At 40.3% G+C, this 70,987-nt stretch overlaps 4 protein-coding genes across 7 annotated transcripts; 2 read left to right on the top strand and 2 right to left on the bottom strand.

Annotated features, from left to right (window-relative positions):
- The first annotated feature begins 5,592 nt into the window (after positions 1–5,592).
- Positions 5,593–9,295, top strand: LOC104602371 (malate dehydrogenase, cytoplasmic-like). Of its 3 annotated transcripts, XM_010266032.3 has the most exons (8): positions 5,874–6,010; positions 6,105–6,265; positions 6,662–6,820; positions 6,921–7,096; positions 7,214–7,491; positions 7,912–8,047; positions 8,729–8,840; positions 9,068–9,295. In XM_010266032.3, exons 2-8 carry the CDS (start codon positions 6,127–6,129, stop codon positions 9,160–9,162), a joined length of 1,095 nt encoding a protein of 364 aa, XP_010264334.1. In that variant the 5' UTR covers positions 5,874–6,010; positions 6,105–6,126; the 3' UTR covers positions 9,163–9,295. The 3 variants fall into 3 exon arrangements, with proteins under 3 accessions (XP_010264335.1, XP_010264334.1, XP_088751937.1); XM_010266033.3 differs by lacking the exon at positions 6,105–6,265 and having other exon boundaries at positions 5,593–6,010; XM_088895811.1 differs by lacking the exon at positions 5,874–6,010 and having other exon boundaries at positions 6,049–6,265.
- Positions 9,296–9,741: 446 nt separating this feature from the next.
- LOC104602372 (O-fucosyltransferase family protein) lies at positions 9,742–20,366 on the bottom strand. Of its 2 annotated transcripts, XM_088895810.1 has the most exons (10): positions 19,498–20,365; positions 18,103–18,193; positions 16,982–17,058; positions 15,974–16,062; positions 15,665–15,854; positions 15,040–15,221; positions 13,979–14,081; positions 13,245–13,573; positions 10,686–10,749; positions 9,742–10,454 (listed from the first exon to the last, which is right to left on the bottom strand). In XM_088895810.1, the coding sequence occupies exons 1-10, from the start codon at positions 19,744–19,746 to the stop codon at positions 10,437–10,439; spliced, it is 1,392 nt and encodes a 463-aa protein (XP_088751936.1). In that variant the 5' UTR covers positions 19,747–20,365; the 3' UTR covers positions 9,742–10,436. The 2 variants fall into 2 exon arrangements, with proteins under 2 accessions (XP_088751936.1, XP_088751935.1); XM_088895809.1 differs by lacking the exon at positions 10,686–10,749 and having other exon boundaries at positions 19,498–20,366.
- Positions 20,367–46,163: 25,797 nt separating this feature from the next.
- Positions 46,164–48,791, top strand: LOC104602370 (squamosa promoter-binding-like protein 8). The gene is made up of 4 exons (XM_010266031.3): positions 46,164–46,683; positions 46,909–47,627; positions 47,971–48,137; positions 48,300–48,791. The coding sequence occupies exons 2-4, from the start codon at positions 47,032–47,034 to the stop codon at positions 48,527–48,529; spliced, it is 993 nt and encodes a 330-aa protein (XP_010264333.1). The 5' UTR covers positions 46,164–46,683; positions 46,909–47,031; the 3' UTR covers positions 48,530–48,791.
- Positions 48,792–63,921: 15,130 nt separating this feature from the next.
- Positions 63,922–69,702, bottom strand: LOC104602369 (squamosa promoter-binding-like protein 7). Its single transcript, XM_010266030.3, has 3 exons — positions 68,285–69,702; positions 67,793–67,911; positions 63,922–64,539 (listed from the first exon to the last, which is right to left on the bottom strand). The coding sequence occupies exons 1-3, from the start codon at positions 68,929–68,931 to the stop codon at positions 64,094–64,096; spliced, it is 1,212 nt and encodes a 403-aa protein (XP_010264332.1). The 5' UTR covers positions 68,932–69,702; the 3' UTR covers positions 63,922–64,093.
- Positions 69,703–70,987: the final 1,285 nt, after the last annotated feature.

The raw sequence follows: 70,987 nt of genomic DNA, 5'->3' as shown, positions 1-70,987 counted from the left end.
AGGTCGCGTCTACTAGATGGTCGACCCTGGGAAGTGGGAAGCAGTCTTTTGGACAAACTCGATTCAGTCAGTGTAGTCGATGCACATGCGCCATTTACCGTTAGCCTTTTTCACCAGAATGGGGTTGGCCACCCAGCTCGGGTAATGGACTTCCCTGATAAAATCGGTTGCAAGGAGCTTCCCGACCTCCTCGTCGACTGCCCTCCATCGCTCTGGGGCTAGGTTGCGTTTCTTCTATCTAACAGGCCTAACTACAGGATTAGTATTAAGCTTATGAGTTATGATGCTAGGGTCTATGCCGGGAATTTCTGTCGCAGACCATGCAAAAACATCTAAATTTTCGAGTAAAAAACTTACCATCGGGAGTTATGATTCTATGCCGGGAGTTATGATTCTATTCTTTCCCCGGACTGGTCTCTCATCGGGAGGTTGCCTCTACGGCTGTTCTGCTTGCCTGCTAGATTCGGGAGAATCCTTACTCTACTCCCCTTGCCGACCTATTTTATTATTATTATTGTTTTGTACAAAATTTCTCAGATATCCGCGACGGATGAGTTCCTCTATCTTGTCGCGGAGGTTTTTACAATTCTCAGTACTATGACCGTGATCTCTATGAAAACCACAATACAAATTTTTATTTCTAACATTAGGGTCGACCTTCAGCTGAGGTGGCTACTTCACATACAGGGCGTCCTTGATCGCCATAAGGATCTCGGCCCGCTTTGCGTTGAGGGGTGTGTAGTCCCTTTCTGTTGCTGGAGCTCGGAAAGGCTGATTTGGCTTTGCCCCCCGAGCTTGGTCTTTCTTCTTCTTGCTGTCACCCTGAGTCAGGGGCTCTGGTTCCCTCTTTCTTTTCTCAAGGGCTTGCTCGTCCTTCTGGTGGATCTCTTTCTCCGTCCCTATGAACCGATCTGCGAGCTTGAGGAACTCGGTCACGGTCTTCGGCTGATTGACAACCATGTGCCACTTGAACTCTTTGTGGGTGATGCCTCGCTTGGCCACAGTGAGCCGAACTGTGGGGTCCAGGTCGGGTATTTGTAAGCAAGCGTCATTGAACCGCTTGATGTAGCTTCGAATAGACTCCCCTTCCTTCTGAACTATGCCAAGGAGGCTCTCTTGAGTTCTTGGGCACATCTTGCTGGTGACAAAGTGGGAGGTAAAGACTTGCACGAACTGTGCCCAGCTTCTTATAGAACCGGGCGCGAGTTCGGTACCAGGTGCGGGCTACCCCTTTGAAGGTGGTGGAGAAGGCCACACACATGCAAGATTCACTAGCTCTTGCCAGGTGCATCTGGGACTGAAAGGCATCCACGTGATCATTCAGATCGAAGGATCCGTCATACTTGTCCAGCAGGGGGAGCTTGAAGTCCCTTGGCATGGGGACAACAAGGAGCTCTGGTGACAGAGGGGAAGGAACTGAAAGAAGCAGAGTAGCTTTTACCTTGCCCGAGCTTACCTCTTCCTTGTCTTTGAGTTTGGGCAGATCGCGGGTGGCAGTTTGGCGAGCTCGGCGACGCCTCCGCTGCGTCTTGGTCGGTTCGGCGTTGGTGCTGCTGGCCTCAGTATTATTGAGCTCGATGGACCCAAGGAAAGGCTCAGACTGCTGTCGATAGCTGTGAACAGAGGGATCTTGTCCCAGGTCGTCGGCCAGCACCTCGAACCGGTTTTCGGCAAGTGGGGGTTCTAACTGCGAACGCTAAGGTGATACAGGCCTAACTAGCTGGGAAGCCCCCGACCTAACTGCAGGCCGCGAGGCGGGGGTAGGTGGTCTCTCCTTTCTTCCATGAGACGATACCGAGGTCTCTCCTCGGCGGGAAGGATGCTCACTTCGACAGTGGGGCTTGGTTGGCTGTGCAGTTGGATGTCGAGGAGGGAGTGAAGGAAACTATTGCTGATACTAGTATTGGGAAACCTGGTGCAACACTTGCTGCTGGTGAAACTGGAGCTGCTGGAACTGTTGCATCTGAGCCTGCATGGCTCGCATGCACTGCATCAGATCCTCAAGCTGACCTTGGCTGGCCACCGGAGGGGGGATGGTGGGTTCCGCGATGGTTGTTTTGACTGTAGAGGGAAGTGGAACAGTCGCGGGTGCCACTGTCTGAGGCACATTCAGACTGGGAACCCCATTCGCAGAGAGGGGGACGGTAAACTATCTGATGCAGACAGTGGGAAACTGGGGTTGTTCCTCATGGGTGTTTCGGCATCCGGCGTTGCTGGAGGAAGCCATGGGTGTCGATGATGCTGATGAGTTCTTTGGAGAAAGTTGCACAGAACTTAGAGGAAGGCCTTTTGAAACGTTCCCACAGACGACGCCAAATGATGTAGCACGATCTGGGCACTCCTAGCTGGCTGAAACCTGGCTCCTAGCTGTGATAGACGACACCTGAAACGGAGAGGAACGTGAAGGATTCCCGGGGAGCTCTCCCAGCGGGAGCACTCCGATGGATAAGTTAGAGCTCTGAGAAAACTCAAAGAAAACACAAAGTTAAGAGTGCTGAAAGTGCTACCTTCAATACCTTTGCTTCGCGAGGGTCGGGGTCCTCTTATACCAAAACTCTGTCACATTAGGCGCAACCGCCACTGCCATAGCCGTTACTGCCAGGGCTGAGGTGGCAGGTGTAGGCAGCCGCTGCAGGGTATGGACTCGTCAGGCATGCCATGCTTTTCAGAGATGGCAGGCACGACGCCGCTTGGCGAGAGACGTGGGCATTGCCACCAGATCCGGCAAGTACGGATGTCAGGTGGATCTTCCCTGTAGGTTGCCGAGCTACTTTGCACCGCACTGGAAGCGAGCCTTAAGCAAGTATGAACAGGAGTGTCGACGGTGTTGTCCTGAGGTGTTTCTCCCTCGGGACATTAGCCGAAAGTCGAGGTGTTCCCTTCTTAGGAAGGAAGAGCTCGAAACCCCTTGGGAGGAGCCTGGGTCTCAAAGGGAGCTCGGGTCCCCTTGCATGGAGGGAGCTCGGGGCGCTCCACCCTTAGGGCTTGGGGTGAGCTGGGCCTTGCTTCCCGGTGAGTTGCCACATCTGCCGAATCGTTCGGTCAGGTCTCGGCGAGCTTGTTATGCCGGGTTGTGGCCAGGCTGTCGTGCCGAGTTGTCACTTATGACAGGTCATGTTCACGTATCCCCGTGCTACGAGGTCAGGCCAAATCACCCTACATCATCTTTCATTTAATTTCATTTCTCAGCTCTGCTTTAGCAAGAGTACGATGTTCTCTCAATCCTAAGCTCTATTGTGAAACCCACAGACCCAATTGGTGGGGAGAGAAGATGGTGAGTATAATTTGCCCGGTGACGAGCATTCCGGCTGATAATCACATTCCTAACATGGGTAAGAGGTGGTTCATGAATTTGTTTCTTGGGTGCAGCCGCATCACTTCCTCACCGCAGCAGGCATGCTGCTTCTTTGTAGTGTGACCTCTAATTAACTATTTAATAATAAGTTATTTATAATCTCCAATATTCGATGTGATCCTTGTCAATGTGTTGAGTCAAGTAGGAATTGAAAGGTGTTTAACAATACCACTTCAGTTTTATTAAAATAGGCTGCAAGGAAGTCAAACCATCTAATTAGCATAGAATCCCTCTTGGCAAAGAGCTCAAATAGTCCAATACAACTCCAAAAGTTGTGTGGCTTAGTAGATGGTACATTTAAGTTAACTAGTAAGTGTGCATGTGTTTTGCACGTGGCATTTCTATATAATGATAATGATATTAATAATATATTCAAAATTTTTTATAAATTTTATTTATTTTTCATTTTTATATTTTTTGTTTTTTATTATTAATCGGATACAGATTGCAAAATTCAAATTTGATTACATAAACACCTCATCCAAATATGTGATAATCGAATTAAGTTGTGAAGTTTCAAGTTTCATTGACAGACCTACCTGCTTGGATAGATTCTTCTTTTGTAGTGTTTTATCTTTTTTCTTTTGTTCATTTATAAAAAAAAATATAAGACTTAAATAGAGGGAATTGAATGAGGTGAAAAGTAATAGTTTAATTTACAATTAAGTAAGGACTAAATTCAAAAATTAATAAGTATTTTAGTCAAAAGAAAATTTCACAATCTTATTCTTATTGTTAATAGTAGTGTAAATATAGAATTATAGACGTGTTCAATTTTTTCTACATTTTTTTTTGTATTTTTTGTGTAAAAATAATTCTAATGATCACATTTACTTTTTATTTAATATGATAAATATATAGTATTATACTGTGCTTGAATGCTTTTTTCTCAAAATTTATGCATATTTCATTTTTGTATTTTTATATTTTATTATTTATTTATGACATTAAATGTTAACGTATTTAACCCAAAAGTTGAACTATTTATTATTAATTTTTGTATTTCATTTTTGGTTAGTCATAAATTATGTATTCCATTCTCATTATCAATAAAAAAAAATTCTTGTTTATTACACTTATTTTTTTAATTTGATTAATAAAAATTATCTTAAATGTGTCTAATTTTTTCTATTTTTCTGTAAATTTCTATGTTTATTCTATTTTAAAAATTTTATTACCTAACTATGACTTCGTAAATTGATCAATTTGATTTGGATGGTTGAATTGCTTAGCCACTATTTCGATAAAAATGGTTTTTTGAGTCAGTTTTAAAATATATTGGTATATATTGTTAAAAATATTGACATAGATCTAATTAGTAGTATTTATTAGTGAAAAATAACTTAAAAATATATGACTTAATAAGAGAAAATGAAATTTAATACATCAAGTATAAAAAAAACACCGTTCATCTTCTTCTTCTTCTTGCCATTTGTTCACTAGAGCCGTTGCCCGCCACCACCCGCCTCCGCCCACCTCCACCTCTAGCAACGTTGCCGGAGATGGGTGGAGACAGAGGTGGCGGTGGGCAGAGGAATGACCGCCAGCGCCACCGCCGCCACCACCACCTCTGCCTCCGGCCACCTCCGACAACGTTGCCACAAGCGGAGGCAGAGGCAGAGGCAGAGGTGGGTGGCAGCGAACGACGATGGTGGATGGTGGCTCTGGTGAACAAATGTCAAGAAGAAGAAGATGAACAGTATTTTTGTCCTTTGTTGATATTATTTTTAAAAAGTTAACATATTTTTGAATTTTTTTTAAATATATTACTTTTTATTGATATTAAACCCCAAAAGTTGTCCTTATATGCTATTACCCCAAGAGTTTTTACTGATCAAAATCCACCCATAAATTTTGATAAATAACACCTTATTCGCTACCACTTTGTGATTCCAATTTATTGGTCAGTTGTTTTTTGGATGTCATGTCTTTTCCGCATCATAATCGGACCCGTTTGTAAAAGAGATATTCATTAAACAAAAGAAAGCAAAGACAGAACTACAACAAAGGAAAAGAAGCTAACAACTGAATCCCTTCTCAGTGCGGATGGAAAATGGATGATTCCTTCTCCCAGATAGAAAGGGCTAACTGAAAATATTGCATTCCTTCTCTCTTATCGGGCATCTTGAATATCGGATGCCCGATCTCCTGCCCACCAGAACTCGGCTAACATCTACCCACAACACACTACCCGTGCATTGGGAACATCTCCCCGTGTAGGAGGATGAAATGTCCTCCATGTGTGGTTGCGATGGTACGTGGGTAGAGGTGGGCAGAGTTCTTATGAACAGGAGATCCGGACTCCGAATATCGTGTCATACCCTGAAGTCTGAAATTCTGTAAACTTTTCCGTCGGACTCAAAGCTCCAGTCTTGGCTCATTCGGCTGAGCTTGTAAAAAAAAAAAACCATCTACGATTTTCTTCAGCGGAGCTACTGATAATTATTTGTTTCCATCATCTCCATCTCGCTACATTATTTGTTTATTTGTTTCGTTTTTCCATAGAACTTGCATTGGGGTATAATGCTTCTTGAATCTCACATCTTGGATTCGTTGCTTAGTCTTGTGATAATTCTTTGCTTTGGGATGAGGAAACCTTAAACGTGTGCGTTTCTTGTGGATTTTGGATTGGTATCTGGATGTCTTGGCAACAAGGTGCTTGTTCAGATTATATGTTTAATTTAAATGTCTTCTTCATATGTATATATATGTTGGACCAGTGGTTTATACCTGCCTCTGTCTCTCGTAGAGATTATTATAAGTTAGAGTTAATGGAGAATCATCTGATGCTTCAGAAAGTTATAGTTGTCTCGGTTGCTCTCTTTCTCTTCTGGAAAATCATTAAGCATATAGCGAGTTTTCTCAAGGTTGAAAAAGAGCCTTTGAGGGTCCTGATTACCGGTGCTGCAGGCATGTTTGTTTTCTCCGATCTTTTTCAATAATTAGTTTCCATCCTTTTGCATTCTTTAATTAAATTTACAACCTTTCTTGTGGTGCAAAGCATGCAATTGTCTTATAATTTTAGTTGATACAGAGTACTGCTTCGATCACCGTCAAAGTCCCAATTTAAACAAGCTGAAATTGAGATACTTTTCTTTGATAAAACTGAATGTGCAAACAAATCTAAGCAAGTAGATGTGCTTTAGTTATCTGAATGTTTGGAATAAGATAAACGAGAAAGTAGAGCATGTTCTAATGAGTTCCCTTGAGCATCAGATTCAGATGCTACCAGTATGCTTCTAGTTATAATTAATTCAGTAGTTTCATGGAACTAATTAACCCTCTACTATTCAACTTGTTTTGTAGGACAAATAGGCTATGCTCTTGCCCCTATGGTTGCCAGAGGGGTGATGTTGGGTCCAGATCAGCCAATAATTCTGCATCTGCTTGATATCCAACCCGCTGCAGAAGTTTTGAATGCAGTGAAAATGGAATTGATTGATGCTGCATTTCCTCTCCTCCAAGGTCTTTCTTTCTCTTCCATTTGAGGGCTTATTTCATCACCTAGCTATATGCTTGAATCTTGATGTAGTAGAACTGATTAGTGTGTATGGTTGCTGGGTAGGTGTCATTGCCACCACGGATGTTGTTGAAGCTTGTATGGGCGTTAATATAGCAATTATGGTTGGTGGTTTCCCCAGGAAGGAGGGAATGGAAAGGAAGGATGTGATGTCCAAAAATGTAGAAATCTACAAAGCTCAAGCTTCAGCCTTGGAGAAGCATGCAGTTGAAAATTGCAAGGTGAAATTAATTTCTATTTGAATGAATAGCTTGGTTGGTGGTGTTGCAGCAGTAGGTAGTCACAGAAAGGCCAGAAATTCACCTTGAACAAGGATTAATGCATTCTCTTTCTCACAGGTGCTGGTTGTTGCCAATCCAGCAAACACAAACGCGCTCATCCTAAAAGAGTTTGCACCTTCAATCCCAGAGAAAAATATAACATGTCTTACACGACTGGATCACAACAGGGCTCTGGCCCAGATCTCAGAGAGGCTTGACGTCCCTGTCGGTGATGTTAAGAATGTAATCATCTGGGGCAACCACTCTTCAACTCAATATCCTGATGTGAATCATGCGACCGTCACCACCGGAAGCGGGGAGAAGTCTGTCAGACAGCTAGTAGCCGATGACCAGTGGTACCTACAATTTCCTTCTTTTCTAGTATAGTGTATGCTTAACATAATTTAACTTTTAGGGCCCTTTTGTTTGCTGGTATTTAACGGGGAAAATTGGTTAATGGAGGTAATTGATGACAACAGTTCTCCCTCTCACCTCTTCTTTACCCGAATAAGTTATATCATACAAGAATGCTGAAATCGAACTATTCCGGACTACTTTTGCATGAAAAACACTAATTACCTGAATAAACTCACAAACTTATGGAGGTAAGTGAAAACGAATGCGGTTAGATTTTAATATGTGCAACTTCTTGTAAGTTGTATCCAAAGAACTTTCTCTTACTACATATCTCATTAAATTTAGACATCTTAGAATGTTGATCTCTTCTTTAATGTATCAGTATTACACAATTTTGATCGTCTTTTGCCTTGTTCAAGGTTGAATAACGAGTTCATCACCACCGTACAGCAGCGAGGTGCAGCCATCATCAAAGCTCGGAAGCTCTCAAGTGCCCTCTCTGCTGCCAGTGCGGCATGTGATCATGTCCATGATTGGGTTCTTGGCACTCCTAAGGTTGTTTCTAACTCTACCACTGGAATCCTTTGATTTTGCAGCATCCATGAGACCGTGACATCTATTCTCGGGCAACACTTGATCCTACCACGTTGGAGGAGGCACGTCCTCCCACCTCTTAATTTTTAGATCTAAATCCTAAAATTTAAACTTTAAACCCTTCTTAAACCATGAATTTAAACTTTAAATCCTTAAACCCTAAAACCCTAAAATTTAAACTCTAAATCCTTAAACCCTAAACTCTAATCTTAAATCTTAAAGCCTAAACCTTAAAATATAAACTCTAAATCCTTAAACCCTAAACCCTAATCTTAAATCTTAAATCCTATACCTTAAAATCTAAACTCTAAATCCTTAAACCTTAAACCCTAAATCTTAAAATCTAAACTCTAAATCCTTAATCCCTAAACCCTAATCCTAAATCTTAAATCCTAGACCTTAAAATCTAAACTCTAAATCCTTAAACCCTAAATCTTAAATCCTAAACCCTAAAATCTAAATTCTAAACATTAAACCCTTAAATCCTAAACCATAACCCTAAAACCTAAAATTAGTGTGTACAATGGCTATACTAGGACATGTCCACTAACATGAAAGGAGCCAAGTATTTTCATCTAATTTTCTTTCAAACTAATTAAGCTTCTATTCAATATGTTTATCTTCCCTGTATTTCTCATCCAGGGCACGTGGGTATCCATGGGTGTGTACTCAGATGGGTCATATGGCATCCAACCTGGCCTTATCTACTCCTTTCCTGTTACATGTGAGAAAGGAGAATGGTCGATTGTGAAGGGTAAGGTTTCTAAACGCCCATATGAAGTATTGTGGCATTGTCTTAATGTTCTCTACTACATGAACAAATAATCAAATTCACACTGGATCTTCTGAGAGCTGAAAAGGATGCTTAGTAAGAAAAAACGTGCCGCCTCCATCGATTTTGAGATCTTGCTAATTACTTATTGCTCACCCAGGGATTTGGCTGTTCTATATGGCTTGCTTACGAACTTATTGCCATGGCAGGTCTTAAGATCGAAGAGTTTTCAAGGAAGAAGATGGATGCCACAGCAAAGGAGCTCATGGACGAGAAATCTTTCGCTTATTCATGCCTCAAATGAATATGTAAATAAAAAATGAGTTCCATTCAGCCATTTTAGAATTTATATAACAAGTTAACAATCGCCCCCTGTTTTGCACAATTAACATTCGAATTTCTATCAAACGATGTTTCAAATATTTCAGCCAGAAAAACTTTTCTTGCATTTTACATTGAAACAAACAGAGCCAATAGAATTATTATACGGATCAGCGGATGAGCCTGCAATTTTACCTTGTATCGTTTTCGGTAAAAACAACAAATGAACAAATTCAACACGGCACGGGTACCCCACTACTACCACCCTCACTTGCAAATCCATTTGAACCCCAACAGATTCACCCACTTACATCATCCCACCTTGTATTGTCTGAACTGAATACCCACGGGCCACGGCATATGCCAACTCTAAAGTCTAACCCACCTTGCACCGGCTCAGTGTTCACGACAAACCCAACATTTTAAAGCTAACCTGAAGCTAATAGCTTATAGCAATGCTAACGGAATTGCAACAATGAGATGGCACTAAAGGCAATGACGCACGCAACAGACTACTATTAGTTTAAAGCACTTTGAATTTGGGTTGCTGGTGAATGAATGATTCAAGGAAAATACAGCTGGGTCTTATCAAAGAGAGCCAGCTTTCATTTATGCGCAAATATCTTCTATACAGCATCAGCAAGTCCAGTTGTGGCTCATGTTTGTCTTCTATACATGCTTTAAGCTCGACCAAAATCCTAGTCGAGTAACTCAAGCAGGGTATTGAACACAAGAAGGTCAACCTTGGGCCCAGATCGTGTAGCATGAAGGCTCAGATAAGGACCCAATTTACTCGGTTATGCTGCTGGTTTCGGCAAGTCAGTCTTGAAAGAAGATCTTGCCACCATACATTAGTGACTTCTAAATTCTAATCTAACAGTTTCCCCTCTTCCACAACATCTCTACCTTTAGATACTTGGGCTTGGCCTATACTTGTTAAAACTCTGCAACTTTTGTTTCTGCTCTCCAATCGTCCTATTGTTTTCTGACGTGATTTTTGTTAAACCTATTGTATACTGTCCCATTGGTTGTCCTGTGTCATTGCTATCTTCAATGTCATCATCTCTATGCAGTTTCTGGCATATGCAAGAGGATGGAAATTCATGAAACTCGCCTCGTCCTGATCTCATATCCTCTGGCTCTCCCATGAAACCTCTCTGGCACAATTTCACTTTTCTGGCAAATGTTTCCCAATCCATCTTCTGCCTTGCCATGAACAATGCACTTAGCTTCTTTGCATTTGGTCTGATGGTCCTTTTATGCCCCATGTACCTCCTGAGATCCATGATATGAAATTAAGAAAACTAATTAGTGAACTACTAACAGGTAACATCAGTAGAAGATAAAAGAGGAATTACCAACATCCCAATGGAAATAGCTAGATACCATCACAGGTTTATAACAACAATAACATGCAGTCCATATAAATCAAATGGTTTCATGACTAATCATAAAAAAGTTTTACACAATCCAAATGGCTATGCTAATCTAGAAAGGTCTCCTTACTTTGATGTACCGGAGGTTCATGTTTTGATAAAATCGTAATGGTTTTGCAGTTGTGAATACTGCCCTGTGTTCAGTCCAACAACAACAACAACAATAACAATAATAATAATAATAATAATAATAATAATAATAATAATAATACATCACTTTTAAGATTTACTATAACATACACATTGGCCTTCTTTAACCCTCATTTTTTGATATGACGAAAAAAATTTTGATTTTTTCTAGGATGCAACCCAAGCCAAAAGAATAGCATTAAACAACAGCATGTGCTATGTCAGTATTGGCATCTTGACGGTCAATAACCTAATTAAAAGATGTCACCAAAGAACCAAACTTACTTTTCATAACTGTTTACCAACTTAAATCTAGTGGGAGAGACTATATTCTTTCCTTCTTACTTTACATACAAACTATACAAGACCTTAGTGAGCTTTAACTCTCACAAATACCCTGCTTTTTCACATTTCTACTCTTTTCTCAGTATGGGACTATTTGTCCTCTAAAAACTGAACCTTTTTATTCTGAATAAGAGAACCTTCCATCTGTACTCTATTAAGAACAAACCTACATAAAAACTCTGAAAAAGAAAATACAGAATGGAATCGCATTTTTAGTTGACACTTAGGTTCAAATGTTGTATCATTAAATTTGCCCAGTGTTACATGATGATTGTTGGAATCTGATGTGTACCCAAGAGTCTAACTTGGTCAAGACAAGAAAACATGGACTTGCGGACACATATAGAAAAGTATATACTATTAAAATAGTTTATTTATTTTGAATTCTAACATAGTATCATCATCATCATCATCATCACCATCTAAGCCTTGCCTCAACTATATAGGGTTAGCTGCATGAATCCTGTTTTGCCATTTCATTATGTTAAGTACGATATCCATTGTTAAATAATAGTAGCATAGTATATATATACTTATAAAAAAACGAGCCTGAAATGTTGCCTTTACTGAGTAACACTTGATACGAAAAATATCATTCATCTTCTGCATTAGCTGTTCAATGTTTCACAGAGGTTTCACCAGGAGCAAATGCCACATTTATCACTTTGATTCCAAGGAAGAGGGAGGCCAAAACTCCTAAAGACTGTAGACCAATAAGCCTCATTGTGAGTGTTTACAAAATTCTGTCAAAGGTCTTATCAGAAATACTAAAATAGGTGTTACCCTCGATCATCTCTCCTTTCCAAGGTGCTTTTGTAGAAGGCATATTGTGGATCAAATCTTGGTGGCTAATGAAAGCGTCGTGGAAAGAAGAAAGGGTAGAGAAAAGGGGCTGGTTTGTAAAGTAGATCTAGAAAAAGCCTATGACCTGGTTAATTGGGAAGTCCTAAAAATATTAGAAAGACTGGGATTTGGAGCTAGATGGAGGTCTTGGACTAAATGATGTTTAAGTTCAGCTCATTACTCAATCCTAATCAATGGTACAGCAAAGGATTTCTTCCCGGCCAGGAGAGGAATTAGGCAAGGTGACCCCCTATCCCCATTCTTGTTTACCCTAGTGGTAGAAGTGTTAAGCAGAATGGTGGCAAAATCTGATGCTCTAGGCCTTATTAGAGGTTGGAGGGTAGGTAGAAATCAGGTGATCGTTACCCATCTCCAATTTGCAGATGACACCATCTTTTTTTGTGAAGGAAACAATGAGGAAGTGGTGGAAAATTTGAGGGTGCTGCTGAATAATTTTGTGGGAGTGACAGGGCTGAGGAAAATTGGACCAAAAGTGCAATTGTAGGGGTCAATTTGGAGGAAGGATAGCTAATAAGATTTGCGGAGATCTTGGGGTGCGAGATCAGAAGTTGGCCTATCAGTTACCTAGGTCTATCTTTAGGAGGAAATCCCAGGTCAGTTGGGTTTTGGAAACCAGTTTTAGAAAGGTTTGATAGGAAGTTAGCCCTTTGGGAGAGGGACAGAATAGAGTGATTAAAGGGGATCAACAGTCCCATCACCAAGTTGTACAAACTGTTTACAATCTAATTTTAACAAAATGCATGTTTACTGATAAAAAAAATGTTACACAGAAGTCTCTCTTACGAAACCATGGTGTCAAATTTGACATGGACACATTGTCTGTTTAGAAGAGTCAATGCTACACTGCCTTGGGTAAGAACCACCTTGTGGCTGCATAATTTCAATCATAGTGTACAAAATGAGTCATATAGAGTTGTTGTCTGTCAAGTGCCTAACTCTTCAATGTGAGATTTCTCTCCATCATGGTGGAACTTGGAAGGAAAATGAAAGTAAAGATGCTTCAGCAAAATCAAACCAAGTTTAATTTAAGATGAGGTTTTCGTTAATGAAACCAAAAATCAGATAAAGATAAACAAAATGAAAGTGATAACCAGGCAAATCAGAAAGTTTCTATCTAAAGAGATATCAAATCCACAAGTCTAGACATTCTTGATGTCCCAAAAGGTTAATTCAACTTATATATTCTTTTTGCCTTCTTTTTTCAGAAAAAGAAATTCTTTGTCTAACCACAGAAAGTATTCCTACAAAGGAAACTGAAAGGAAAGGAAACTCGTTAGTTTTCAGTCCTTACCGTCGACCTGCTAGAATCTTGGCCATATTTCCATTGTTATTGGTGACAAATACATCACTTTCATCGCAGACAATGTAGTCAAGGGCAGCAAGGCGTGATGAGAAGGAATTGAAAGGCCTCAACTCTTCATTAGCAAGCAACTCTTTTGTGTAGAAGTTTGGGAAGAGGTTTCTAAGTGGCTGCAAAGTCTCTTCTCCACCATATATTTCTCCTGATGCAACATAGATGTATGTATCATTTCCAAAACCAAGTGCCCTCAGCATCAGACCCACTTCATGAGGGGTAAGAGGACATTTCCCCCTTTTCCGCTCTCCCTCGGGGCTCAAAGGCTGTGAAATAAAAGGGAAATATGATTATACTTTGAAAAGTAGCAATTATTATATTTTTCTCCATAAATTGCAGGATAATACATGTAAGAATCTGTGACAATATTGGATGTTTCAGAATTTGCTGGCAGTAAGCAGTTTTTTTTTTCTTTTCTTTTTTTCCTTTTGATCCATAACAGAGACTTTATTCAGAAACAACGACAGAAGGTAAAACTTCCATTATTACCAGTAGAAAGAAAGGGAATACTGACAAAAGTGACCCTCCATGGAGAGGGCACCAGGATAAGGAAATTGCAATAGTAAACAGTTTCACCAAAGGATTCTACCATACATTCTTTTTTCCTGAAAAAAAGCTCCAAGAACTTGTCATCAAGAAATGAGACTCATGAAAGAAGGATAATTTCTCACAGGTAATGTTGGCCACTGCCTCCTGATTTTAGCAAGCTCAGCTCTTTCTTTGTCACCTCCACCATAATAACAACCAGAAAATGCTAGCATATCAGGTTCAAACCTGTCAGTAAGGTGAACATTGAAATTCAGACCAGTCAAAGTACTAAAAGGAGGAAAATCACCTAAAATTAAATTACATCATATAATGGTGCCTAGTGAAGACATGATTTACTGCCCAGGAAACTAAGACATTGAGAAAGTACAAAAATAAAGGATTCACTTTGACAAACTGTATATTGATAAAAGATGAAAGCAGACATAAATTCCCAGAATTATTAAGAAAAGTAGAAAAGAACAACAGTACTTAGAAGAAGCCTCAGGAATTACTCTAAAGTATCATATTGAATAGCAATGAGAATATCAAACATATTTAAATTATATTTGTACAAAAAAATGCCAAATTAATAGCACTGAGAATATTGGAGTGACTTGACCCTTGGGCAAGCATGATCTGTGAAAAGGCAAAAAAAAAAACAAATAAACAAATAAAAAGAAAGGTGAAGTGTATAATTGTATTGCCAAAAAGTACAAGAAAAGACAAAAATTTACATCATAATACTTTTTTATTTGGTCTTTTTGGGTATGTCAATCAGAAAAGCCTACATATTGCCATATATAATCATTTTTTTATGGAATTGCTTTGAATGTATTAATTTGATATTTGTCCACATAAAAGAATTAAACTGCACCTAAATTATAACCAAATACAAACTTACTCCAAAAACTTCCATGCTCCTAGGTCTCTATGTTTATGAAAGCTGGCATCCAAGCCAAGTCATTAAGATCTTCTATTACAGTGACTAGATTGTAGTCCAGATTGCAAATTTAGCATATTATGAAAAAAGAACACCATTTTCAGACGTACAACAACATATACATCTATGCTACCCAGATACAGCAAGGAACACAGCCAGATATGATATCAGATTAGAAAGAAGTATTGCATTAACTTCATGAAAGAAACCACCTTCAAACGCCAACCCAATTTCCAATTTTCCAAGTAAACAAACAGAATATACCTTAAGTGAACTGCAATGAAACGATTGGTCATATTCCGCATTCTCATGACCAGTGTTTGACCAAGATCCTGTATGGGTTTCGTAAATCTCAAAGCATGGTAATTCACCCGGCAACGCAGCTTTTGTAGTTCATCATCAAGGTTATTTGCAAGCCTGTAATCAAATTTTGTCAACTGAACAGCCTGCGAAAAGTTTGATGTGTTAATTGGCTCACTCACTCATCATAGAAATTGCTCCAAAAAGCAGAACAGACAAATGAAGATGTTTTAATCATTGTATAACAATCCATAAAAATCCTGAACGATCAGAGATGTCAAACCAACAAAACAATGAAGATTATTTGCTTCTAAGCAGCTCTTATGTTAAGTCCTTCAAGTACTCTACCACAAACTGTCAAATAGTCTGATGTAAGGTCTTCTGTTATAATGGGAAATGGAAAAGAAGAAAAAGGTCATTATTTTCCCTGTATTTGCATGAACCAAATAATTCCAAGTACCAGCATAACATTTTTAGGTATTCCACCAAATAATTCCAAGTACCAGCATAACATTTCAAAAAGCCTACTATAGATAGAATCCAAATAAAGAATACAATTGCAATAAAGAGATTAACATGGGTTGCTTACATGTCTCCTCTTAAGTATTGGCAACACCATATCCAGATAATACTCAGGAGTTGACTTCCTTGGCACACGCATAGTGTATGGAGGTTTTTCCATTAATCTCATTACTTTATCAGAGATTCTTTTAACAATGGTAACATCTTTTGCAAGAGAAGAGATGAACCAATCAACATCAAAAATGTTCTCAAAGTCACTGCATGTCAATGGAGGTATCTGTCATAAGATAATAGTAAAAGGCAACCTCAATGATTGCTATGTAAATAAACCATAGATGGTAGCATGACCATGGATAAAACTGCAAAATCAACTCACCTATCATCCTTCCAGAAGGAACGATGATCCAGCTGTGGTATAACTAATGTAGCATTCAGAATACGTGCAACAACCACTGCATCAGTTATCTGAGTATGAAAAAGGTTGCATACAAATAAGGCAGAGAAGAAAACCATGGCCCATGAAATAATTTCACACTTCACAAAATTGTGCCAGAATATTTACATGAAATGTACAAAGACACAGAGACCAAGAAAGAATGCATCACACAAAGCATTCAAATTATCATCAGAAAGTACATATTCTAACATTTTTCACCTTGCAGCAACAATGAATCCACCATTAGGGTTTGAAATAAGCAGTCTATTGGATCCTTCATCCAAGATTTATGCAAATTAGGATTAACCATATTGCCATCTTTCTGTAAAACGTGTATAAAATAGAGTTAAAGCCCTAGCCAAGTTCTAGGCATGCATGTTTGGAGAACAAATCCGACAAGTTTCATATTATCTTCAAAAAGTAAAATATTTCCAGTACTGTTGATGAATTAGTTCCATTAAAAACAACCATAAAGAAGATGGAAGTCATCAAAAGTGAGCGAATCAAAAGCAGGACCACAATTCTCCAGGGAAGACAAGAAGGCTTAATGTCTTAGATGTGAAAATGTAAAAATAAGCTATCTGTCAAGAACAAAAATTTGTATTAATGATCAAGCTCAAAGAACCTGTACATCTGTAAGAAGGTATAATGAGGTGCTGTTCTTCACAAAAGATTTTGTTTTATGACTACAAAATTATCCTTGGACCACAAAAGCAGCATGGAAATCAAAAGAGATGAGAAAGAGACAACCCTTAAAATAGAAACGAAACTAAATAACTGACAAAATATAAAACATTCTTGAGCATTTCAACTACGGTTCTTTAGAGATATTGTTTATTCATCCATTCCACAATCTCAAATAAGTATGAGAAAAAAATAAGATTACATTTATGTAATAATCAGATGAAAATTCAATATAACCAACAGAAGATAAGATATATATGTTACCCCTGTTCTTTGTTGGTTTAACCCTCCACTTGTTGCAATAAGCAAGTATCCATTAGAAGACCGCTCACGTACAGCAGCTAGATTTTCAGTAAAACAAAAAAAGATACATGAGCAGTTAGGTATGGAGCAACATCTACATGTGTTTCATTCTTCACAGCACGGTAATGAAATTAATAATCTATCTTAGCATTTTCAAGATAACCAGTGGAATTGGTTGTTGAAATCATAGACATCTTGCACAAGCATCATTCTTCATGGAATATTCAGACAGACAATAGATCCCACCGGTACTTGTTCCCAGTCACTTCAAAGTGCAACCGGTGCCATTGACAAACATTTACTTTGATGAAGAACTGAAGATAGTTAATAAATTCACAATTAAAAGATTGTTGGATACTCTCAAGAGTAGTTACATAACATTCTATAGCAGGTAATCTAGCAATGGTTTCCTATAGGTTGCCTGTTTTCTTGTTTCAAATAAGTTGGATAGAACATATCAAAAGAGCTTGTCATATACAGATGTATCATATCTTTCTGGTAGTGTAAATGCATATTTAATGGTTTAGAGAAGTTTCCCTCTACAGCACACGTAAGAATAATTGATCTGTTACAAGTTGAAGGGGCTAGAAGGGCTAGGGGCAGACCAAAAAGGGCTTGGGTCAAACTAGTAAGAAATGATTTAAGCTCTCATAATTTAACAATGGATATTGTAGTATTTCCATTAACTCATATTACTAATGCCATTTAAACTAAAACAATGCTAATTGTTGTTTTTTCTTTTATTTTCACAACCCAAACATCCTAGCTAATCTGCTAAGCCTTAAAATTTTCAGACTAGTTGACTCTACTCCCTATATTCCACCAATTAGTTTCCCAAAAGAAGACAAAGTTGAAGAAAAAACGAAGTACACAGAAATGACTTCGTATTGGCAATGTCACCCTTCCAATAGCCAATTTTAAGTTGTTATGCCTAAAATCCATATTACCTACTCAAAAATTTTTTAAGTAGACCTCATACCAGTATAAGTCTAAGGTAGTATAAGATATACTAAGATTTGCAAGTTAAAAGAGAAATGTCGGTCCCTTTCTAGTAGCTAAAATAAATTAAGAAAATAACTTACAAGTGAAATGAGGGCCTTTATTACTACATCCATAGTAGAACTTTGAAGATCTTGACTTCCATATATCAATTGGTGCATGACGACCTCCTTTCTGCAGCATTTCCATTTTAGTATTATTCAACTGTAGTAATTCAACTTGAGTAAACAAAGCATGGATTGCAGATCTTCTTATCAACACAGAATGCAAGGGAAATTATCTATGAAAGAGAGACATGACAAAATAAACCTAGAAGAATCAGAGAGTGAGATTCACAGAATACAGTCCTTATACACATAAATTTGGTACTTGGCAAAATCTTTTAGATCCACAATTCCTAGAACTTTTGCAATTGATAAAGTTATCTAATTACAACATAGTTATTTTAATCAAGCTTTATTGACCTGAAGAAAAGGGGGGAAATGGTCCAAGGAACAAGGATATGAAATGATATTGGTGTTCTTCAAGCACCAAAAACAGCATATTTGAGAAACACCAGGTTGTAGAAAAGGTCAAATGAGGCATCTTTCACTCTTTTGATGCATTGTGCACGCAAGGATTCCTAGAAGCTAGAGCATTTCTACTGGAGCTAATCTCTTTCAGTAAATATGATCATTGTGCATTATATTGCCCTTTTCCTCCTTATCCATTTGCATCTCACTTTGTCCTTCCTAAACATAAATATAGGAACTAAAAAGTGCATGTGCAATGGCTCAATCTTAACGGGACTGCGAAAACCATATAGAGGTGCTATTGAAAAAGGAAAGAGAAAAGAAAAATCAGAAAATGAAGTTGAATGGAATAAATGTAAGAAACCGACCAGTAACGGTTGTGGTGGTTGAACCATTGTAGTAGTAAAGCCACAAAACAAGAAGAATTTAACTCCAGAAACAACAAATAGGATCAAAGAAAAACAGAAAAAGATCTGAGGTTTGGGTGAGAACAGAACAAATTTTCCACAAATAAAGATCAACAAGCGATTCCCAGGAACATCCAAGGCGGCAATATAGTCCTCTAAAAGGCCCTTGATGAGAATCTTACGGATGTCCAAGGTCCATCCAATTTCAGATGAGACTGATTTTGAGCTCGTTACCTGGATTTGTTTATTTTAATTGTTCATTTATTTTACCTATTAAAGAAAAGAAATAAGGCAGACGGTAGTGCAAAGTGCGATGCAGAATTCCCAAATCACAAGGATACATATGATAATGATAGTAACTATAACTGGATGCAGAAACCTTGTCTAAAATCCAACTAGTTAAACAACAGGGGAAGGAAATCAGATTTTAGTGCTTGTAAGAATACATCGTACTTCTTCCTTCCGCTTAGCATGCGTGGAAAAAGAGATAAAATTGTACTGCATTATGCTACTGAATCAAAGAGATAGAGAGTTCTAGTTGGCAGATGCTCAAACGTACCAGTCTGGAGTAGAATATACGGGTCATAATCAGACGATGAGAGTACCAATCGAGATCAGAGGCAACATGTCCAGTGAAAAGCGAAATTAAACCTAAAGCAAAAAGCATCAAGCCACACATGACGGACCAAGAGATTGGCTTCTTCTGCGATCTCCAGAAAAATTGGTTCTGCGAATGTAGCAAAGCCAAATTAGCCGGAGAGAGCTTTAAGCTGTGAAGACTACATAACAGCGCCTTCCCCACGTCCATTGAGCTGCAAATGGAGCCTCACTTTCATAATAACTATAAAAACCCTAAAGAAAGTTCTGAAATAGTATCCTGAGCAAACGCCATTAAACACTTGTCATTGTGTGCTGTGATCTGAACCACATAATATGTTTTAAGCAGCGGAGTCAGGTTGATATTTAAAGAAGGTAACGAATGACCTGTCCGGAAGCATTGGAACCTCTACGTGTGGAATCTAAGTAAGAGAGAAATTAAAGGTAACCAATGGAGACAGTAGACCAACAGTTCTGAAACCCTAATTCTGCAACTGCTTGACTAGAGCTTCCAAAATGCGCAGAGAGAGAGAGGAGAGAGTTCTTCAATGATCGAAGAGTTTCTTACTTAAATAAACGAGCTGGGAAGAGGAGGAATGGTGGAGTCCGTGCAAAGAAAAGTGGAATATCGGAAGTTCGTGTCGATTTTGTAATTATCGCTGTATCGCAGATGCAGAGAGAGAAAATAAATAAATAAAAAGGTGGCCATGGGGAATATCTACTGAAATAAATTACATAAGTACGGAGATATTCTCAACGGCAGGCTGTTGGAACGGGCTTTGCCCTGACCGAAGCCGGACTCGGCCATGGGAGGTAAAAATAACTAACCCAACGTTGGCCCTTCTGTGGCTGACTGGTTGTGAGCTCAAAATTTTGGAAATTCAATGGTAGGGGAGGGGTATAATTGGAAATATGGCGTAATATAAAGGGTGGTTATTGTCTTGTTGTGTTAACTGGTAATAAGGTACGCATCCCTTGCGAAACAGTAATTACTGTGGGGAAAGATTGGTTGCGCATCATAGTTGTACGTACTACGTACATCAAATCAACAAATATGAGACGAGAGAGTTCCATTTATCGAACGGTGCTGATCAGTTAACCAGCTATGGATTTGATGGTTTATCGAACGGTGCTGATCAGTTCCATTCAAAGTTTATTGGTATAGTTGAGTAACGTACAACCTGTAAGAGTTAAATGTGGTTTATTAATTTGGCCAACTAACTTTACACTATTACAGACACCGGTAAAGTGTTGAAAAACAATGGAGGAGGTTTGGGAAGGTATAGTAGGAATGTAGGATGATTGCTCATTGCTTGCTTTGCTCTTTTTGTTTGTTTTGGGGTTGGGACTTGGGGGAGCACTCAGAGCAGGAAAAATGGAAAATACCGTGTGGGGGTGGGCCCTCTCTTTGTCCTATCCCACGGTTGAGACTTGAGAGATAGAGGCGAAGCGGGACCATCTGATCTTGTTCATATATTTTGTTTGTTTCCTGGACGGTCCATCGAGGTTGGTCGATATTTCATTCCCAATGACTAAAGAAAGTGGTAGGGTCGAAGGTAGTAGGTTAGTAGCTGATTGGGAGAGAATGATAGATGGATCGTGTACGTCACGTCTTTTCCACTCCAAGACCTGAAGACCGTTCGTCGACGCATGGAGATAATGGGTCATTGCTCAGCTGAACTGAATGGTTTATTGATTTCTCTTTTTTGAATAATTTATTAACTATAAGTTTGTATTCAGATAATTATTAGCCAAATCAAACAACAGAGTTCATGCAACAAAATCAGCAGGCCAATTTGGTGGGGGACTGCCACCAAATGTTAAACCCACCTAAACCTTTTTAGTGACGTGAGCTACCTAATTAAAATCGAATTTTAATTTAATAGAAAAGTAAAGTATATTAAGAAGTTGACAAGTTGTGAACCATTTAATCTATAAAATTAATATCTATTGATTGTTAAGCTCTCAAATATTTTATTGTTTAATTAATTTATTCACTAAAAACAAATAAGTTATTCACTTCAATCACTTTAGAGTTCAAACTGTTATAACACATTTAACGTCAAGGGTATAATAATCAACTCAATTTAAACTTTAGCCACTAAGGCTGCGTTCAGAAACTATGCAAATATGTAGAGTATAAAACGATTTATATAAATTGTAAAGTTAGGTCAATTTTACACTAATAAATATATCTTCTTACCATAATGGGTGTAAACATAAATTTCAATAAAATATGTCTGTTTTTTATCAAAAGTCTATTTGAATGTAAATTTACTTTTTTCTTACTAATGTACTTTTGGCTCAGTTTGAAAAGAGTATAAATACAAATATATATAGTGTAAATACATATAAAATAATATAAAATATAAGGTTTTACATTCCACATATTTGCATTTGTACTCTTTCCAAACTCAGCCTTTACATCTTATTATTAATGTAAATATGCATTGGTCTGTCATTTGTCAATACATAAATGTAATATTTTCAAATACAAGCAAAAGTGAACCAGAATACATAATTTACCCTGAACCGGGATTTACACTCCATTGCATCATTTTCAAACGCAACCTAAGGGGGTGTTTAAGGTCTGATTTGGTTTGAATTATTGAAGATCTCAAAGTAAAACCAATAAATTATAGAGCAAATAACCGATAACCCCAGTGTCAGAATTTGTAGGTTCAAAGTATATTTCGGGTAGGTGCCAGATTGGAATTGATGCCAATTTATGGGCAGGTATGGATGTATGGGATGTGTTTTTTTGACGTTTTGAATATTTATAGTTGTACAGTGGGAATCAGAAATCTGCATTGGATGTATCCGTACTTCTCCATAAATTATAGTCTGATAAATTTTCAGACCAAACTAAACTGTTTTATAAATCAAACCATTTTATTATGATTTATAAAATAATATTGAAAGATGCCCTAAAGGGATGAAGGGGGGGGGGGGGGGGGGGGGTAACAGCAGGTTTTTATAATCTAATAAATTATAAATGCAACATGGGCAGAGGCAGAGGTAAATAAAAGAAGAAAGTAAAGGAGTGATGAAGGAGGGTCCTCCTACATCTGCCAAAAAAACAAACAATAAAAAAGGTGGAGAAGTCAGTAGTCTAAGAGCATATTGATGTGGTTCAAAATGCTTTAATTGGAATTCACCTTTATATGAAAAAGAAGGGAGACATGTCTCCTGGAGTGGCGTGGCTAATGTGGACATAAATGAACGACAAAAGAAACGATTGAGATTGATTACCACATGCAATAATGTTGCTGATGCTGATGATACATTGCTGCTACTGTATCAGGAAGCAAAGAAAAAAAAAACGAAATGATTTTCCTTTTTTGTTTTGTCGTTTTAATTTCTTTATTTGCACATAATTAAGGGTGTGATTTGAGCCAAAGTTATCCCCAGTCCAATAAGGGAAAAAAGATAGTTGAATTGGGTCAGGTGAAGGTCGGGTTCAGTTTGGGGTTGAAAAATATGAGCCTAACTTGGTTCGAATTGGGTTAAAGTTTGGATGTATTAGTGATGCTCAATTAGGGCTGAGTGATTAACAAAAACTGAAAAATCAAATCGAACCGAAAATTCCAGTTAATGGAATTGATTGGCTTGATTTGGGTTAACCTGAAAGAAAAAATCGATGGTTAACCAAGCTGATATCATATTTATAATGTATAATATATTTATATATTTATTTATAATATATTATAAATATAAAATTCTAAAGAGTTGAATTAGTCAAAAACTGAATCGGTTAACTGATTGATTTTGGTTCAAGATTTCATAAAAATAGAAGATCAGTTTCATCTAAAAAAAGCCTACACGGAATTGTGAGCACCCCTATGTTCAATCCACTGCATAGATACATATATACTTATGAATTCACAGGCTGGGCTTTGCCTTTTTAAAAATTAAAAAAACTACTCTTGAGCCCAAAGCTAAAGATCAATTTGAACACAAATTCTATAATATATTATCAAGCTAGGTTTAGGCTCGAACTGTGCTTATTTGAAAAAGCCTGGGCTTGAGCTTGACTCGAAAAATAACTGGACCCGAAATTTAAAGCCCAAACCAGAGCTTGTAGGCTTAAAAAATTTGTTTAAGCAACTGGCTTGGCTGGGCCAGTCCATTGGACTATATATATATATAACTTAATATTAAGTTTATAAAATACATTGTTGTCGTAGCTAGTTGAACGTATGTCATATTTGGAAATATAGATAATTAGATTAGAATTAAAGAGAATGTAATGGATGATTAGTTCAGAAGTGAGTGTTGACAAAGTCGAAGCGAAACCGATGGAGAGGGGGGGGGGGGGGGGGGGTCAACGTCCACCAAAAAGTGAAAGTTGTGGGTCATCAGGAGGTAGTCACCACACACGGTGTCCGGTGACCCGGCCGGGTGTATAACTGTAAATCAGTATATGCCTATGGATCAAGTTTCAGTTCCAAAAAAAAGAGTTTCAGTTCAGGGTCCTTGTCAACTCCTCATGTTACTTTGCCGACTCATGCATAGTCATCCTTTGCCATGGTCAAAGTCAAATAAGTGGCCCCTCTCGTGGCCCTGGGGTCACAACTCACACGGTTGGTGCCTTTAGGCATTAGATTTTTACTTTGCCACCACCAAACACAGAATCAAAACCACGCACTCTTCGTAACCTAAAAAGTTGATAGAATATAACGTAGACAAACGGTCTCCAACCTTACGAAAAAATAAAAGTAGAAAACAAGAGAGAGAGAAGACCACAGGCCCAGCCAGGCAGCCACAGGCCACAACATTGATCAATTCAAAATCTAAAATCCAAAATTAACAGATCGAATTCATTCTCGCTAAAAAGACTTAACAATACAATCCACATCCACTAGGCACTAGAATAGGATTAGGTTTTGTTACACGTTTCAATTAGTTAATTAATTAAAGGTTAATAAAATATTTAAAGCTGGCGATAACAATCATGATCCATATCCATGCAGGAGGAATAAACTTTTCATTTGTTAGAGAAAGGCGTTGGATGTCATAAATTTGGTTGTTTTGTTTACAGAAATAAGAGCAACAAGTTGGTGTTATTTAAATTTTAAAGACGACGGGACGTAGGGCTTCACAATGCCGTGATCCAAAAACTAATGGCGTGAAACACACACAGTCACACACACTCCCAAACCGAGGCCAATATTCTTGCAGCTTACACTACACCACCGTTTTAATAATTAAACAAAATAGCCCATTAAGAGGCCAGATATATAAATATAATTTATTATCTGGAAACTCACAAACTGGCAATTTCAGCTTTCAGGAGTTGCCCTCAAAATCTCAGCTGCTAGCTTGTTCTGGTTTGTTAATGGAGTAACCTTCCAATTCCATTCTAGCACGTACTTAAAATAGTATCTTTTGCAACTCTGTCCCATTTATTTTTCTTTCAAAGCACTTGTCTTAAAGCAGGAGGCTATATCTGGGGTTTCAGGGAGCAATTAATTCCAAAACCATGCGTTCACTTTGCATTAATAAGTTCGGGGTTAAAATATATTTTCTTCTTCAAAATTTTCTCACTTTCTCAATAAATCCATTCACAGTCACTGTTTTTAATTAAGTGAATACTGTACCCTCTTTGCATTAATGTGGGAACTGGATCCACAATTAAGTGAATACTGTACCCTCTCCTTGAATTATCATTATTAAAATCTCTTTTAAAGTTTAGTAATTATAATCATTTCCTTTAAACTTTTTAATATAATTGTAAGTAGATTTCTCTGTTAGAATCCTCTAACAAAAGATATGAATATATCCAAAACACCCATACAGATACTCTTGATCAAAATATTTATTTTCTATTTTTTTTTCCGGCCAACCATTAAAGTGGGCAGTGGGGAAAGGGAGAAAATACATAAAATACTATGATATAAGTAGAGATTTTTGGGTCGGGGGATTGACTCCCCGGGGTCCCTCCTAAGTCACCCCTGCTCTCTCTCTTGTTTATAAACTTTGTATTGTTTTTTTTTTTTTAATGTAAAAACCAGTGTCAATGATAATATATAGGTATTTTTGATATTTTTGTGCCTCTTGATAGAGGATTCTAACACAATACCTATTGCAATTATATCAAAAAATTCAGAGGTCATTACAATAACCAAAATTCAAAGGAGATCTCAACAATAGACGGGAACTTTACCCAAAAATTAAATTAGAATCTTCTGATGCGGTGTGTGCGTGGCATTAGCACTGCCAAACAACAATTTCTCCGACCATTCAAGGTTATGTACACGCCCTAGCCACACCGGCAGTTAAGCACCATTGTCCCAAGGGACCAGAACATTAACTTCTGTTACAATAAGGAGATTCATCCACTAAAGTTGCACTCATTCTATCGAGGCTGAAGCGGTGATATGACGTACAGTTAAATGGATCCTAGTTTGTTTATGTAATAAGTACGATTATCCCGTCAAGGTTTTGATGGTAGGGGTGTTATTGGACCAGTTTTTGGATGGATCCTATCCAAACCAAAATCGATTTTGATAAATTGGACAGACCAATAATACATAATGAATTAGACTAGTCCAGACTTTATGCTCCAAAGTGTTTATTGAATTGGATTGGATCTGATTGATTCATATCTGGTCCATTGATAGAAGATAAGAATATAGGTGTCAATGAATCGGGTTTAGATTAGAACCAATATTCTAAATTAAAACAAATTTAAATAGATTGGATAGTCTAGACATTGAATAGGACCAGTCTAAAATGGTCCAAAATATTCATTGGATTTGATTGGACCGGGTCCATTTGTAATGGACTCACATTAGACTGGATTGGATTGGACCACCAAATCCAGTCCAACTGACACCTCTATTTGGAGGTACAATGTATTACTCTCAGTTCGGAAGGAGTACAAATAAAAATATGTAGAGCGCAAAGACCTTATATTTTGTATTTATACTATACATATTTATATTTTGTATTATTTTAGATGTATTTGATGATCAATAGAAACATAAGATTCTCTCTACTTCCTTCATTGGCTCAAGGATAGTACCGACACCACCACTATCTCCCTTTTCAAGCTTATCTTGTGTGGATCAACAACCTGTTCCATTCCAGCATCACACCTGCCATTAATTCAAACTAACCATGGAAAAGAGGAAAGATTTGTCGATTAAGCTATGTTTGGTTTGAAGGAAAAGTAGGGAAAGGAAGGGAAAGGTAAGGAAACCTTTATAAAGCTTGTATAGGTTTCCTTACTTTTCCCTTCCTTTCCCTACTTTTTCCTTCAAATCAAACACATCTTTTAGGTCAGCAATGGGAAAGGAAGAATAGGAAGGGCTTGCCTCAAGAGACAAGAGGAAGTTTTTCATTCCTAAGGCTGTGTTTGTTTGCAGTGCAATTTTATTTGCATTAGTATAAATGCATGGAAGTGCAATTGAAAAGAATGCAAATTCTAGTTAAATTTTGTTTTGGGTTTTACTTTATTCTATTTCAGGGCTTATTTTACTTGGCTTGTAATGCAATCAAACAAAATAAGGTAAATTTTGAAATAAAAATGAAGAATTATAATTTGCACCAAAAACTTTTGCACTACTATGATTTTGTATCAGTGCAAATAAATTTGCATTGCAACCAAACACAACATAATTGATTTGAATTGGAATCCAATAAATGTATAGTCCTACCATGTATCTTACCACTTATAATCCAATGCTAGACTATCCATTCAGTGTGTGGACGTCTTTATTGTGCATGTTTTTATTCCTCTTTTATGCTTTATTCTTCTATTATGTCTGATTCTGCACTATTTATTGTAGTTTTTTGAGTAAAAGACATGTATTTTCATTACACTATTCCTCCTTGAAAAAAAAAATGGTTGATCTAGATTATCAGTTGAGTGAGTGATTAATCGCCTATCCAAACTATCTGTTGATACACATGGACTGGTTTTGGGTTGGACTCTGTCCAAATCAAAATCCATTTGAATGAATTGGACGGACCAATAAGACATATCAAATTTGGACGGATTGGACAGACCAAATGACATATTGGATTGGACTTGGTCCGTCCATAATGAATTTATATTGGATTGAGCCAATATCTGGTCCATTGATAGAAGATAAGAACATAGGTGCCAATGGACTAGGTTTGAGTTGAAACCAATTTAAATTAATAGGAATTTGAACTAATTGAATTGTCTCTGGACTGGTCCAAAATATTCATTGGATTGGATTGGACCAGGTCCATTTGTAATGGACTCACATTGGAATGGACCAGATTGGACCAAATCAGTCCAATTGACACCCCTAGTTGTGAGGGAGGTGGGGAGAGAGAGTATAAATACAAATATGTACAATACAAATACATATGAGTCTTAGGCTGTGTAGCCTATGTTTCATTGAAAAGCAAATAAATTTGTGCCATGGAAATGATTTGAGTGTAAATTCTGAGCTATTTTTATTTCAAATTTTAGCTTACTTTGTTTGACTACATACAAATGAAGTAAATTAAGACATGAAGCTGAATAAAGTAAAGTCCAAAACAAAATTAAACAAGAATTTTCATTTTTTTACATTTGCACTCCCATGCATTTGTACTAGTGTAAATAAAATTGCACTGCAACCAAACACAACCTTAGGCTCAATTTGAAAAGGGTACAAATACAAATATGTATAGTACAATTTTATTTGCATTAGAACAATTGCATGGGAGTGCAAATGAAAAAAAATACAAATTCTCGTTTAATTTTGTTGTGTTTTATTTTATTCTGCTTCGTATCTTAATTTACTTCATTTGTACTTCAATCAAAAAAAAAAAAGCTAAAATTTGAAATAAAAATAGATCAGAATTTACACTCATATCATTTACACTGCCATAGTTTTGATAGGATAATTGGACAGAAGCGGAAAAGGAGATGGTAGTTCTAACTTCTGGCACTAGGTGTCATGTCTCTCATGTCTCAACTGCCAATTAGGGTTGTTCATAAGAAGACCCAACCCGACCAAACCGACCAATCCGAACCGACCCAACTCGAATCGACTTAGTAGTCAGTTCCTAGTTAGTAGTTACAACCTACTTAGTTCCTACTTAACTAAGTTGTCTCTATCCTAGTTACAACCTAACTTAATTTCTAGTTTTCTAGTTAGGAATGACATTAATGGCAAGTATTGTAAGACAACTAGACCAGGAATTTTTTTGGAAAATTTTAAAGAATAAATCAAAGGATCCTAGTTTCTATGGTCTTTTACACCAAATAGACAACCAATTACAATTAGAATTATGTGTCATTTTTTACTTAGATTAGAAGGTTTCTTGAAATATACAAATTCCAGTCTTCTTTATCTAATACAGTTTGACTTTCTATTTTCTTGATAACTTCTATTCTAACTTGGTCTGCCCCCCTTAGCCCATCAACTCAAGCACAATCTCTAATACAATTTGACTCTCAAGAATAAAAAATTTGAAATTTCAATTTATTACCATGATTGAACTTAGAGCCAAAACTGACCCAAACCGACCCAACCTGACTCAAACCGACTAGGTCGGTTTTGCTTAACATAGGGTCGGTTTTGATTTCAATTTCAGGTAACCCGACTAGGTCAGATCGGTTGGAAAAATCTCAGTAATCCGACCCAACCCGACCCATGAATAGCCCTACTGCCAATCTTTCCATTTTTTAATATAATTTTCAATACGTTAATGTAAGAGAATAGCGTCACGGGGGTAGTTCTACAGCGGAAGAAACCCGTGTGGCGTCCAGGCCAAGGTAGGCCAGGACAAGCCTTTGTGTGCTTAGAGGCTAGGAGTTGCCCGATGGGATGGCTCCACCAAGGTCAGTAGCACTGGATCATAACCTCAAGTCGCATGGCCGAGGCACTCTGCTGGCTCTGGCCGGTCCATGGGAGGCGCCACTTACGTTCTAAAGGGGGACAACCATAATGCAAGGCGACTGTGCGCCGAAGAGGTGACTTGGCACCGATGTGAAGGGTCTCTTGTATGCCGATGATTATGGGCACCTGTGTGCCATGTTGATAGGCAACTGCTTGGGCCGGAACACACCCGTGTGCTAGAGGCAACGAGGTACCTCACTCAGCTTGGGCAAGGGGCTGGCGTGGAGAAGGGTCATGCTTGAGCAAGGCCCGCATGCCAAGCCTCCCTTGAATGTCGGCAACGCAGTGCCGGTCCAACACTATCCCCATGAGCATGTGTGCGCCCATGAGGAACCCTGGTAGCCATGCTAGCCATTAACTAGGGCCGCCCTGCAAGGGATGAAGGTCTAAGAGTGCCAAGGTTAGGAACCCAAGTAGGTCGACCACCCCTCAAAGAGTACGTTAAACTTTTGGTGGTCTGCCTAAAGATAAAATCAATTCTCCCAAAAATCTTACAGGCGAAAATGACGATGATGTCCCTTAACGTAAGCCTGCCAAGCGTAGACAAAACTAAACCTAACAGAAGGGCGCTTGATGTCCGTTGATGCAAGAAGCACATGTGAAATACACAATTGAGTGTGTATTTCACACGAGGGCCTATACTCAATTCAGCACGCTCAATATAACCTTCAACATAATTGGCCGAAGTGGAGATGGGCAGGCTGGAAAATGACACCTTAGCCCAGCCAGAACCTGGTTTTTCGGTTCTAAAAGCCCATTGTCTTTTCTTGGGCTTTCAATTAATTCCTAATATAAATTAGTGGGCTCGAGCTTGAGTCTAGCTCGATTTCTCAAAGCGATCTTTCTCACCGATAATTTTCCATCAGTCCAACCTTGTTTGAGTTTGAGTACGTCTTGGGCAAGAGTTCACTTTGGTTTTTAGAGCTGGGTTAAAATCTCAAGGCGTTCGATGTGTTTTTTGGGTTGTGGCTCCACATTGAACGGTCAAATCCAAATTCATTGTGGGCCATAAATTGCATTTAACTGTCTAATTCTCTCTCATTTTACTAGGTCAAACAATGGACAAAAGCGGGCAAGTTAGGACTATGAGGGAACAAAAGCCTTACAAACGGAGCCAAATACTAATGGTGTATGTCTTTGATTTCGTGGGCGTTTATGGATAGGCAGTTTGTTTAAATGTTTATTTATATTTTTTTATTTTAAATATTTCCTGTTATAGGTATATAGTACTCGCTCAGAACTTCAGAGAACATCAAACACCAAAACTAACACTAGAAAGTTGCATGCGAATAACCAATAGTCAATCCTCATGCTATGATGAACCTGCAATGCACAACAAGCCCTGCGATGAACTCACAATGCATATCGCAAAATCACGATAAACCTGCGGTTCACCGAGCCCACTCGGTGCCTAAACCAAAAGAAACCACGACCGAACCCACCCAAGGGCTCCACGCCTGTTCGAACGTGCGATGAATTTATATCCGCTAAAACATGCGATAAACCCACGACTTACGAGCCCACTCGCGACCCAAACCGAGAGAAGCCCGGGCTGAGCCCATGGCGAGGCCCGCACGCGCCCATAGCCATGTGGAACCTACAACATCAAAAGACGTAGCAAGACGCCACATGGGGTTAACAAGACACCGCCCGTCAAGCGGTGACGTCATTAATGCCACATCAATTAAGATAAATTGTGCAAGAGGTAGTAGCATACGTGAGTAATGAAGGGTCTTGAGGAAAAGGAAAGCTGATCCATGGGAAAATCCTTATGAGACACGTGGCGAACCCCCGATGGGGCACTTAATGATTGACTGCAAAATCCAATATTCTCTTTCCCGATACGTCACAAGTACCCTTATCTCAACATTCAACATCCAACACCCAAGCATTCTTTCACTTTGACTCCCTACCCTAGCATCCTTAGCCAAAAAAGCCAACTTCCCAACCCACCGGGCTCTCTTTGTCTTTCAAAGAGACCGCTCCCATCCAATTACCCAACCTACACATGTTTTTGTTGTTTGGTTGGATTTCATTTTAAATGCTTTTTTTTTTCTTTACATCAAATTAATATCAATTAAAGTATATCATATTAGCATTTAGTTTCAAAAAATGCTAATTTGTTAGGAGAAACAAAAATTTGACGTTTTCCCAAATGTCTCATATACAGAAATCAAAGAATTTCAATTTTCTATAATTTATTTGATAAACAGTGAAACCAAACAATTGTTTCATTTTATTTTATATGCAATAAACGCCAATGTCCATGTGGCACTGATGTGGTGGCAAAACCAAATAGAACCGGTATGAGAGCTGATTAGCTAAATTTCGGTCAAACAAGTTTACTTTTTTGGAGAATGAGGTTCATCCCATGATCATCAGAATTTTTTGGGTGCCAATTCGGAATTGATGCCCGGGCATTGATGTATAAAATAGGGTTTTTGACATTTTGGATGTTTATATTCAGAAATCTACATTGGGCCTATCCATACTTTTCCCCGTACTTTTTCGTTTTCGGCACAAACAGGCCAGCAAATAGGGACTAGCACTAGGCAGGCTATCTTTATTGCAGATCTGAAAATAGGGCCTGCCATCATTAGAATTTCTGAAAATCAAATTGGAATTCTTGAATTTGATTTCTTTTATATTGAGAAGTAACCATTACAACAGTCCTATAGTTAATCTCTTGTAACTGGTAAAACTCTGCAACTAGATTGGTTGTTGTCATCTGGTAATTCACTTATACGGACGAATCATTTGAAAAGCCATGGAATTTAGCTGGTCTTATCACAGGGCCCTCTTTTCCAAATTTCAATTCGATTGATTTATTTGGTGTTCAGTTTGTATTGGACAAGGTTGTTGTACTTTAATTTGCTTCTTTTGTGACTGGATTGGAGCAGATTCTATTAAAAAGTTTCACTAATAAATTGGAGCAGATTCTTTTTACAGAAAGGGGTATACTTTTCAGTGCCCGTTCGAGTTATAAATACAGGCTATGGACGACGGTTCAGGCAACTGCATCAACACTCAACAGAGCTTAATTGATATCGAAATTGAAGCCCAGCTCTGTTGCAGGTATCAGAAGAAATGTCTCGTTCAAGTTACATGTCATCATGTCTATATGTGGTGGGCTACTTGAATCCCGTTTAGCCATTTCTTCTGATCAGTGCCATTCAACCAGGTCCTTTGCGCTCTGCTCCCAGCTCTTCTTCTCTGGCCCTTCAATTTATAACAGATCATGGTGTTGTAAATGGTCTTTTATGCTCTTGAACAAACCATTTCAATCTACTTTCTGTAATTTTATCACCTATTGCAAGTATTCCTGGGTTTCTTTGTATGACTATTATTCCAAACTGTCTTTCCGAATCTTGCCACTCATCCATCTAACCATTATTTCAATCACACTAATTATTTAGACATACTGTCTTAATTATCCAATACTACACTATTTTATAGAATTTTCGGATCAAAAGCGGTATTCATTTATTGCATAAACATCAGTTGTTTGTTTGGGTATAAATATGAAACCTTTAATTTGCGTACCAACTGTTTGTTCACATTCCCTGAAACATTTTCTTGTGGAAAATGCCTCTAGTTAAAAAACGATGAAGTGTCCTACCGAATAAAAAAAGAAAAACTGAGGAATGAAAACACAGAAGCGCTGGCAGAACTTGGGAAGAGAGAGAGCAGAGCAGGGACTGGCAAAACCAGTGTTCCGTCTCCTATCGAATTTAAAACGAGGGAGATTGAGGAAACAGAGTCAAGGCCAGTCGTAAAAGAGGTACGCGCCACATGCAGCAATCATGACACAGAGTACCATAAATGGATGACATTCCCGGCAGCTGATGTCTTTGTACGGATTCCTTTTCATGCAGCTCAACATCTTGGATAAAAGGTACTTTCTTTCTTATCTTTTGTTACTTGAAGCAGCCATGAACCTACATGTTCAATTTTTTTTTTTTTTTTTTTTGTTTTGTTTTGTAAACACTAACTGCAATGAGAATGGTTGCTGCATCTCAACTTGTTGTTTGCTGCTTGACTAACCCGTCAAACGTAAATTTATTTATTACCTTATAGTCTAGTTTTAGTCTTTCAGATAAACTTAGTTCAGTAATGAGGCACAAACCTTACCTTGAATCTTAGTAGATTGATTGCTAAAATACCTTTACAAATATAGGAGCAACAGTCACTTCTTGTGAGCATCGATTGACTCTTCCTAAAATCTCAGAAGACTGCTTGACTAATGAATACAATGTATTTACATTTTTACTAAGGTGAAAGAAAAGAGAAAAGAGAAAAGAGAAAAGAAAAAGAAAAAAAATTATTCTTTCCTCCAGTCCATTCTTTCAAGTCACAGTGTAAGTAGGCATGTATCCACTTCCCTAAGCAAACTACTGGTGGTGGATTGTGTTGCAGATGAAGCACGACTTGACTATGAATCTATGATGCAAAAAAAAAAAAAAAAAAACTGCAGAGCTATGTGAAGGACAAATCTTTCTGGATTTCAGAAAAAGGCACTCTTGCTGACAAGATCAGCCCAGGCGTCCTTAACCGACAAATTCAAGTAAATTAGTATCAGACTATAATAGTTCACCTCTTTGGTCACTATTAATCAACATTATCAAACCTTTTTTCTTTCAGAATGGACTTTTCCATATAATTGTTCTTCCATCTACATACATTAGTTTTTTCTTCTTCACCTTTTTCTTTTTCTCCCTGGCTTTTTTTGGCCCCCTTTGTTGACTTGTTGAGTTGAAGGGGTCCATGAAGGAATGTAGAAACAGACTTCTTGCTTCTTCATTTCTTGTAACCTTTCTCTTACCCTTTTTGGTTGGGTTATCTTTCTATTCCCCTGTGAATACTCAAACTAGGGAACATTAATGTTTTTTTTTTATTTTTTTTTTTACCATATCATATATCTAATGTAACTATAACCCAAAGCCCCTTTCATGACAGTATATCAATTAAACTAAATAATGATTTTTCCTATCAGATTTATTTTGTTTTGGTACAAAAGAAGGATACCAGATTTAACCTGATAATGATACACAACAGTACACTTGGCCTTAACCTGATAATGGACTGTTTAGAGATTGCCAGAAACCCGGTTCCAAGCTTCCAGAATTGATAAATAATGAAGGAAAAGATAGCTCAATTGAAACATTCTTATTTACTGTGAAAACAGAGATGAGAAGAGTAAATGCGATATTTCTATTGAAAGTTCTCATGTTGAATTCAGTCATTCAAAAACCAAGGATGGAATTCTGGTTTAAGAAGGACTTGGCAATGGCAGCACCCCTGAATTACTACATGGGAGTTAAAAAGTGAAGAAAGATAGTGGATAAAGAAAATACTAAAAAGATTAACACCAATAATTATGCCCTTGGAACTTTAACTCTCTGAAATCTTTACCAAACAGTTCCCGTGAACCAATGGAATTTAATAATCTTGATATAATAATAGAGACAATAAACATGTATTGGGATCAAAATGCTACTCAATCTGAATGGTAATACAGCATAGTTTCAGGCATGCAGCTACCAAGAAGCGCATTCTGTGATTCTGTTGTATGTATTGCTCCAGATTTCCAGTAATTGCAAATCATCAATTATCGTACGGGCAACAAGCCAAAATTTGCTCCACAGTGTGCTGACTCTTTTTCTGTCCACTTGTTCCAGAGAAACAGATACATCTGGGAACTGTGGAGTGTGGACCTATTCCAGGTGGAGGATAGTTTATGCAAACCTGTTCCACAATTTCTCTCTTACTGCAGGAACCTTATCACTTCGTCGATTTCTCTTTTGAATTTGCTTCGAGGATCTATAAACTAGCATAATCATCAACCTTCTGTTCAAGTAAACAAGCTTGATCACCTTTTTGCTCTGTGAGGAAAATAGCTAATTATTCTAGCTTCTAGTCTTGTAAGGGTACATCAATCTGATGAATTGGGACAACTGCACTGCTGACCTGCAAAGTGAAGAATAGCAGGCAATCTTCAGCTCGAGAGTTTAGTTTCTAATGAATGGCCAGTCGAAAATCTGTTCAATTTGAATAATTACTTGATTAATTATGGTGGATTGATCCCTTGGGACAAATTAAAAAAGAAAAGGAAAGAGAGAAAGTAAGAGAAATAAGTGTTATGCAGGCTTATTTAATTAAAGCTGATTGCTATTTATCTTCTCTAAAGCCCTGCTATATACAAATCTGGGATAAAAATCAACTTGTTCCAAAGAGAAGGAACAGACAAAAAGAAGTGGAATTGAATTTCTCTTTTCTATAAAGTGAGGTGCAGGGACGCATCCAGACAATAGCATTAGCAGAAAAGGAAGCCTGAGTGGGAAGAAAGATGGGTCTTTTAGCAGTTTAATGGTTTACTGTGGGCGATACAGGAAAAGATGGGGACTGTTAAAGATTGCCCATCATGTCCGAGGGTCCACAGAACTGATTCGTAATGCGTGGCAATGTACATCACCCATCCAAATTATGTGTATATCAAATGAATCAATCATCAGAATTTAAGATGTTGACTGGGCTAAAGAAAGATGGTTTTTGAGTAATGATACTGACTTTGGGGGTGTAGTGCATTTATTGGAAAAGCTCAGTTCCTTGTGGAAAGAATAGGAACAGGGAGACCCCATCACATGGTAACAGTGGAGGAAGGAGCAGGTTTGATCGTTAGGAAGTTTGGTGGTGATGGAGATAATTGAGACCCATGTGATCCTGAAAATGTCTTGTTGTCGACGTGTCCGATCTGATTAAGTGCAAATGGGCCTTCATCCATTGTCGTGGGTTGGGGGTGGATATGTTTTGTTGTTCATCTGCCAAACAGGCACCACGTATAGATATATTGCAGGGATCATTAGGGCAGAGGCCCCATGTAGGGGTGGCAAATGGGTGGGTTGGGTAAGGGTTGAATATCAACCCACTTGACCCATCAACTCACTATAACCCATCATCAAACCTAGTTAAAGGGTCATAACCCATCTTAACCCTAACCCACCCATATTGACCCTCTTGACCCATCATATTGACCTTTAACCACCCTGACCCATACTAATCCACTTACCTTCACTTATAAATATAAAAATGGATAGGGATGACCCGTATACACAAAATAATAAATTTTGAGAGAATAATTTCTTAAGGCTGTCATGTGACAAAAATGAGTCAGGTCAACCCGTATACCCGGAAAAGCAAAAATTGTAGATAAATACAGAAAATGCAAGAAAATATCAAAAAATTTGAAACTTTTGGAGAAAAAAATCAGAAAATATGCAAAACAATACCCGAAAATTGTAGGAAATGCAAAAAAAAAAACACCAAAAATTTGTAGAAATTGCAGAAAAATTACAAAAAATGCAGAAAATAACAGAAAATTTGCAAAAAAATGCAAAACTTTTATAAAAGTACTTATATAAAAGTGCTTTCATAAAAGTATTTTCATAAAAGCACTTTTATAAAAGCGCTTTTGTGCTTTTATGCTTTCATAAAAGTACTTTTATAAAAGTGCTTTTATGCTTTCATAAAAGTGTTTTCATAAATGTGCTTTCTTGTAAAAATACTTTCATAAAAGTGCTTCTATGCTTTCATTAAAGTACTTTTGTAAAAGTGTTTTTGTGTAAAAGTACTTTCGTAAAGTACTTTTATGCTTTCATAAAAGTGTTTTCGTAAAAGTACTTTAATAAAAATGCTTTCGTGTAAAAGTATTTTTGTAAAAGTGCTTTAATAAAAGTGTTTTTATGCTTTCATAAAAGTGTTTTCGTAAAAGAACTTTCATAAAGTGCTTTTGTAAAAGTACTTTTATAAAAGTACTTTCGTAAGTACTTATGTAAAAGTGCTTTCATAAAAGTTCTTTTCATAAAATTGCTTTTGTAGAAGTGTTTTTGCATGTGAACACGAAAGGTATTAAAATCCATTTTATTTTGCTTTTATTAACAAAATGAAATTTGGCATAGTGGTTTGGAAATGTAATACAATATTTGCATGCTAGGAGGTTTGAGTTCGAATCACTATATTTTCTAATTTTTGAGATTTGGCGAGTATAGGTAGAATTGACTTTGACCCAACCCATCCTGACCCTAACGGGTACCCTCGACCCAACCCACCCTAACCCTTTTCTACTGACCCTAATGGGTTGCTCGACCCATATTGACCCATCAATAAATTGAGTGGGTTTGGGTGGATTCCAAGGTGGATGAATTAGGTGGATCAGATGGATTGGGGTCAAGATTGCCAACCCTAATCCCATGTAATATCATGGTCCGGCTCCGGATCTGGTTGGTCCTCGCAAAAGTCATTTTAGGGTGGTGGTCGGTTGCTCAACTCAATCCGTGACTAGACTGGGCTGCCGGACGATTGGCCGTTGCCGACTTTATATATACAAAAAAAAAAAAAAAGAAAAATCTCCAACTTGACAGATTTGTACAGCACTGAAGTTCTTAGTGGTCCAGTTGCCACTATTTTAACGTTGTTTGAATTTCACCCCCTTTGGACATGGTCAAAATTTTACTTGAAGATTAGAAGATTAAGATCAGATTGAAAATTTGACTGACCCACCCAATTGGCTTGCTGCTCTACTTACAATGGGCTTTCTACGGTGGGGACCATTCCATGTGGCACCATCACACTTTGGGAGAAGCAAGTTGGACTCCTAACAGATTAACAGCAGCCTATGGCTGTTAAAAACGCAGAAGAATCTGGGGTCAGTGACGAAAAGTCGCCAAGCACTGGGTTTTGTCCAGGCTACTTACATCTGATCCTGATGAACATTTGGGTTTGGATCTTAAATGCTTACTGCAGAAGCAAGCTTGATTTTGTAAGAGTTCCATTTTTTTTAATGCATGCCGACAGGAAATGGAAGAAGAACATGTTACCCTCAACATATGTTGTACACCTGGTGTGCATGTGAGAGATGCAAGAGGCATGAGGGAGGAACTTACCTCAAAGAAACTGAACTGACCATAAATAATATCAGACCTGAATCTTCTGTGACAAGAAAACTATAAGGAGAAAAATAGATTAAAGGGAAAGAGCGTTTACTTCTCTTGTGTGTTATGACTGTAGGATCTTTTACTCATCCCAAAAGGCCACTACCCAATTCTGGCCTGGTCTCAGCTATCCAGGGCCTAGCTAGGAGTGATGGATTGACTGTTGTTGAATACGTTGAAGGGATCAATTGCATGAAATGATCCAAAAACTTTTAATCAATTCAGCTGGGCTGGGCGGGGGGTACAAGCAATCTTTTGTTTTATTAATGTTTAATGTCCGTCCACGTGCAGGCAAAGAAAGATAATCAGATTCTATCATCCTTTGAAGTTTGAAGCTGATTCTTGGTTCATTCTCTCTCTCTCACTCTTTTTCTGTAGCATGCATGGCAAGTTATAGGGAACTGTTTCAGGGGGTTCTTGTTGTCTAACTAGGGCCTGGAGGAAAAGCAGAAGAGTTGTGTTGCTCTCTCATCAGCATCAGCTCAGGTCAACAGAAAGAAGCAGAAGTGTGTGCATGCAATGCTTTCATTGAGCGTCTTTAATGTGCTAGGGCTACAGCTGGGTCGTGCATGAGTCCAATGTTTATGCTTTGCCACGTGTATCTTGTTTCAATTGACTCCCTCCCACCCAATGACCCAAGTGATTGGCTAATGCCACAAATCGACATGGCTAGATTATGACTCCTACTTATCTCATCTGTGAGCTCTTTTTTAGGAGCTTTCTTCAGCATTACAGGAATTTGTATTCCACAATCCCAACAAATAAAGCACAACGACGTTGTCCCCCCAATCATTTGAGTTAGCTGAGTTAATATCTGAGCTGGGTTAGTAGCCAAAAAAATAAAAAGTCGATCTGAGCTTGGCTCCATATCCATTCAGTAGTGGGTCCTTGATATCCTCTGAAAACGAGGCTTGAAACCCAAGATATTGCCTTGTTAACTTGAATCTTTTCCTCTTTCCCTTTCATCTGGAATTTATGAAGACACACTAGACTTTTGAGGTGAAAGAAGGGCTCTGCCTCTGCCACACGAATAAGACAAGGAAGCTAGGGCATCAAAGCTATTTTACCTCTGAGTGAGGGCCTTTTCAAAATGAACATTTTAGCTAAGCAATTAAGTCACATCTCAAATAAAATTAATACAATCTTTTAATGTGGCATGATGCAATCCAGGTAAGGTCTGTTTCTATTTGGGACCCAGGAGAAGATGATGCCAACTCAGAATCAAATTTTAATTTAGGAAAGGAAGTCACATCTCATACATCCATATCAAAGCACAACTTCCTTCTAAAATAGAGTGAGTGGTTTGTTTGGTTCAACCTCCTTGGGGTAGTTACAGAGAACTCTGGTCATTGCCTAAAACAACCACCCACCCTTAACATTTTATATATATTCATCACATGAAATAACAAGCATAACAGCATCTGATCTAAGTACTTTGAGACCTTCCAATCTTAGGAAGCATTGATTGGCATTAATTACTCTCTCATCTCTGCAAGAATAGAAACTACTAATCCTGAGAACTTCTTATTAGCTTTGCCACAGACATGATGCATTGCATGTTTTCTGCCCTATTTCAGCATTTTTACTACCCTTGCACTACTTACCTGGAGAAGCTTCTGTTTATGTTTGGTCTCCCCTTACTAATCTAAGATTGTCCATCTCATATAAATTCACTTCAATTGGGGGCATCTGTGCATGTCAGCTCCGTATCCTCCACCACATCTTGACTCTTCCCTCATGGCGTCTAGGGCTGCTAATGGCATCTGTTTGTCCAAATTCCAGTTCGATTCCATCCTATTAACGTTATCTGAATTTGATTGTACTAAATATAGATCCACTACCCCAATCTGATCTCGTACGATCCAAATTATATCTAACACATGATTTAGCTATATATATACATACGTCTGCATGGAACTAATTATTCATATTTAACATATAAAATTCCGATAATTAACATAGGTATTTTCCAATAGAACAAAAGTGGGTATTACCCAAAAAAACAAGCAGACTTCTCTCTGGAAAACATTTTCTACTTTTTTTTTTTTTTTTCTACCAGCTTCTGATAATCGCAAAATTCGTACCAGTAGAGCTATTGAATATCTTGTCTACAAGCAAAATGGAACTTCGCTTCCTTAATTGTATATGAAGCTGTTGCCCCAGTAGCGGGGCACTAATACCTCAACAACCTGCTTGATGGGTCATTTCTCAGCTCTAACTAACTGTCTATTGCGTAGAGTTTCTTAAATGATTCAACCATCCTCTCTACCAAGGTTGCAGCAACAGGCCAACGACAATAAGTCAATAACAATAATTAGTAACAGTCATGTAAGGATTCATTCCCCTTGAGAAAATCATAAAAAGAAAGCGGAAGACGAATACGGGTGAACCCGAATCCAAAAGTGCTAAGCTGGTGCAGTGGTCCCTAGTGCCATGGTGTTCACTGTCCATCATGGGTCGGAGATTCTGGGAAGGCAGAGCTGAAGAGAAAAGTCGGAGTCCTAGGTGGGGCTCACCACAGTGGGCTAAGCACAGAAGGTGGATAGCAAAGGCTCAAATGGTCCTACTGACCTGCTCTCACCATTACCCTACCTAATAACATAAAGTTGGTGAAGAGTAGTAATTCTCTATCTCTCTCTCTCTTTCTTTCTCCCTCTCTCCTCTAGAGTCTGGACTCTGGTTTCGTCGTCGGCCCACGGCCCACTGCGTCGTTTGTTAGGGCGTTCGGTTACCCGGGCCATATCTCTCACCCACAGACCGATACAGGGGTGACAGTAATGGCGTGTAGACGACAGCAGTACAAATCAGGAATCACACACGAGTCGACCGAAATCTGGAGAGGCAGCACGTGTCAGAATCGCATCTCATAATGCAGGAAGCGTAGGCAGGAAACACGTGCGAAACTAAGCTGTCGAGAAAGATACAAAAACCCTAGTTTGAAATTCGAGTCGTGGGGAAAGATCATGATCAGAAAACGTGGACGGTCAAGATGGAGACAGGGATAAAGAATGACGTGGCACGTTCTTTACCTCACAGCATGTCCCCGCCTACCTGCCCACCTCTGACACCATTCATTTGTTGTGAAAGGACGGGCCTCCCGCCCCCTACGGCTTTTCTTTCTTTCTTTCACTTTGATTTCTCTTCAGAAAACCAAAAAAAATAAAAATAAAGGAAAAAAATATTTTTCGTGTTTTCCCAGAAAAATAAAAAAAAATCGGAAGAAAAAACAAATACGGTAAAGCAACAAAAATTCTTTTGCCCCCTGATGAGACGCAAGACCTGTTAACCGTACACGTGGACCACAGAAAGAAAGATCGATCCCGGGTGGACCATGAACGGTTCTAGATGGACGGAAGAAGAAATCCACCACACCAGATGCAGTGCAGATGAGATGAGAGATACTTGGACGAAGGGGGGTCAACTGCTTCCGCTTGTGCAGTTGTGCGAGATTGTGAGTATGATAAGAGTAAAAAGATGCTGCTAGCCTGCTGCTGCAGCAGCACAAAAGCCCACATATGACACCGTGAAAGAAAGAAGGAAAAAGAAAAGGGAGAGGAGGGGTGGCCTTGAGCAGTGGACCCTGCCAACTTTAAAAAGAGGAGGGACCCACAGCCCATGCAACTGATGATATTCACAGAGAATCAGTTCTAGGTTCTAAGTTCTAACCGCCTGATCTTTAGTTTGGATTAGATTATTTGCTGTGGTAGAATTATAATATGTGTAAAGAAAGTAGCTAGCGAGAAGAAATATATTATTATTATGTGAATGAAACTAAAAAAAAGAAAAGAAAAAAAATGAGGGGTGGGGGAGAGGAGTTGTATTGCAACAAAGAAACATTCCGTACAAAGGGAAAGGAGAGTCAACATCGGTGACAGGCTTTTCCAGAGTTACAGCTCCGGAAAATATATACAAATACTTCTCCCCCAATCCCCACCCGGCCATCCCCAAATAATACATCGTACGTTGTAGATACGATCTCCTTTTCCTCTCTGTCTTTTGTGCTGCTCCTCCTCTTTTTCATTGCCCTTCTACCTTCTCTTATTCTCCAAAATGTCCTTCCTTCTTCCTCCCATCCGACCTCCTATGTTTTTCTTTTTCGTCGCAGTCAACATCCAACATCCAACCTTATTCTTATATATTAACTAGAAAAGCTAGCCATTAATTATGAGCTTGAGGTGTTCAGTAGAAAATGATCAAAATTAATTAAAGGCCAATATAATAACCTTCATTTACGTGCCATATATGCCTCCCAATTTCGATGGGTAATTAAGTAATTTTCGATAATCACACAAGCAGTAAAATTCATGAAAAGCATTTTAATTTTAGGATGAACAAGAATATGTCTTAAGGGTTTTGAACTGTTATTCAACCTAGTCTCTCTTATTGGTTGCTCATGAAATAAAGGAACACACAGTTTCTTTAGCAAAAGATATTCAACCCCATATAGTTGAACTGAGAGGACCAATTATTCTCTGTTAAGAATATTAACTATGAAGAAATACATAGAATGTTTAGGCTATGCTTGCCCCATATTTTCATAGAATTAGTGCTCATGAATTATATGATTCTAAGAATCAATTTTAAATTTGGATGTATAAAAATTATTAGAATTAAGGAGTGTTCTTTTTCTGGATTTTGAGAGGGGGAAAGTTGGTTAATGAGATTTTGATTTCTATTGACCAAAAATTTCATATTCTTTTTTCAGATTTATTGGCAGATTAGAGAAAGTTTATTTTCTTGGGTCTCCTAGGTGGGTAGGTGGGTAAATAACTTTCTCACATTGGGGGAAAGTTGTCAATACTTAAAAGGGTCAAAAATGCCCCTTGTAATAATGGATTTTTATGGATAAAATGGTCTTGCCTTATTTACATGGGAAATAGAACAACATGGGTAAATGCACTTACCCAGATAAATCTTTCCTGAAAAACAATTACTTGGGTAATTGTATTTACCCGGATAAGTAACTTACTGAAATGCGAAAGGGGCCTCAAGGTTTTTTGGGTTCAAAACTCCTAAGAATTAATTCTTTGGAGTGAAAAAAAAAAGAATTAGAATAAAAAGAATCAATTTTGGTTTCATAACTCATTTTCCAATAATGATTCTTTGCAATAGAATTTTAACCAAATACATCCTTATTCTACTATAATTAACACTTCCTTTTAGAAGAATGCTCATGTTACACACCTATTTTCCGTGCAACCAAACACCATAAAATAATAATTTTGAGGGAATTAAACTATTCAACTTCCCTCATTTTACCCTCCAACCAAGCTGAGCCTAGACAAGTCTAATGATACAAGTGCTTAAAAATCAATAACTCGTTGACATGAATTTGAATATTTACCTATCTAGGTGAGAGGTGAGAGTTGGAAATGCATGAATATGTACCCATCTTCGTTAATGAAGCGCTTCTTTCACGCCTAGTTGCTAGGTTTTTCATTGACAAGCTTTGACAAGTACCTATCAAATAAATGCCAATTCCAAGGGGAACCCTTTATTTATGTGCTGTTATTTCTACTATCTATATTTTTCATATGCACCGTTGTTAGTCCTTCTATATGATAAATGAGAACTGTTCTGTTTACATTATCAAGGATAGTATTGAATATAACCTTTAGGTTAATGTCATATAAAAAGTAAATTAGACGATTTAGTTTTGTTGTAATTACTCTCCATCTTTCTCTCTCTCTAGCTGAAGAAGCTGAACTAAAAATGCTTTGTTGCTATGTTTTTTGGTGAAAAAGATTTAAAAAGAGGTTGTGGGATTTTTGATGACTGAACCTAAGATAGATCATTGATCATTGAACATTTTATTATTTAATTATTTTGTCTATTAAAGACAATTTAATAAATCATTCAGTTCAACAACTTCGGCTGTTATAAAAAATGGTCCCTTGGTCTTCAGGGGATTGATTAAAAAAGATGAGCATGCCTAACAACTAAGGTCTGAAGACTTTTACCTATGTGAAATGGTCAGGGCCTATGGACCCCAAAAGAAAATTCTCTGCTTTGAAACTTTATTTTCAAAACCTTAACCTAGCAGAAATGATCTACTTCAAGAAAAAGAAATTTTATGTTATTACACTAATGTCTACATTTTTCTATGTATTCATAAAATAGTTATTCGGATTGGTTACATTTGCTTTTGGAAGATCGAACAAGTCCAGACCAAGTTTAAGTTTAAGTTTAAGCTACTTCTTAAATTCAAAAGATCAACTAAATTTGGAAGCTTCATGAACAAGTAGGTAGGGATTTTACCAAGGTTAACTGTGAGTTAAGTGAAATTTGATAAATAACAAGAATTTTAAAAATGAAATACTAAAAATTTGTAAGCTTAAAAATATAAGAAAATGTAAGTGAAGGATATGCCAGAGGGAAAATTTTCAATGAACAAATACAAATCTCTAAACTGAACCATAAAGGCATAAAGTGTATTAATCTGCTATCCAATGAAAAATGCCAGAGGGGAAATTGTATATCCAATGAAATATATAAAAAATTACCATTAATCTGCTATTGTTTCTCCATAAAGTGTATTAATTAAAATTGTCCAGTACAAAATATTTCAGCTGTGATATGATTTATATTTTATGCCCCATTTACAGCCAAAACTTTATCTTCATCTACTGATTAGTGATAGCTGAGATATTTCAACGTGAAGAAAACTCAATGCATCATAGATTCTACAATAAAACAAACAAACAAACAAACGGAGCTTTAGAGTGTATGATAGGCAGGCACCTTTTAGAATGTAGATATGACCCATAGTCCACCGATATCATAATGTGTAGAGGGGGCAGACAACTTGGGTCACCATCAGTGTTTGTTGTACTAGTAGTAGTCTCATGGTTGAAAGATCTCTCCGGCTTTGTTTGAGACGTTTCCTCGAAGCCTCCCTTGTTTAGAAGGGAAGCAGCTCCTTGGCAAACTGCTTAACAGCCAGAGCTATGTACACTGTTTGGCTTTGCCTCCTACAGCTTTTTTAGTCCGGCAGGAGAGATGTCTTTGGACCCTGTGATTAAACAAATTAGTACCCCCCCGCTCTCACATTTTACTACCAACCAATTAAATGCCCATCAAGCTTATTTGTTTTATCACCAAATTTCAAGTATTAAATCTCATGGTAGTCATCAAGAGACAGAGAGAGAGAGAGAGAGGTCTATTCATGGAGATCTCTTTCTTTGCCTAATAATCAGTAACTGTTAATTGATAAGTACAGACATTTATATTATTAGTTTTTTTACTGGTTGAGGTTGAAGAGACAATATACTATATATCTAACCCGCAAAAAGTTTACATGCAGATACCCTCCCTCAATGGCCGTGCAGTCTGAAATCCATTTCCAAACAAGCCCCAACAATCGGAGGGAATCTTGGAGATCCCCAGCCTAAAGGAAGGAGGGTATTTTGGTAAAAGTGTAATTGTGGTGGTGGTGGAGCTTCTCAGTAAAACTTGATCAACTTGTGAGACGGCAAGGATGAAAAAGTACAAGGTCAATTGGACAATAAATGAGACAGGAAAACAAAGTAGGTTTTAGTAACTTGGAAGAAGCAATTAGGTACGTCTCCATAGTCCTCTCCTACCGTATAAAGCAACTGCTCCCCCCCACTTCACAAACCAACGTTACCGTACTGTCCTCAACTTTATCCACCACAGTTTAACTTGTCTAACTGAATTGGTAAATTTCCTCGAGGGCATTTTCGTCTACATGTAAATTCGGTTGTCCATTCCGTTGGTTTGGTGACTATTTCAGATTGTTCAATACCAAGTTACCAACTTCTCTCGAGTCTCGACTTATCACTTACCGTCTCTCGAAGACTCGTGTGGAGAGAGAGAGAGAGAGAGATTGTGAGCTTTATTTCCGACAAGTGGCTTTCGAGTAAATTTGTTACTATCAACTGGTCACAATCGTAATTTAGTCTTCTATATAACCAGTAAAATCACCGACCTCTGTGCGAGCCGCCTGGTACCTCAGTTCCTCGGTGAGGAGGAGAGATAGGAAGTGAGCTGACCCTGAGCTATTCTCTTTCAGCTTGAACGGATCGTTTTTGTATCCTCTCAAGTCTCAACTGCGTGTATGTGAGTATGTCTGTCGACTGTGTGTGTATTTGAGAGAGAGAGAGAGAGAGAGAGAGGGAGACATCAGTACAAAGTCTTTTCTTAATATATGTTCTGTGAAAGAACTTCTTTCTTCCCAGACGTACACGCCATTAGTGGATAGAGAGAAGCTCAGTCAATGGCGAACAGGGTTTCAGTTATAGCTTCGTTTCCTTCTCTCGGAGTCTGCACTTCAAGGTAAGAACATTTTATCTATTTATATAACAAAAGATACCTGAAACACCGACATGCTCGTAAAAGCGATTGAAACCCAGGAGGGAAAAAACCATTAAAAAAAGCATAAAGTCTACAGCCAAACTTGAAACTACGAAGCTTCTTTGCTCAATAATCTCCCGAGGAAAGCTGACACATTTTCTGTTCAAACCCTTTTTGAGTTGAACTTCCTTTGTGTTTCATGTACAGTTTGAACAGTCCCATCTGACCGCCGGAAAATGACGTCTTAGCTTGCCGGAAGAGCTTACGTTTGTCTACGGAGTGCCCTTTTTTTTTTGTTTTTCTCTCGAGTAAAAGAGGCAGAAAGAAAAAATGCTGGAGTACGAGTGGGGGAATCCATCTGCAATGTTACTCTCTGGGGAGGAGCCCGGACAAGATTCCGACCAAACGCGCCAGATTTTCGACCAGTACAACCAAACACTGGCGGGGAACTTCCTTTCTCCTGCGGCTTCGTACCCTACTCATCACCCCTTCCAACAACAGCAACATCAGAACCAAACCCATCTCCAGTCCCTCTACGACGCACGATCTTACTCACTGTCTTACCCGCACCAGCATCCTGCACCGGAACCTGTTGCCGGGCCCACTAGTTTTATGATCTTGCCGAAGAGCGAGGAGGTGTGTGGACCAGGAGGCATGGATTTTCCGGCCAGAATCGGGTTAAATTTAGGTGGTCGGACGTATTTCTCGTCGGCAGAAGACGATTTCGTGAACCGGTTGTACCGCCGATCGAGACCGATCGAAGCCGGCGTGTCGAACTCACCGAGATGTCAGGCCGAGGGATGCAACGCCGATTTGACTCACGCGAAGCATTATCACCGGCGTCACAAGGTCTGCGAGTTTCACTCGAAAGCCTCCACTGTGTTAGCTGGCGGGTTGACTCAGCGCTTTTGCCAGCAATGTAGCAGGTTCGAAATGACAAAATTACCCATACCATTCAATTAACAGTGTAATTATACTTTTCTCATATAAAGCAAAGCAAGTACAACACAGTCTCCTGGTCTTGCCGTCTTGGCCTCCATTGGAATAGTTAGAAAGACCATAATGCCCTCGTGAAGTTTTTGGTTGAGCTAATGATTGGCATTGCCGTACTTGGGGCAATCCCGAGGGCATTTGTGTCCGGAAAATTTTCGTAATGTCCATTAACGTACTGTTGCTTTGTTTCTTATACTGAAATGGATGGATAAATTAGTTTATTCGGTCATTGATGTCGTTGATTTATCTATTTTGTACTCGAACAAATTAAAACAGGTTTCACCTTCTGTCGGAGTTCGATCAAGGAAAACGAAGTTGCAGGAAACGGTTGGCCGATCACAACCGTCGGAGGAGAAAATCGCAACCTCAGCAACAAACCCAGCAGCAGCAGCAACAAGTCCAGCTGGAAAACGCTCTCGGTTCCCCTTCAGAAAACCCTGCAAGTAAGCTTACAAGTGTTTTTGGGGTTTGCATTTAAGTTAATTAGCTAGGTTAATTTGTTTGTCCTCGGAGGCACGGAGATTTTGGTTAATTGTTGGCCATTAAAGGGAAAGCCAAGATATAATATCTGGTTTTTGTTTGTCGGTGGTGGTTCATGAACGTAGGATCTTCGCCGGAGTCAGGAGCGCATTCATCGTCGTCGGTGACAGTTGCGGTGTCGCCACCTCGGATGTCGTTGGGGTGTTTCCAGCCCAGAAACCACGATTCGAAGTCTTCGTCTTCGTCGTCAACCTCACTTTTCTCGCAGGTGGGCAACTTCAGGCTGTACGAGCGTCAGATCCAGAGTTCCAGCTGGGATGAAGAGGACGAACAGTATGGAGGGAGGGAGGGCTAGTGAAAGCAAAAGAAGGAAAGCAGTGAAATGCTGAAGGTAGCTGTTAATTTCTACTAATCATCTAGTTCTTTTGTTATTGTTTCTTGTTTTAATCTTCTCTCTACATTTTATTAAATGTCGTCGTTTGTTTGAAGATGGTCTTACAGTAAACATCAATCCAGCTTACGTGTTTATTCTCTTCCTCCATTTTATATGACGTTGTTTATTGTTAAGAATTTAGATCGGTTTTTATATATTGATGAATTCGATTAAAGGAACCAAATGCTCGGAACACTAATGCTTTTTCTTCTTCTTCTTCTTCTACTCTCTCTCTCTCTCTCTCTCTCTCTCTGTCCATTACGTACGCGCCTGAAATCTCTGTTCTGCATTCGTCCCCGTCGATCTCTGGATGGTATTCTCGGTAAATTGGATCTGTTGTTTGGGTAATTTGCTAGTAGTGGAGGTGGATTGACGTGATATCGTGGATGTGGGTGGTGTGGTAATATCGTCGAGTCGACGCTACGGATCTCGTGGACGGGTTTTGGCCCTATCGGGCCATTAACTCGCCTGGCCCATTTTCAGAGGATCATTACCCAACGGCTACGTTATGGGTCCCATCAAAGAAATCAGTGGGCTCAGAATCAAATTGTTCTGTTTTTTTTTTTCGTTTATTACTTCAAGAAATTAATGGAGGTGGAATATTGGGCGAGTGAGATTACTAAAAATAACACGGGTGTGAATCATTTAAAACACTTGAACAGTTAAAAGATGCCAAGACCCATCTGTAGAGAATCTTGGATTGACATATTTCAATGAGATGATAATAGTGATGCTTTAAAAAAAACAGACACAAAATTCCCGAGCTTCACAGAAGAGGAGCAGACATCTAAATTTGGATTAGAATTCGATGGGTTTCGTGCCAGTTAATGCATGTTTTTTATCGAGAGAGAGAGAGAGAGGTAGTAAGTAGTAACTGTAGCACATAGCTAGTGAAGTTTCAGAAGGCGTAACAGAAACAGTGGATGCTTGGTAAAGCTAAACATTGTTATACCATTTTGTGCCATGTATATTATGTAGGAGTGGGAGATACGAATCGCTGAGTCCACACGATCAGAAATCAGAATTTTAAAAGCCTTTCTTTAGTTCTTCCAACTTCTCTAAACGTGGGCAAACATAGCAGGGATTAGACTTGCATCAATCATCATTGTGTTATTTTAGGGCATAATAATTGCATTAATAACTGATTTGGCTTTTCTAATCATGATTTTTAAATAAAATAACCCCACTATTTAGTCTTTACAGTCTACTTACTATTTTTTTTAATTGCTGGAAGCATTGTTTTTAAAACCAGACTGGACCGGACGGTTGGATCGGAAAAACCGGAACCGGTCATCCGTTTTCTCCCAAAACTGCTTTTTCTCTCAAAATCGTTGATTTTGGTCAGCAAATCGTTGAACCGGCTGGTTAATCATTCGAACCATTTAAACCGTTTTTCAATCCTTTTTATTTTTTTTGTTAGAATGAATCGGCCGTTCGGGTTGAATGGTCCGACCGTTCAAACTGGTAACTGGACCCTGACCGGTTTGATCTTCGGTTCATTTTTAAAAACCATGGCTGTGCCGTTGCTCAAATTTCCCTTTAAGGCTCAGTTTAGAAGGATTACAAATATAAATATGTACAGTGAAACCTTATATTTTGTACTATGTATTTATATTTATACTCCAAAATTGAGCCTTATAGTCGGCAGGAAATATGGTAATTGCAATTGCTTCTCCTGACGTAGTTGCAATCTGTTAGAATCTCTAAACAAGAGGCATCAAATGTCCAAAATATTCATATGGTTTATTTTTTATTAAAATATTTATTTTTTAAAATTTCTCTTCATATCAATCACTGCTCTAAACCTTTCCAAACATTTTCTTTACCAAATTGATTTATTTATTAAATCCGTGCTTTATATCAACAGAGGGGATCTAGTTGCTCGCAACCGTGTCAAAAAATTTAGAAGTGATTACAATTATCAAACTTCACCTCAAAACTTCAGGTAGGTTTCAACAATTTATCCTTTTATCTCTCCTTTCTGAGTTATTTAGTTTCCAAAGAAACCCGGACAACTGAAAGCCTTTGTAGTTTGTAATCAATGTACAAAAAACAATTCAAAATTGGAAATAAATATTACAGCACAAGATCAAACGATATATTATTAAATACTATTAGGTTGTTTTTGTAAAAGGCTTCTGTGTCTTTGGGTGATGATGGGTGGTTCTCAGTTTCTTTTCCTCAGTTTGAGTGGTTTTACTACTAATATTATAATGAGGTTATGGTCATATCTTGCGAATGCAACATGACTTTTCATATGTGTGAGATGTGAGATAGTGGGGTTGGTTGTAATGAAGCCAGCAGGGAAGCCCTTGTCCACCTAGTGACGAGAAAGTAACATACATAGTGGGTCCTATACTCTTCATTTTTTATGTTGGAATTGAAAGAGTAGAAGGAACCAAATATTAAATTGAGGGAAAAAAAAAGAAGAGAGAGAAGTGGAAGGGATACATAAGAAAAGGTACACACATGAATGGTATAAGATGTTACGTTGTTTAAGAGTTTAAGAGAGATGATGGAAGCCACACATCTCATATTTCAGTTATATGACACGCTCCATCGCCATCATCATCTCTATCTCCTAAAATTATTTTTTAATTAATGCCTTGTGGAATGGAGATGACACCTCTAAAGGGAGACAACAACTAAATCTGGTTGGATACTCTCACATGCCCTCCCGAAATGAAAATCTCTCTCTCTCTAGATATTTTTGGAGTGAGAATGATGATGGAGTCCAGAGCCCTTAGAAGTAAATAAAAGTATAAAACATTAAGCCCCTAATTGTTCACATTTTTTCTAGTCATTTTATTTACTAATGATACAATGTATCAATAGGTACCAAAATCCTATGAGGTGTACCAATCACCAATTGTGATTTGTGAGGCTTCCTTCACCATTTGACCTATGGAATATCCTCCACTAACGGAGGGTCAAGAACGGCCGGAAAAGGATTGATATTGGCCGCAAGAACAATTGCAAAACCAGGGTAGCGAGGGGTCCGTTCCCCTGAATTCAGATCTGTGCCGCGCAGATCATTTCAACCGTGTATTAAGAATATCTCCAAACAATAACTACAGGATATATTCGCAATGAAAGCCAAAATGTGCATGTGGGGTGCACTCTGTGGGGTGCAGATGCGAACTCGGTTCTCCCATGGCACCGCCTCTTATTATTTTTACAACATTTCGCAGTGTTGACCATCCCAACAACTGCCTCCCTCTAAAGAAGGGAAAAAAGAATATCTTTGTTTCACACTTTCTAACATCGTTTATTTATATAGAGAAGAATTCATTCAACCATGCCCGGAATTATTAATGTTGCTGCCCGGATTAACCGAGTGCAAATAAGGTAAATTCACTCCCAAGTTTCGAAGGCAAATCGAAGGTTTTGAGGGTTCAGAGGAGGGCAAGTCGAGGTCGAGGATTGTAGGCTGAGACGGGATGCTCCCTTCTAAGTACGGTAGAAGCCAAAGATTGCAGGTCGCCAGTTAGGTGACAAAGGTCCCAAGAGATCCGAGGTATTGCAAAACAAGAGATGTCAGAGACCTCAGGTGGAGACTCGAGGTGGAGGCTCCAACGCTCCAGTTAGTACGAGGTGCAAGGTGGGGGAAGGTGCAAACGAGGTCTCGGTGGTAGTCCTCGGATGCACTGGATCCCCAAGAGTAAACGCTAACGAAGCAAGGTAGGTGCAAGAATTTAATCCAAGGCACTAGAAGTAAATGCGGGAGCTGGATCATGATTCTGGGGTCTGGATCCCTTGTCAAGGGAGAATTACCTCATATTTATACTTGAACGAGCTAGAGGCAAGTGGGGATGAACGCACTAGATTAGAGCCGTACGAAGTCAGGCGACAGGTCCTTGCGAGTATGCCTAATTGCTCTGTGGTTGGCTCCGTACGAAGGCAGGGGGGCTCCCCTCTGTTATGGCTGGCATTGTCAGGCGATAGTGGGTCGGGCTTCACAACCCGTAATGGGCTGGGCCTGGCTAGCCCACATGACTTGCCCCCCACTCCCGGGGCCGAGGTGATGTCTTGGCTTCGTCTAATAATGGAGATGATAGTTGTGGTAAGGCTTCGGCTTTGGCCATCGGGAGTAGCGACTGTTATGCCTTCTGGTTCGTCAGCCAACGGGTATTCTGCAGTGGCGTCACTTTCAGTTTGTATGTGTCTTCCTTCCTCATCGGTTCGGAGATGCGTGTGGCGCGGATGCCTCGGGTTAGCGGGGATGGCCCCGTGTCATGTACGATCAGGTTGCGTCAAGGGCCCTACGTGAGGAGGACAGTCACCCAGATATGCTAGGTGTGCGTTTTCCTGGCTGAGCGGTTCGCCCGATGGGTCGCGATGGGTGGACTTCGCGGTTTGCCTGGCGGGTTGCGGCGAGAGATCCTCGTGATTCTTCCAGCGTCATTTTGTCTTCCGAGGGCACGCGCCGAGTGGTGCGGTATAGCTGGTTCGCAGAAGCAGAGGGTCCTCGTGACCGTTGGATCCATAGTGATTTGAGCTGTTGCTTGGGCGTCGTTTGAACTTAGGCGCCCTTGCTATCGAGTGAACTCAGCTCCTAGGTTCTCAATCCTTCAAGACACTCGTCTTTACCTTCCTCACCATCTTCTAGGTAATTCGCAATGTCTTTCTCGGACTCCGGCCCTGAGTGCTATGAGCTCCCGAACACCTCGGGAGGGAGCTCTCCTCAAACCCCTTCCCCTCTCTCCTCGTTAGGTCCCTTGGCTACTGTCCCTCTTCGGCAAGAGATTGCGGTGCTTAGGGAAAGAGTAGCCTCTGGGGGCACCAAGGGTTTCCACCGAGGCGATGACTCTCCTCGTGAAAGTGCTACGTCGGTATTGCCGAGGGAGCCCAAAGGGTCTCTTCAGGCCGAGGGGGAAGACGTTGTAGAGCTCGCCGTTGGACTGGTGGGAGGGAGCGTTGCCTGAAGGGCGGCTGACGCTAGTATCCCACGCTCGGAGTTTGACAACTCCTTGGAGGTGGGCCAGGTCAAATCCCTGGCGAGTAGGTTCCACATACCCCGGTCCTACGATCTTAGGGTCCTGACGTAGGTGAGCGGCCGTGGACTCCTGATGAGGGGGAAATCTACATTTACCAGCATTTTTTATAGTCTGGCCTTTAGTTTCCCCTTCCTTCTTTAGTCTATGAGTTGCTGGAATGGTACGGTATCACTATCAGTCAGCTCGTCCCCAACGCACTTAGGACAATAATAGCAATGTTGGTGTGGGCTCGACTTCGGGATGTGGAGCTGACGTCGAAGATGTTTCATGCCATGTTCTTGCTGAGGAAGCACGCTTCCGAGGCCAAGATGTACTACTTCCATCCCTGGAGAGGGAAGCCAGTGTACAACTCTTCGTCTGTCCATGGGTGGAAGGACAAATTTTTCTATGTCTCCTACCCCGAAGGCTGGAGGTTCAGGTCGAAGTGGCGAGAGGCCTGTGTAGTTGTAGAGAGATGTCCCCCTTCGCTTCGGGACGAGGAGGCCGCTGCCGTGGCTAATTTTCTCGTGATGGGGATAGTCTAGGCGAAACCATTGGTGGTGGAGGAGATTCCTCTACTGTTCATTGGGATTAGCCCTACCCCCCTCGGTAGGAGAGGTTTTGTAGTTACTTCGCACATCTCCTACATCTTCGGCTGGTTGTGCTGACCATTTTTTTTTTGTGTTTGCAGAGATACCAATGGATGTCAAGCAGTGATTGCTCGAGAAAGCCCACACGAAGCAGGCTAAGAAGAAAGCAGGGGCACAGATGCCAAGGCGACCCAATGAAGAGTTTGCCCCCCTTGCCCCAACAAAGGGGGGGAATCAGCAGGTCCCCTGCTAAGGGGAAATGACTAGTGGTGGTGCCCTAGAAGCTCGCCGAGGGGGCTGACCGAGGGGGCTGAAGTGTTGAGGAGGCCCCAGAGGGAGATGAGGTGGGTCAGAAGAGGCCCACCGAAGACTCGCTGAGGGAGGAGCCGCTGCGGAAGGTGGCCAATGCCAAACGCAGAGGAGCCCCCAAAGGGGGCTTAGATGGTCAGTACCATCTGGTAGAGGTAAGATCTTTGGTTTTTACTTTGTATCTTGTGTATTTCTTTCTTTTCCCCCCCTTCTGTTTGCTAACTGATTCTATTGCAGGCCTGCCTACACTTCATCGGTTTGGGGGTCCGGACGAAGCTGATGTTGTCCCGCCTTGACAAGTTGGAGAGGCTCCAAAAGTCCGCCAAGGAGAAACTTTAAAAGGAGAGGGAGAAGCTTCAGAAGATCACTGCTACTACTAAAGAGAAGTACTAGAAGTTTAGGAAGGCGCTCCTGGACGAGTAGTCAGTTCAGAAATGCCTCGAGAAATAACTGAAAGAGGCGCAGCAGGGTCTCTCCAAGGAGCAAATGGAGAGAGTTCGCCTGGAAAGCATCATCTCCGAGGCAGAGAGGCGGGCAGCTGATGCTAAAGGAAGGGCTACCGAGGTGGAGAAAAAGACTGCCGAGGCCGCGACATCTGTGCAGAAGGCAATGAAGGCAGTAGCCGAAGCAGTTGAGGCATTCAAGAAGTCCTCTGAGTATCAGGATGCGCTCGCGGAGTACGCGTTGGCAACCAACCTCGACAGGATCGAGAATATGAAGAAGGTGCTCCTGCAAGTGATGCTGGACTTCAACGTCAAGGAGCTACAGGTGATTCCAGATGCCCTTGGTGAAGCCTAGGCTGCTGATGACTCCACTCCTCCTCTTGCCGGCGGTGAGGCTTAGCCGTGGATCTCCCCCCTTTTCTTTTTTGTTTTTTTTTTGTTTTTGTAAATGTACATGTGTTCGGCCCAAGAGGCCTCAAGAAATTTTTTGTAAAGGCAATTTAGAAATACAACTATGAATGAAGCCATTTTTTTTTGTATATGCTGTGTGCCTTTTGTATGTTGTGTTCTTCTCCTTCTTTTTTTCTTTTTTTTTGTTTGAGAGGTCCCTAGCTCTCCGAACGACGAGGCCACAACACACAATAACATGTATAGTTTGTTCATAGCTCGTAGTTAGTTCGTTGCACGCTCGCTTTAAGTAGTTAGGGCATTGAGGGCCGAGGCAAGCCACACGTCCGAAGTGAGGCTCGCCGGGCTCTAGAATTCCTTTAAGTGTTTACATAGGCAAGGCCAAAGTGACCTGGTGACTAGACCTGTTCGTGGGTCGGGTAGCCTGATAGGTCATCCCAGTCCGGTCCCCGGACGGGCTTGAACATAGATTTGAGCCCGCGGGCTTGAGATCGGGTCTTAAAGCCCAAGCCCGACTATTTTATGGGCCGGGCTCGAGATTTGTTAAAAAATCCTGGCCCGACCCAACTTTTAGGTTCAATAAAAAACCCTAAATATCCTAAGTTCCTAACCCCTCTCTTATCATTCTTCTCTTTCTAGCCAAACCTCTCATCTCAATAGTGGAACACTAACCGGCGCAACCTCACACTCTTAGGCAGACAGAACCGGTGAACAGTCATCGACGAAACTAGCGAACTCTAGCGGACCGGCAGTGAGTTCTCTCTCTCTCTCTCTCTCTCTCCTCTTCTCACTTCTTCTACAAAGTCAGAATTTTAGATGTGAACTCAAGCAGTGGCGGCGGCGGTGAGTCCTCTCTCTCTCTCTCATTCGTTCCTCTTCTCGCTTCTTCTCTCTCAGAATCTCAGATGCAAACTTAGGCAGCGGCGAGGCGGTGAACACAGGCACCAGTGGCGGCAGCGAATTCTCTCTCTCAGATGCAAACTCAGCACCGGTGAACATAGTCATCGGTGGTGAGTTCTTTCTTCTGTTAGGTTGGGCTTCAGGCTCGGACCTAGGCTTCGAGCTTTTTATTAGGGTCGGTCTCGGGCCTAATAAAATCATGTTTATGAAGAGTAAAAGCCTGGCCCGAGCCCGACCCATGAATAGGTCTACTGGCACCATATCCAAGGTGTATCGCTGAGGTACCTGGGGGATGAGGGGCCGAGGTGGAGTGGCACTATCAGGGTACAGCTCACCTAGCTTGTTTCCCACCAATTGTTTCCTCAGGGAAGGCCGAGGCGTCACACCAGTGAAGCAGGGGGCTCGAGCTGAGGCCAACCACCGAGGCAATCGGGGTTGTCATTTTTATTGCGCTAAGTATAGGTAGCCGAGGGGGTCACCGTCCGCCAAGGGCCTCATTCACCTTGGCATGCATGTTTCTGGTGAGGTGCTCATCCGAGGGTCATCACAGTCTTCTGCATCAGTCCGTTCCGAGCGCTTATCCATCGGAGGAAGGTTTCGCACATCGGCAAGTCGCGACGTTGAGGGTTTTTGAGGACTTAGGACACACATACATTCAACATTTGAGTCGAAGAGGATCTTTTGCTTCATTCGTTCATCAGTTAGCCACAAGTAGCTACATTTATTGAAAATACATTCATAGGTTCCCCGAGTTCCACGTCCAGGGCACGGGTCTTCCATCCAAGTGTTCCAAGTGAAAGGTTACGAGGCCGAGATCGCGTTTGACTCTGTAGGGGCCTTCTCAGTTGGGGCCCAACTTTCCACTCTAGGTTTGGGGACCATGACCTTTTTGATAACGAGGTCTCCTTCTCGAAAGTGTCTTTCTTTTACTTTCGAGTTGTAGCGGGACACGCGTTGCTGGTAGGCAGCTACCCTGATCTGCACCTGCTCTCGGGATTCTTCTAGCAGATCCAGGTTGGCTCTGAGGGCTTCGTTGTTCTCTGCTTTGTTGTAGGCTTCGACTTGGAGCATTGGCTGGCCCATCTCTCTGCGATTACCGCTTCCCTACCGTAGGTCAGGCCGAAGGGAGTTTCTCCCGTGGCCGTCCGAGGTGTTGTTCAGTATGCCCAGAGTACATTGTTCAGCTCGTCGGGCCATAAACCTTTATCTCAGTCTAACCTTGTCTTTAGCCCATCTAGGATGGTTTTGTTGGTGACCTCGGCTAAGCCATTTGTCGGGGATAGCCCACCGAGGTGTACTGCTGTTTGATGTCGAAGGAGGCACACCTCTCTTGAAATCTGGCATCACTGAATTGCTTTCCATTGTTGGTGACTATCATGTGAGGGAGGCCGAAGCGACAGATGAAGTTCTTCCAGAAGAAGCTCTGGATTGCCCGAGCTGTGATAGTGGCTAAGGGCTCGGCCTCAAACCACTTGGTGAAGTAGTCAACAGCGACGACGGGGTACTTCCTACCCTCTGTTGCTTGTGGGAAAGGGACAATTAGTTCCGTACCCCATTTAGCGAAGGGCCAGGGGCTGCTGATGGCTGAGAGGGTTGTCATAGGTTGATGACATATGTTGGCGTGCCTCTGGCATTGATCACATCTCCGCATGAGTTCAGCTGCATCTTTGTGAAGTGTTGGCCAGAAATATCCCTATCTCAATGTCTTCTGGGCGAGGGCCCTACCGCCGAGGTGGTTTCCGCAAATGCCTTCGTGAATTTCTCTAAGCACGTACTCTCCTTCCTTGGGGCGGAGGCATCGGAGGTATGGCAGGGTGAAACATCTTCTGTACAATTTTCCTTCAAGTAAGGTGTAGTGGGCCGCTTGATGTCAGACTCGTCTGACTTCGTTCTTGTCGTCGGGCAGTTGTTCCTTCAGAAGGAAGTTGATGATGGGCTCCATCCATGATGGCTCAGGCTTTATTGGTAGTACTTGAGCCTCTTCATTGGACGGTCAAGGTAGCTTCTCCACATGAACTGTGCGGCCGAGGTCCGTGCCTAAGTTGCTTCCTTTGAGTTGTCCGTGGTGAGGAGGATAAGGCCAAGGCCGCTTCCTTTGGCGTTGGATGACCCATACAAAAAGCTTCCAATTAGGGGGAGCATCTCCAGCCGGGCGCCCTTCTCCTGGTTCATCTTCTGGGGCTCGAGGGAAAGCTCGGTTGAAGGTGCACTCCGTCACAAAGTCGGCGAGGGCTTGTGCTTTAATGGCGGGCCTCATCTGGCACCGTTTGTTGAATTCGGAATGCTCGATGGTCCAATTGATTAGACGCCCCGAGGTCTTGGGCTTGGCGAGGACAGCTCTGAGGGACAGATTTGTCAACACTATGATGGTGTGAGCTTGGAAATACGACCTAAGCTTCCTGGTTGAAACAACGAAAGTGAAGGCCAGCTTCTCCACTTCAGGGTATCTGGTTTCAGCATTGTACAGTACCTTGTTGACGTAGTATATTGGATTTTGTGCTCCGTTTTCTTTGATCAAGATTGAGCTGACTGCTTCGCCCCCGGCTAACAGGTACAAATATAGAGTTTCTCCTGGGACCTGCAAGCCGGGAGGGGAGGTGAGGCGAGGTACTCCTTGAGTTCGTCGAAAGCATGCTGACATTCCTCCGTCCACTAGAAGTCTTTTAGTTTCTTGATGGCTCGAAAGAAGGGAAGACATCGATCAGTTGACTTTGACATGAAGCGGTTGAGTGCCGCCACTTGGCCAGTGAGCTTCTGGGTTTCCTTCACTGACAGAGGAAGTGCTATGTCTAGTATGGCTTGTATCTTCTCAGGGTTGGTCTCAATGCCTCATTGAGTGACGATGAAGCCTACGACCTTGCCCGAGGTGACGCAAAAGGCACACTTGTTGGGATTTAGCTTCATATTGAACCTTGGCAAAGTGTCGAAGGTCCCGGCCAGGTCCGAGAAGTGTGCTTTGGCTTTAAGGCTCTTCACCACCATAATCTACATAGGCTTCAATGTTCCTCCCCATCTGGTTCTTGAACACTTTATTAATAAGACGATGGTAGGTAGCTCTTGCGTTTTTAAGCCTGAAGGGCATCACGTTGTAGTAGTATGTACCGTGCTCGGTGATGAATGAGGTCTTCTCTTCGTCTTTTGGGTGCATCTTTATTTGATTGTATCCGAAAAAGGCATCCATGAAGATGCCCTCCTTCTAGCGCCAACCTCGGCCCACGAGCTCGGCTACAGCGCCAGGTCACTTTGGCCTTGCCTAAGTAAACACTTAAAGGAATTCTGGAGCCAGGCGAACCTCACTTCGGACATGTGGCCCTGCCTTGGCCATCAATGCCCTAACTACTTAAAATTGAGAGTGCAACAAACTAACTACGAGCTATGAGTGATCTATACATGTTTTGTGTGTTTTGGTCTCGTCGCTCGGAGGGGCAGGTTCGGTTAAGGTCTCTCGGTTCAATCCGGCGTCGAGTAGCTTGTCAACTTCCTCTCCTATGGCCTTCCATCGCTCTGGTGCAAAGTTCCTCTTCTTCTGTCGAACCGGCCTAGAGCTTGGGTCCATGCTCAATCAATTCGGATAGGCTCTCCAAGGGAAGGTTGGACCTAACGCAGACTGTCTTCTCGGACTCGTCCTCGTCTAAGGGAATCGATACGAGGTCCTCGGCCGGTTGGCCTCGCTCGTTGGCTCCTCCCTGAGGTCGAGGCCCTCAAGTGACAATGCTTCTTTATTCTTGCCCTTCAGCACTGCCACATAGCACTGGCAGGCGATATGATGATCCCCCCAAACAACTCCGACGACGTGCTCGGTCGGGAATTTGAGGGTGAGGTGGTAGGAGGATATGGTGGCTCGTAGCACGTGAAGGGTCGCTCTCTATGATTGCGTTGTAGGGGGAGCCAATCCTCACGACAAGGAACTCTATCATCCTTGTCACCCGCCGAGGCTCAGTTCCTACCGTGACTGGTAGGGGGATCTTTCCTTCTAGCCTAATGACATTGACGGAGAAGCCTACCAGTGGGACGTCGTCGGGCTGGAGGCACTCTGGCACTATCTTCATCTTTTCAAAAGCTTCATTGAAGAGGATGTCTGTCGAGGAGCCACTATCGACGAGAATCCTCTTGACTAGGAAGTTTGTTACTACGGTCGAAATCACCAGTGCATCGTCATGGGTGACTGTGATCCCATTGAGGTCCTCGTTCGTAAAGAAGAGGTCCTCCTGATACTTTGGCCTCTCGGGGGCTCGCCCTTGGATGTTTAACTACCTGGCGTAGGCCTTGCGGGCCGAGGCCGAGCCCCCGTCGATGACGTCGATGACTCCGGCGATCTACTGGTGCTGTTGCTGGGAGGACGAAGCATCGACTTCGCTGTTGATGAACTGCTTCAAATGCCAGCAGCGGATGAGGGACTCTATTTCGTTCTTTAACTCATAGCAGTCCTCGGTGTCGTGGCTGATGCCACAGTGAAACTTGTAGTACTTTTTAGGGTTCCTCTTCATATTCTCTGCCACTTCACAAACTTCTCCTCTTTTATCTGCATCAGGATTTGGGTCCGGGAGGAGATGAGTGGCGTATATTGGCTATAAGCCGTGGTCAAGGCCGATGGCTTCTTGTTATCTTTGCCGCCATCACCTCAACGGTCTTCATTCTTCCTAGTACTATCCGAGGGCCCGCCGCTGCGCTCGTCCTCCTTCTCTTGGTGGTCCCTGGTCGAAGCCTCTTCGGCTGCAATGTACTTTTGGGCCTTTTTGAGGAACTCCAGGTTTGTCTTCGGCAGGGTCTTGGCGACCAACTACTTGAGGGCGGAGGTAGGCCAGAGCTCATTGATGGCGGCATGTAAGACCACAAGTTTTTGCTCGGTTTCTGCTTGATGGACATGACTGAGATGACGATCTTCTAGCACCGTTTGTTGCTAATGAAGCGGGCGAGGAACATGTTGGCGAACTGCTCCCACGAACTGATTGACCTCGGGGGGAGGCTAGAGAACTAGCGGCATGACGTCAAGGCATCGGAATACCCATAGAGTATCATGAGCACTCTGAAACTTTCTAGGTGGTTGTTGGGGTCCAGGGAGCCGTCGTACATCTCCAAAGTAGGAGCCTTGAAGTATGGGGGGAGTGGCTCCAAAATGATTTCCGGGGTGAATGCATCCATGCGGCCAGCGGAATTTCCGTGACTAGTGGAGGTGTCAGCTCGGCTCTCCTTGACTTGGCAGAGCTTGTCTCTATCGGCCCTGAGCTCGGCTCGCAGTTCTGGAAGCCCCGAATCGGCAGGGGTGTAGGCCCTACTTCTGTCATCACGAACTCGGTGGGTATCAGCTTGGATTCCTAAGTACTCCGAGGCCGGGTCGTGTGCCTCCCTATAGGTGTGACGTTTGCTCTCGCCCCAGGAGCGAACTCTGGGGCGGCCAAGATGTCCGCCATCGTTCCTGGGGATCTCTCTTCAGCGGCGGTGATGCTGCTCGGAAGGCTGGTGATTGTCTTCAGATCGTGCGGACACTTCTTCTCTTCGGCTAACATCAGCAAAATTGTATTGTTTTTGCTGACATAGCATTTATTTTATTTTCAAAAACAAAAATCCAACTATGTTGTCAAACACCTGCTAAAAGGCCCATCAAAATCAGGCAAACTTTTTTCTTATTTTGTATCATCGTGGCTCACCCTTCCATTTCTATCACTCATTGCTTAAAAATTAAGGGGGGCGGGGTCCATCAATCCATTTCCAAGTGGCCCCATAGTAAGAATCTCATCTTTAATTAGATGACTGGAATGTAGGACATCTTTCCTACCACCTTTAATCCTTCACCTCCTCCTCAATGCCCTCAAAAGGCAAGTTGGACTGTAGGGTAATTAACCACTGGATTCATTATAGGGGTTTCTTTCTATGCTTTCGATGTTCTATATATTGTAGTAGTAGTAGTGGTCTAAATAAATAAATAAACCCACAAGTCACAACTCTCTCTCTCTCTCTCTAAAACACCACACACACCATACCTCCAAGGGTTCAACCCCCTTTTTTGTCTTCTAGTGTTTCTTTTACAGTAAGCGGCTAAAGCTATAAGAAGCCATAGAGCATGGTGGGTCCTAGTCTCTCTGCAGTTTCTATTATGACGACCATTCCTGACTCAACAGGGGTGTTATTGCCAATACTTTTTGGAGAGGCACGTGGAGGTCCTCTAGAAGTTAGTGTGGGGTAATGTTGGCGTCAGGTCTGATGTGGAGTTGCAGGTTACACGTGACCTGCACGTGATTAATGAGAGAAAATTGTGCATCAGTGGGGACATTAGTCGGATTGGGGAGACAACATATTAACTTCATGCATTATTTGCACAATGTCCTTAGATCACATATTCACAAGTGTTAGGTGACTACAAAAAATTTTGCCTACCATCATACAATCAAACCATGTGGTGTAACTAAATTTCTCGTGTTCGATGTTATTTAAGAAGAATTGAAGAATTGTTGTAAAATTATATCTAAATGATTTCCATCCAAGATCAATTAAACGGGGAGAGAGAGAGAGGAGACTCACCATTCTTTATTGTCCTTGGGTTCAGAAATTCTCATTAATTTGTCATCTTCATTGTCGTTATGGCTGTGTTTGGAAAGAGTACAAATACAAATGTGTAAAAGCAAAATCTTGTATTTTGTATTATTTTGTCTGTATTTGTCTTTTATATATTTATATTTGTACTCTTTCCAGATTGAACCTATACTGTTGGCTGGCTGAGTTAGTGCAAGTTTGGATTGGTTGGAAAGTCCCTATTTGAAATACGATAAATCAGATAAAAATGCTGGGATCATCATCACTAGCAAATTTTGGATAGAATTTCTTTTAGGTTATGTTTGGTTTGAAGGAAAAGGTAGAGAAATGAAGGAAAAGATAGGAAAACCCATACAAAATTTTCTTTATCTCTTAAGACTTCAACCCAACTAGCATAATCAACCAGATTATATGCCAGGGAGAACACTACATTTTTTTAATTACTTAAAAAGAAAAATAAATTTTTAGGCTCCAACACCGTCGAGGATGTGATAATAATTAAAATAAAAAACTCAAAGCTCAACTCTGCAAAGAAAATTTGAAAAAAAAAAAAAAAAAAACTCCTATTCAAAATTCCCAGCCCAACTGCAATGAACAGCAACTGCTTTCCCTGCGAATTATGAACTGTAACTTCTTTTTTTCTGCTTCTTCAATATTAATCGAAGAGAATTTCTCCCACGAGGGACGTACACTGAAGTCTGATCTCCGAAAAGTTGTTGAAAGCGACTACACTTTGAGAGGCCTTATTATACGCTCTGCAGGTCAGAGAGATGATTAATATTGCCAGGTTTTATCTTAACAATGGCAGATGCACAATTGTCATTAGTTTATACCTTAGAGTCAACAAAGTAAAAGTCATTGTTACCATTGAGGAAAAATATCAATTTCGGAACTGAACCTACACTCCACATAACAGAATAGCCGGATTCATCGAACGGATTACAAGTATATATCTGACATTAATGGTAAAAAGAATGACTAGAGAATTTCAGAATGCTTTCAACCTTTGGTAGTGTCGCTTTAGTTTCATCGAGTGTATAGTGCTCGATTTCGTATCCCTTCCCACCTTGACAGAATGAGATATATTTTTACAATAAATCCATACTAAAATGATAGAATGCAGCTTATGGAGGGATGGACACATGATAAATCACATCTTGTATATGGAAAGTCCCTTCTCTGAACCCCCTTTCTTTCATCAGATGCAATGTGGTTCAAAGTTCAGACTTCATCAGAAATTCCGAATGAAAGTAGGAACATAACACAATAAGCAAACAGTGACGATTAAGAAGGAAGCAGAAAAAACAATAAACAAATGAAAAAAGAACTTCAGATGACATGAGTTCCCTCCAAAGACTTCCATATCTCACAGCATTCATCCTCCTCTTCCTTGGACTTTGTCTTGCCAGGTAGGAAGCCGAAAGGCGAGCTTGGCATCTGCATCAGGTCTAATGTCACATGGGCATCACCGTCTTGGAATTTGTTCCACTCGGTTGATTCCGGGAATGGTTGGTGTTGGTGAGGGTGAGGCACTATTCCTGGTTGGGTGCCACCCAACTCATCCATCGCATGGTGGTGCCAGGCCCTGTCCAAAAAGAGCTGCCGGGCGAGGGCTGCTGCTCGATTCTCTGCAATCAACTCGCGTAGTGCAGCACTAGACCGAGAGGAGAGGTCAGATGGAGAAATCCAGGAGGAAGACTTGGATGACAGAAGAGAGAGAGCACGTCCTGACGACGATGATATGCACGAGAATCTTCCACCCGTTGATTTTTGTTCTACACAATATATATAGCTTAATCATCAGTGATCAAAACTGTGTTTACTTCCCTACTTGCAATGTGGATATCGACTAAAAAAAGTACTGAAAAATCTAAAGCTACAAAGAGACTGCAAGGTGAAACTCAAATTTGGCTGAATAACAAAACCCATAATTTTCTAGAAACAAGCACTAAATCATAATGCTGCCTGGAGAACAAGCACAAAGATCATGAAAATCAAATAAACATCAAATGGACGAAATAGATCATCGTAACCGCAATTGCAATGATCCCCAGAAGAACAGCTATGATAATATGGAGAAGATTAAGCCAAGTTTGATGTAGAACAAATGAAGTATATTCTGCTAAACTATTCAGTTTTCAAATCCTAGTTCAAAGATATGCACAAGGCTTGATGGCATTTCTAGCCCTCTATAAGTTGGCAGAATGAGTTATAAATAAAACAGGCGGAAACACGGGGATAAAAAGTGAAGCTTTTTATCCCAGTGTATTGGCAACCCAACAGAAGAATCGACCAATTTAATAAGCTTTCAATGAACACATCCATTTTCAGTTGATGCAAGTGTTATAGCTGCTTCCACATGAAGGAAAATGACGAGCACAGGGAACCAGAAAAGATGCACAATTAGAGGGATTCCCAAACAAGTTCTCTGATTATTTTTGAAAAAAAAAATAGATTATACATAATTTGGAGAACTAATTAAAGCAACAATCACTTTTAACTAGAAAAAGAGTGCAATGCAATATCCTACATGATGCTCCATCTCTAGCAAATAATATGCTAACAAGGAAAATCTTCAGAACCTTCTCACGCCTAAAGCAACAGGAAAGCCACATAGTTGAGCACTAACTAGTTTCATCAATTAGAAGTGTATTAAGGTTGAAGAAGTCTTATAACACTTGGACTTTGTTCATGAGAAACAATTGTATATTTCTCATGGCCCAACTTTAATATGAAATTTAAGTTCCACAGATATTACCTTTGTCAATGTTTTCACTTCCACAAATCACTTGACAAGGCATGGCACAGTTCGTCAGGTGCATGAACGATAAAACTCCACTTTGACCATCCCCCTCACTAGTACTTTCCTCTCTAATACATGGTATTAACCAATTATGATATACAAGTTTCAAAAATTGTTATATCTTACATGTGGAACTAAAAATCTGTGGAAGAATGCAGAGTAACAATTCTGAGGGAAAATGAAACCTAATAGAAGTTTAAAAAGCAAGATAAAAATTCTCATGGTACCATACATGAAGAAAGGATCCATGAAAGAACCCATGAACCAAATTCATACTCATTGCTTCTATAATCAATATATATCCATGCACATGACTAAATAATCTTGGCCTAACTTGTCCATTTTTCCATGCATTGAGGCTATCTCCAGATTTACAAACACAATTATTTTCGGTTCAGTTCTTTTCAGTTCAGATTTACAAACACAATTACAAAATTTCCCTTAAATTAGATCGGTGTGAACAGATCACACGACAAATGGAAAGCAACTCATTCAAACCACCTTCCTTGAGTTCTCTAGACAATATCTACTTCAATCTCCCTTTCGAAATCAATGCATAAACTGAGGTGCGGAATATAATCATTTTAAAGTAACTCTTCATCATCAATTGGCGTTGAATTTTCATTTATATTCTTGTAATTGCAAGATCCACATAGCACATATTAAATAAAATTTTAACAGAAGAACTAATTGGTTTGTGCCGACTTGATTTTAAAATTTTTCAACCTGTGATGCCTCCATTCATTGAATAAAAAAGGGAAAAAAACATACCAAAGAAAACAGTGATTTTTGTTAAATTTATTTCTATTAATGGATGATAATTATCCTAGACCCTCCCACTTGCCCAGGCTACTCCTCATTAATGCAGTCATAGGTCATCCATCTCAATTGACTTCTCAGCTACATCAGTTTTCTGAAAATGAGAGAAAGTAGGCGGCAATTTTTGCTTAGCCAAATACATGAAAATAATTGATTTCCCCTACACAAACTTCCCTTTTCTTAATTGTTTTATTAAACCCCCAAGGCCTGTGTGGAGGAAAAGAAACTAGGAAAACTTAGAAACCAAAAACCAGATGTTCTATCAATAAAAATCAAGATGCTCTACAGTCTCCTTGTCCCCCACCCAATACGGAAGAGAAGAGCCATGATGCAGATTTGAGGAAAAGAGTGTCCTAAACAAATAGTATAAATGGTTAAAACAAGTTGAAAGGCTTAATATATTTTCAAGTGAGCTCCCCCTCCCCCAACACAGACACACACAAACAAACACAAAAGTCAAAGGATATTAATTGCCTCTATTGACAGGAAAGAAAATTATATCTATCTTAGCATCTGGGATGCATCCTCCGCTTGATCAGAAAAAAAAGGGCATAATTGCTGGCACCAAAGTCAAAACCCACCGTCCCACCCCTCACCTCTTATGGTTTTCATTCACCTTACAAAACCCTCAAATTGAACCCTTCAAAAAAACTGATGTACAAAACTAATCATAGGCCAAATTTTAGTGGTAAGAAGTGATAAATGTCATGTCGTAAGGTATTGTGAAGCTAAAAAAGGTCATGAAGCATCAAAGACAAAGAGAAGCGCATCAGCATTTGTTCACAACTGACTTTATATTAGAATATATGCACACCAATCAATGACTGTTATCAGTATACAGTAATTGGAATGTAGTAATGGGCAAAGCTGCTAGTCAGGAATATTTCGTACATTTGAAACCGAGAAATGTGCAGTATAGGATGGTCAAATGCTCTAAATCAGATTACAAGAGTAAAAGCATAGACAGTGGTTCCAAACCAAACTTTAACCTGTTAATCCATTAATGATTAAAAGTTTTAACAGAATTTTGAAAAGAAAAAACTTTCTTGAGATCGTTTTTTGTGTTGAGATACTGAACCATTGATAATGAACAAGTAATAAGACAACCATGTAATTGCTAAGAGAGCTAATTTTTTGAACTAGCTTGTTCTATTGAATTTCAATTTAACGCAATAAAATCTAGTATATTATAATCCATATACATAGCATGTTCTTAATAGTAAACACAAAATTAAAGGTCAACATTCAAAGAAAATTCATAAATTGGCATCAGACCCATATCAAACATGATTAAATTGCAATTCGAGCTCTGAAAAAAATAAAATAGTAAATACGGTTGAATTATCATTTTAAGCTTAACTTCATTTCTACCAGTTTCAACAAAGAAAAAGGAAAGAAGAGTAAACCTTGAGATTGGTTCCTGGAAATAGAATCATTAGAGCTCTTCCTCCTTCGCTCGTTGTGACCAGCTAATCTCCTCCTGCAACTCCTTTTTGAATCGTCGAACTCTGATACCACATGAAACCTACACCAATCCTAACCCAAATAAGAAGCAGATCAAAACAACCCCGAGAAATCCACTTGAAAGGAGAGGACGAAAAAATTAACGAATGATTTGAATGAACCAAAAAAAAAAAATGAAGAAGACGATATCAAGAGTATAAATCGGCAAAATATCTGAGGATTCTGCAAAGTAAGGGAACTGTAATCCTGATTTTTAGAATTGAAACTTGAAAGCTAAAAGCTTTTTTTCTTTTTTTTTTTTGAAAAGAAAAGAAATGAAAAACTTTTATTAATAATAAACGAAGTGTAATGCACAGTTACATCCAAGGTGTGGACTGTAAAGAATGAGCAGGAGAGAGGGAGAAAGAAGAAAGAAATGGAGTTGAAGTAGGCACCTGCTGCACTGCTGGCAGAAACGCTGCTCGATCCCAAGCACCACCACCTTAGGCGCTTTGGAATGCATCTCGCACACTTTGTGCCTCCGGTGGTAATCCTTGGCATTCAAAAGCGCGACATGGCAGCCTTCCACCTGACACCTGGGCACCGCTACCGGGGATCCCATTCCAGCAGCAGCAATAGTAGCGGCCGCGGTTGTCGACGACGACGGACCGCCAACACCAACGCCGACATCATAGGATCTGCCCCTCTTCTCGATGGGGAAGCCAGGTACGTGGCGCTCCCCCAACGGCGTACCGTCCTCGAAGTAATGTCGCTTGCCTAACTTCAAACAGGCGAGATGGGGATCAGGGTGCACGTGGGAAGCCGCAGTGGCGTACAGAGACGGATAGTGGTGGAGGTGGTGGTGGTGGTGCGCATTGTCCCCCTGGTGAGGAAACATTATAGCATGCGCTGCTGCTGCTGCTGCTGCTACTGCGGTCGTTGTTGTCGTTGTTACAGCGTCTGCGTTGAAAGAGTTGTTGCTCCAATCGAACCGAGACGTCCCCAGCTCCCAAATATCCCACGAGTGATTGACGTTATTACTATTTTGCCCTCTGCCACTTCCTCCATTGCCGCTGAATAATCCATTTCCGCCATTTTCCATCACCCTCCTCACTCTCTCTCTCTCTCTCTCTCGCGTCCTCTTGTTGCTCCTTAATATATCTTTCTTTTTTTCTACTACGAGGCTGCAGTACAGTCTATTGGTGGGGATCTGTTTGTTGTCTTTATGAAAGTAGAAACTAATGCTTAATGCTTATATTTCTGTCTGTGAGTGTAAGGAGGAAGAGAGGCAAAGAGCAGCAGTTTTGGTGTTCGCTGCTGCTTGGCTGTTCAGTGTTGAGTTCTCCTCCAGTAAGGTCAAGTCCTTTTAAGGGAAAAGCTGTACACGCAGAAGGAGAGAGATAGAATGATAGAGAGGGCGAGCAGGAAGTGTCTCGTTCTGTGTTATGGTCCAATGGGCGTGAAGTGTTCAAGTGGAGAGAAAAGGCTGCAGAGACGAGCAGAGCAGAGAGAGAGAGAGATAAGTGAGGGGAGAGGCGATACGTGGGAGTGGGAATCAGGGGAATACAGCCTACAGGAGAAGTTGAGTTGAGAGGTCTCTCGGTCTCGGTCTCGGTCTCGGTCTCGGTCTCGTGGGGGAAAGGAAACTAGGGAAGGGGTCAAGGGTGAGACGTGGGGCCGGACACGTGGACTGAAATGATCCAAGGGGAAAGAGAAGTCAGTAGTCAGGTGGACACAGGACTGAAGAGAGGAGAGAGAAATAAATAGAGAGAGAGAGGAGTGGAAGGAGATGATGAGTGACTGTGTGAGCGCGAGAGAGGGGGGAAAGGAGAGATGACAAGACAGAAGAGGGAAGGGGGCATTTACAGCGCCCCACCCTCACTTGTTTCTGAAAAGCTTATATCCCATATCAAATCCTTGGCAGTTCAGTCTTTTTTTTTTTCTATTTTCATATAATAATTCTCTTCTATATATATATATCTTTATACAGAGATAGAAAGGAAGAACTCCTGCACCTGCAGTCATTTTTTTTACAATTTTTATTTGTTTATTTTATTTGCATGTCCTTATATGCCCTCGTTGAAATCAAGGAATGACTGGCTATGTCCCTATAGCATAGGATAGGAGGAGGGGTCACTGGTCAGGTGGGTATGGTGATGACAACTCAATGCAAGATAGTGAAGACCCGATGAAATATTTTTATAAATATATATCATGTTCATGGAATCCAACTCCTCCCTGCAAGCAGCAATACCTAACCCCCATCTGTATTAGTATCCTAATTTGGATAAGACAGTATAGTGTATATGCATGTGGGGTAACTACTCCTTTCTTTCTTACACTTGGCAACTTAAAATTTCTCACGTCACACCAGTTTTGTTGTATAATAGCATACCATGCTCCAGCTTTCTCCGGAGTCCGGACGAGACTTGATGAAATTCAGAATTTAAATGGAGGTCAGTGTCAATGTTTCATTACTGTTTTTCGTAATACTGTGTTTGGTTTTATGGAAAAGGTAAGAAAACCTGTACAAAAACAGTCTAAAGAAAAGGTAAGTTCCAAAGGTGGACTCCATCTTCATCTTGTTGTCCCATTTTAGATCTTTATCTATTTAGCTTACCAAGATCGAGGCGTGGAATATTTAATATCTTATGAGGTAACACTTGGTTTTATGTAGACCACCGATCTCATTTGGGTCGAGTAGTGGAGGGATGATAACGTTGCTATTTGTGTTTCTTCAATGAATACCATCTAGGGGAAAAGGAAAACATTCGGATTCGATTCCTTTGAAAAAGAAGGGAATGATCCTTTTAGTAATGGATAATAAGGCCACGTCACCTATGCTTAAAAAAATCTTATTAGATTACGTGGTTGACATGGAGATATTGGATATGGTGGGGCGTTGAGCCTATTTTTTCTTTTTTTGCAGACTAACCCCTTGACGTCAGATCTCAAACGAATACAGATAGGAAAGGGGGGTGTTCTTTTGTTGAGGTGGCAGTATGGGGACGTCTTAAATGTGTTGGATGGAGATATTGGATATGGTATGTCATCATTCGTCGGGGCAACCATGAATGCCATATATTCAATGACAACTATCTCAATTAAGAGTTGCCCAAATTCAGTTCATATCTCTCTAGATTTTCATTGTAGAGAGA

This window comes from Nelumbo nucifera, chromosome 1 (assembly GCF_055504915.1).
Source record: "Nelumbo nucifera cultivar China Antique chromosome 1, China Antique-T2T, whole genome shotgun sequence".
NCBI classification, from domain to species: Eukaryota; Viridiplantae; Streptophyta; class Magnoliopsida; order Proteales; family Nelumbonaceae; genus Nelumbo; species Nelumbo nucifera.
The sequence above is the reverse complement of the archived record's forward strand: the minus strand, read 5'-3'. Positions and strand labels throughout refer to the sequence as shown.

Bases quoted from the DNA above. Each gene is read 5' to 3' on its own strand.
- LOC104602370 (XM_010266031.3), top strand. From the start codon at position 47,032: ATGCTGGAGTACGAGTGGGGGAATCCATCTGCAATGTTACTCTCTGGG. The intron at 47,628-47,970 runs GTTCGAAATGAC...AAATTAAAACAG, and splicing joins TTTTGCCAGCAATGTAGCAG to GTTTCACCTTCTGTCGGAGT. The intron at 48,138-48,299 runs GTAAGCTTACAA...TCATGAACGTAG, and splicing joins CCCTTCAGAAAACCCTGCAA to GATCTTCGCCGGAGTCAGGA.
- LOC104602371 (XM_088895811.1), top strand. From the start codon at position 6,064: ATGTTGGACCAGTGGTTTATACCTGCCTCTGTCTCTCGTAGAGATTAT. The intron at 7,097-7,213 runs GTGAAATTAATT...TCTTTCTCACAG, and splicing joins ATGCAGTTGAAAATTGCAAG to GTGCTGGTTGTTGCCAATCC. The intron at 8,048-8,728 runs GTTGTTTCTAAC...TTTCTCATCCAG, and splicing joins GGGTTCTTGGCACTCCTAAG to GGCACGTGGGTATCCATGGG.
- LOC104602372 (XM_088895809.1), bottom strand. From the start codon at position 19,746: ATGGACGTGGGGAAGGCGCTGTTATGTAGTCTTCACAGCTTAAAGCTC. The intron at 15,222-15,664 runs GTAAGCAACCCA...AACTTTTCGCAG, and splicing joins CAATACTTAAGAGGAGACAT to GCTGTTCAGTTGACAAAATT. The intron at 10,455-13,244 runs GTAAGGACTGAA...CATGGATCTCAG, and splicing joins AAGATTCTAGCAGGTCGACG to GAGGTACATGGGGCATAAAA.
- LOC104602369 (XM_010266030.3), bottom strand. From the start codon at position 68,931: ATGGAAAATGGCGGAAATGGATTATTCAGCGGCAATGGAGGAAGTGGC. The intron at 67,912-68,284 runs GTGCCTACTTCA...GGATTGGTGTAG, and splicing joins TTCTGCCAGCAGTGCAGCAG to GTTTCATGTGGTATCAGAGT. The intron at 64,540-67,792 runs GTTTACTCTTCT...TATATTGTGTAG, and splicing joins TTCCAGGAACCAATCTCAAG to AACAAAAATCAACGGGTGGA.